A 72,089-nucleotide genomic window follows, 5' to 3' on the forward strand; every position below is an offset into this window, starting at 1 on the left:
ACCCAGAATTTACGAGCTGACTCCTTGGAGCATCAGCCATTTCTATACCACAACTTCTCTGCTTTATTTTTGTAGAGCTTACTCTCTTTATACCCCTTACCTCCATAGAAGTAAGAGTTTTTATTTAATATTTATTGAGAACTTGGAGATACTTAGCTCAGTAATATGGTATCAAGCCAATTTGACAGGTAATAACAATGTTGACTTTAATAAAAGTTTTCTTATTTGAGCCAAGGTATCTTTTATGGTGGAATAAATATAATGCCCATGCTAGCAGAGAATGGGTACTTACTTATTAAAAGTACCTACTTATTACTTATTAAAAATATTTTTTCCTGTGGATATGAGGTTTACTTTACCTCCCTCCTTTTAAAAAATGGACTTAGAAAAAAAAAATGGACTTAGAGAAATAACACTGGGAAAAGAAAGGAATTAGACTTAAAAATTAGAGCTACCTAGATTTGAAATCCAGCTCCAAAACCTAAAACCTTTTTGACCCTGAACAAGTTCCTGGGATTCAGTTTATCCATAGGTAATTAGAAACAACGATCTCCAAGTCACAGGATTATTGAAAAAAGTAAATGAGATCTATAACATGACTGCTGCATCAGAGATAATAAATGAAAGCAAATATTATTTTAATTGTTTATCTTTGAAAATGAGTGCAGTTATGGTGGGCCATCCACCCTGTCACATTTAACTTACTTTCCATAAAAGATACCTTGTGAAATGGATGGCTAAGGATAGAGACGTCCTGTCACAGGACAGACTAAACTAAGTAGCAGCATTCACATTGCTGTCACTACCATTGTGCTTTTTTTTTAAGATTATTTTTATTTATTTTTTGGCTGCATTGGATCTTCATTCCTGCACATGGGCTTTCTCTAGTTGCTGCTAGCGGCGGTGACTCTTCACTGTGGCGTGCAGGCTTCTCATTGCGGTGGCTTCTCTTGTTGCGGAGCACAGGCTCTAGGAGCATGGGCTTCAGTAGTTGTGGCATGCGGGTTCAGTAGTTGTGGCACACGGGCTTAGTTGCTCCGTGGCATGTGGGATCTTCCCCAACCAGGGATCGAACCCATGTCCCCTGAATTGGCAGGCAGATTCTTAACCACTGCGCCACCAGGGAAGTCCCTACCATTGTGCTTTAATTAAATGTTAGGGGGTGACTAAGGCCCTGGGTAAGTCAAGTCCATTAACAGTTGCTAGAAATTAGAATGTACATACTTTGCCTTAGAGAATAGTCGTGCTTCTGAATATTGTGCCTGTCTGACTTTTATATATTTTAAACCAAATCATGATCTAAGTGTGTTCAAGGAACTGGCTAGTTAAAACCCAGCTGTGGTCAGTTCTAGAGTGGTGTGAACCTCTCTTCAAACCTATGCATCCGCGTGACTGCATTATTTTCTGTTGAACGTTTCTAACTGGGTCAGGCTGGGAAAATTTGCAGCAGAGTAATGGGCCCTGCCTAAGGAGGCCACAGTCTTCGGTAGGGCAGTTCTGTTTAAAGAAAATGAGGCCGTCCATATGAGGCAGAAAAATCTTAGCACTCAGGGTAAAGGTTGTTAGAGTCTGACAGAACACGCAGTACATCTGTTATCCGCAATGAGACCTATTCACGATAAAATACCAAGAAAGCCACATTCCTGAGTGCTTTTAATGGATGATGATAATTTTCCAAGAATTTGGCAGACAGAATAACAACAAATACTTATTGAGCACTTGGTACATGCAGATATATTTATTTATTTATTTATTTATTTTTGGCTGCGTTGGGTGGGTGCGGGCTTTCTCTAGTTGCGGCGAGTGGGGGCTACTCTTCGTTGTGGTGCGTGGGCTTCTCATTGCGGTGGCTTCTCTTGTTGCAGAGCACGGGCTCTAGGCGCGCAGGCTCAGTAGGTGTGGCTCTCGGGCTCTAGAGCGCAGGCTCAGTAGTTGTGGTGCACGGGCTTAGTTGCTCCGCGGCATGTGGGATCTTCCCGGACCAGAGCTTGAATCCGTGTCCCGTGCATTGGCAGGCGGATTCTTAACCACTGCGCCACCAGGGAAGCCCCATGCAGATATTTTTAAAAGCACTTTACAAGTATTATCCAGTGGTTAGGACTCTGCACTTCCATTGCAGGGGGCACAGGTTCAATCCCTAGTCTGGGAGCTAAGATCCCGCATGCCACACAGCACGGCCAAAAAAAAACAGAAAAAAAAGAAAGTCTACAAGTATTATCTCATCTAATCCTTATTATAATCCTCTGTCACTGATTCTATTATCACCTGCTTTTTACAGATAAGGAAACTGAGGTAGAGATTTTAATTCACTTGCCTAAGGTACAGAGTTATGAGTAATGAGCTGGGTTTGAATTGGGGCATTTTTAGCCCCAGGGTCCATGCTCTTAACACTACACTAAACTGCCCTTTGGAGAAGTAAGAATCTGGGCAGTTTTCTCCTAAGAGACAGACTACATCCAGGATGGTTGCCCAGGGATGTAATGAGAACCAGGGAAAGCCCAAGGTCCACCATGATAATCAGTGACCCTGAGACTATCACGGTTCGCGCTCAGGCACGGTCCTTCCTCGGCAGCTCTGTGCCAACCAGCTGACCCCATAAGTCCTCACCTTTGTGTATTAGCTGACCTCTCTCTTTGCAGCAATGCTGAGCTTTATCCACGGGACCTGTCCTCGTGGAGCTAGAGAGTCTGCTGAGTTACGTGGGAATGCTGACATGAGAAGATTGAGATCCAGTTTCCAAACCCTTGGAGCTCTGGCACGTTTGCACACCATCCTTCCATTCTAGCCCTGGACCTGAGACAGCTCTTTATCAGACCTAGAACTCTCACGGAACTAGGCTATCAGGAAAGCATGCAGGGTTGTTGGGGGGGGGGGCATTTTTGTAGTCACCACGGAGAAATACCTAGGCAAAATGCTTTGAAAATATCAGAGTCCAGTGTAGTCCCGTGGAATCACCTTCCGGTTGGAAACTGATTCATTGAGATCTAGAAAGAATAGTGGAGGGTAAGCAGTTGCAAACCAAGGTTTGCTCAAGAAAGCTGGAAGAGTTTTGAATCCCTCTCTCTTTCTCTCACCCTCCCTCCCTCTCACCGCCCCTCCCCCTCCACACACACACTCCTCAGAGGTTGTGGGCTTGTGGATGTTTCAGATCAGCATGGGTTTGCATTCTTCCATCCTAATCTTTACCAACAATGCAGAATCCCAAAGGAATGTCAGATAAAACGAGCGGCCTTGGTTTAGGTTCGTTTAATCCACATGCGTCCCGTTTGGCTTGGGGTGTATCAGGGCAATTGTTTACCTTCCTTCTGTCTGATCCGTGATGTTTAGACCTGAGGTGTACCTTTTAGTGTTGTTTCTTTGGTTTGATCGCTGATGACCGCCTTGATAATTCATCAAAAAGGGAGTTGGGACGTGTCAAATCTTCTTTCGGTTCCAGCATTTATCTGTGGAATAATTATAATGAGCCTGAAAGTTATGTGTATGTAGCCTGACATGTATTTGGCTCTCAAATCCTCACATCCTGATAACAAGACTAATGGGCCAGACCCCTCGTGTCAGTAACCCGTCATTAAATCCCCGAGTGACCCGCTTTGAAGTCCATTCCCTCTCAGGCTGTGTCCTTCCTTCTTGGCCAGTCATCCCTGCTTTCCTTTCGGGTCTTTTTCTCTCCTGTTTCTGATTTCTGCTTCCATCTGGTCCGTTCTTCTCTTTCATCAATCATTTTGCTGTAATTCCTCCTTTGGTCAGATTCTGTCCTTTCACCCACCAATTTTCACTTTCTGTCCCCCAGCTTGACTCCCTGGTCTCTTCTGCTTTCCTTCTGCTGCTCTGCCCTTCCTTAAAGTGTGTCCTTCCCCAAATACACAAGTTTAAAGTATGTTACCTCCCCAATCCTTTTTCTTCTGTGAAATCATTGGTTCTCACCCGGGGGGCAATTCTGTCACCCAGCAGAAACTCGACAACATCGGAGACATTTTAGGTGTCACAGCTGGGGGGCTGGGCGCTCTGGCATCTAGTGTACACAGGCCGGGGTGCCGCTCCTGCAGTGCACGGGGCAGCCTCCACCCCACATCCCACAGCAAAGAATTGTCTGGCTTGAGATGTCCACGGTGTCAAGGTTGAGAAATACTGCTCGAAACAGATATTCATGCATCTCTCACTCTCATTTTTCATCTCCTGTTTCCAAATCCCTGTTGCTTCATCCTCTTCTGCCCCGAGCCTGCCCTGGAGTCCAGCTCCCATCTTCTCATCGCTTCTTCCTGGTCACGGCATCCATCCCCTTGGCGGAATCTCCTTTACGCCTTTAAACGTGGTCAGATCTCACCTCTTAGACTCTTTGTCTCCTCCTGGCTTCGTGCTCCTATCTTAGTTCAGCAGTTACCTTATCTCTCCGCTGTCCTGCACTGACGAGAGGAACTGTGAAAATGTTTTTCTTAGAATTCTGTTTATCTTCTCAGTCTTCCCAAAGCCAAAGCAGCCCTTAAACGTTCTGGTTTCAGACTCCCTGGAGTATATCAGACAGCCAGCCGTCTGTTCTGACTACTCTCGCCCCTTCCTGCATGCTTTCCTCAGCTCACCTGCTGCTGGCCGCAGCGGTTGCTCTGGTCCTTTCTTTCCGATGTTGATGTTTATGTGTTGCTTGTGTTGGCGTGGCATGGCGTGGTTGTGCCCGCCCTTCTCCTGCTGTAAGAGAAGGGAGAAATACATTCCCTACCTTCATTCATTAAAAAACAAACAAAAAATCAAATGATTTTGCTGTATTTGCTGTACAACAGGCAATGTTGGATGTGCTAGCAACTAAAATAAATAAGAGAACAAATGTCCCCGGAGAGTTCCAGCTCTGACCCGGAGGCAAGCGAGACAGCCAGCCACAGCTAAGCTGGGTGCTGCATGCAGGAGGTGAGGGGCGATCAGAGCAGAAAGGAAAGAGCACCTTGTATGAGTTTCCTGCGGCTGTTACGAGAACTGACCACAGTGTAGTGGCTTACAACAACAGAAATTTATTATCTTGTAGCTCTAGAAGTCAGAAGTCCCAGACCAGTCTCACTGGGCTAAAATCACAGTGTCAACAGGGCTTCTTTCCTTCTGCAGGATCTGGGAGCAGGTTTGCTAGGGTTTCACTTCCTTTGAAGACTCCAGTGTCGAACTGGTTGCTTAAATGTTTGCAGGAATGAACGCTGAATGAAGTCGTGGATAAAGGAGGTGGGCAGCCTTCATGGAGTGGGGGCAGCAAAGCAAGGACACAGGAATCAGAGGCCACCGTTCCTCAGCTTCCTTCCCACAATCCTCGTAGCTAAGATCCCTCTTTTACAGATGAGTGATCTGTGAAGTGTGGCCATCCACTTGGACCCCAATGTAGCTTAGTGGAATTGCCACAGGAAGCCAAGCAAGCCGCATAGCTTCCCCTCCCTACTCCCAGCACCCAAGCCCAACATTCTGAAAAAGACCACCATCATTGGAGACTCCTGCGTTTGACCCCAACGCACAAAACACCCGTGACTCTTTCAGGAGCTCCCATACCACGGGTAACAGCTCCGCGCCTCTGTATTTATTTATTTATTTCTCACTTCTTGCAAAAACACCATCAACAATCAATCAAGTCTCAAAGGAAAGGGTCAGAAGACAAGTGGTTTCAGGCACCTCCACTTAACAGCCGCTTCCTACAAAAACTGTTTTCTTGCTCTTCAGGCCAAACTGTTGTCCTCCATACAATTAATAAGGCAGAGCGGGTTGAGTTGTGTCATTGATTAGGAAACTTTACCAGTCAGGAGTTATTAGGCCTTGTCTCTGGAAATGAGGACATTTCTGAACAGTGTGGAAGTGGCCCCAGCTCAATGAGAGGCTGCCTTCACAACATGAAGACATTTGCAGCCAGCGGTAACTACTTCTGAGGCCGGCTTTACTTTTCTTCTACCCTGAATTCCCTGAAATCTAAGGTCAAGGTTAAGAAAACTTAGAGCGGCTGTTTAGGGGATTGAAGGAAAACAGTAAGATTGAGCCTAAGCGCTAAAAAGGCTGTCGTTCCTGGGAGAGGGGGGACTTTTGTATAGAAAACTGGGTGTCAAGGAAGACATTTTTTTCCCCCGAGATCCAACTGAGACCAACACAATTCGAAACCCCCTTCCCTGAGCATTATCACCTTATATTTTCCCATGAGATGGGCCTTTTCCCCATGGCCGTGGAGGGGGTGGGGATGTCCCTGAAAGGGCCGTAATCCCGTTTGTGATATCACTATCTATTGCCAGGCTGGGGTGTCAGTGCCAGACTGGGGATTATGTGCACATTCTTCACGGCTCTGTGAAATTCATGTGCTCATGGTGAGAACACGGGCCTCCCGGCATCCCCCTGGATGTTAAGCTTGTGCCCCATCCTGTTTCAATAACAGTCCTGACCATCCTTTATCAACTGTTCATTATATCCCAAGAGCTGTTCTAAGTGATTTTCTGAGATATTGTCATCCAGTTCCCCAGCAAGCCTGCCAGGTAGATATGATTAGCCCCATTTTATAGATGAGGAAAACTGAGGCATGGAAAGGCCAGTCATGCCGCCAAGGTCCCTGGCTCAGTAAGTGGTGGGACCTGGAATCTGACGCTGGCTGTCTGGTCTGGGAGAGCACATGCTTAGCCACTAAGGACTGGCTCTGGCTCTTATCTACAAAGGCCGTTTTGCATGAGGCGTCTATCCAGGCCGCCCTCCCCACCGAAACCTCATTTGGGTCTGTTACCATTATTTCACGGACTGGACTGATCTCCCTTAATGGCCTGAGTCATCAGGCCAGACAGCTTGGGCTTTGCCTGCAAACAAGGCCTGGGGGTCCCTTAAAGAAAGAGGAAGTGACTCTGAAGTTCATTCCGCACTGTGTCCTGCGGCACGTTCTTGCCATTTATGAGCAGTTGGCCAAGTTGGGTGATTTATTTCAGGTTCTAGGAGCGGTCCCGTGTGAGCCAACGGCTCTGCTGAGCTCCGTGGCCACAGACCGTGCGTAATTCCAGGCAGCCACCTGAAAACTCATAAGGAGTCAGGAGGGACCTTGGCAAGCAAACGGAAGCGTATGCCTGCAACTGTTATCACAGTCAGAGAAACCTCAGGCACCCGGGGTTGGGGGCAGGGGGGCGGGTGAGGGGTGGACGTGCAAACAAAAGGAGGACATGTTGCTACATTATTGGCAAGAAAATAATTCAGGGCCACTTAGGATTTGGCTAGAGCTCGAGCCCTGGTTTAGGATTTAAGACAAGGAAATGTGTAAATCTCTGAATATTTCACTTCGGCCTGGTGCATAATACATTCCTAACAAATGACTGTTGAATAAAGAAAAGATTTATTTCGCACATCGTCGTGTTCTTCACGTGGGATGAACATCTCCTATTTGTTAAATGATTCCACCATGGTTGAAGGAAGGGACTTGAGTATCTTCGTTTCACATGTCACTTATGATGCCATTTGCAAAGTTTTATCATCATCATCATCATCACGGTGAGGAAGATCAGCTGCTCTGGGTTCCAAACCTGAGAGCTGGTGTCCAGTGTCCAGGTCAGCCTGTCTCACCCCGACCACATTCGCTTGCCCCTCAGCTGGGCTGGGGGCTACAGGGTAGGTCAGAAACCTTGCTGGGCCCTCTGTTATTTGATTTTCTGGTTCTTTTCTATCAACCCAGCTTCTGAGGACTTCCAGCTGTAGCTGGCTTTCCTGAGGAAAATCACAAGTAGCAGAGGAATGACTGAATGTGTAGGTGCCCGAGAAATAGAAATAGAAAGTAGACAGAAAACTGACACCCACCCCAGCAGGGGCTGAGCTGCCTTGCTGGGTGGGCTGAGGGCTGAAGCAGAGGCATCTGGAGATGAGGGTCCTAAGCGCTCTCTGCAGCTGGTGTTAAGGATGAGACACGGGCTTGGAATTCCATTTCCCTCCCTGTGAATCTGGGTTAATGCTCATGGCTTGGTCAATTATTATTCGTCTAATTAACGGATGGTTGTGGGTTTCTAGACCCTTTAGATTACAGTTCTTGAAGTTCTTCACTGCTTAGCCACGTCACCAGACCTTCCCTCTCTGGAGGAGGGAAAGGAAATTGAATGAAAATTCCATCAGAAGTTTTCCCTATTGGCACAGTTCAGCTCGGAGGCCGAGAGGGAGAGGAGGTTGGAAGTTACTGTTTAATGAGATGTGATTGTTGGAGGTGGCCGGGTCCCTGCTGGGAGGTTACTGTAATCATGGTGAGGTCTGCCAGAGGCAACGGAGGGCAGACACCCGTGGGGATGGGGTGGGGAAGGAGGCGTCTCTGTGCTTCGCTCCGAACCCGCCCCCTTGCAGGCAGTTGTGAGGCTGTGGCCTCACATTTAAGGATGATAGCGACAGATATTTTACGAGTATCAAAAAGGAACAGCGCCTTCCTCCATTCTCCAGGGCCAACAAGCCAATGAGACTGAATGGAAACAGCTTTGTCATTTCCCCCAATGAAACATTAGGAAAAAACTTGTAAAAGAAATTTCACAGTGATGGAGTTAGTAAGCTATTCTTTCCCATCGCTTATGTTCCCCATCAAGGAATGCCATCCAAACGGTTTTCTGACGCCTCATATAATTCAATCATGAGAGTCAGCTGTTTGGTTATATTTTGTCTGGGTTTATTTTGCTTTGGGGGGAAGTGTTTCTGTACATAAATCATACATTTTAGGAACAAGTCAGAGAGAAGTGGTGGTCCTCACAGCAGCACAGGGTTGCAGATTGAGATCACAGTGCTCTAACCTCAGAACTCATGTTTTAGACACAGTCACAGGTGGCCAAGGTTGTTTCTACTTATTCATCTTCCTCTAGCCTCCCAAAACGTCTTCCTGGAATATGCTCCTGGGGGGCGGGGGGGGGGGGAGGTGAAGGGAGTGTTATTTATAATCTCACATAATCCTCATGCTCATACTAAACCTTCCAGTGGTTGCTTTCCACGGGAAGAATAACAGCTCACGTGAGTTGGAAGGAATGCAAGGGAGGCACTTGCCACTCCTGACACCTCCAACCTGCGTGCAATTTAGAAGAGTCTTGGCCTCCTGGGGCAAAGAAATGACGGCCCCTCACACACACTTGTCTGGGCCTCTACGGCAGTGCATGCTGACCTTGAGCAGGGACATGACGGGCAGTCTGACATAGACAATGACAAGGATGATGGCTCTGACCAGATGCGGTACTGCTTTTTGCATCTTGGATCCTAAACTTTACTGCTCACAGGACTAAGCTCATCCTTAAATCAATGATATATTCTGGAATGGGCATCAGCTGGAAACACAGCTACAGGATGTCTTCAAAAGAGGCAGAGAAGACAACTTAAGGATGTTATTTAAAGGAATGGGAATAAACCAGTCTTAGGAAGAGGATAGGTTTTGGAAGTACCCCATGGGTTCCTAGCCACACTGTACCTTACAAGCTTGGGGCCATAGTCAAGTTACTTAAGCTGTCTAGACCCCAGCTTGCTCATCTTTAAGGTAGAGATGATGACAATTCTCATTACAAAGGACACAGGGAGGTTAGATAATACATGAAAGTCCTACACAGGAGAGAGTACTGGGCATATAAAATGTACTCAGTACACATACTGTGTACATGTTCCTGTGAGCATGCAATTAGTGACTATCGAAATCATAAATAAACATACTGATTTTATCTAACACTTAAGATCGGAAGAAAGTCACTTAGTTATCTCTGTCTCAGATTTCCCTCCTATAAATTGATGTGCCTGCCCCAAGGACAGGGGCAATGAGTAACATTTAGATAGTGCTTTCAATTCTATTAAGTGGCATATAATCAATACAAGATGTCATTCTGCTATCCCTCATCAGTTCTAAAGTAAAGAAAAATTATCTTAACCTTTGTAAGTATCTTAGTTGAACTTATTCTAGGAGTATTCTATAAATCATTCCACCAGTAGGCTTGTTTTACATGCTACAAATTCTTCATACAGCTACAGATATTCTATAAGCACAGTTGGTTGAATAAGGCATGTTGGTTACAGACAATGTCTGTACCTAATTGATTTATTACATGACAATGAATAAATCAGTGAGTTTTGGGGTTTATATAAGTGCTTTCTGAAAGATCCTAGTGGCCAATAATGACTTATCAAGAATGACGAGGAGAGCAAGTATGAGGAAAACCACATTGCAGTGCTCTCCTTAGTGATTCAAGACATTGCCAGTTGGCCTGTAGCTGGAATATACTGGGGCAGGCTTTTCTAATCAAGGCTCATTCTGGGAACTGTCTTTTACTTTGGCTCATCTGCAACAGAGATGGACTCAATTAGCCAAATTGCAGACCATGTGAGGAATTAGAAAAATTTGTTCTTTCCAGCCATATCCTCCTATATCACACAGTAATGTTATGGGTCATATCACTCATGTTGAAATCCAGAGAAATCTGGGAAATTCCCAGAAAACAGTAGTTAACTCAGGAGGTTTCCTTGCTAAAATTATGACCGTTATACGTAGAAATGTTATGCTTCTAGAATGCTCATGTGATACTCTTGAAGTCTAGAATTTAAGCAGAACATATGTTGGTAAGTGCCCAAAGGGGAACTTCCCACTGTTCTTTTTATTTTTAATCAAAAAAAAAAAGCAGGTTCTTATTAGTTATCTATTTTATACATATTAGTGTATACATGTCAATCCCAATCTCCCGATTCATCACACCACCACCACCACCCCTCCACTTTCCCCCCTTGGTGTCCATACATTTGTTCTCTACGTCTGTGTCTCTATTTCTGGCCTGCAAACCAGTTCATCTCTACCACTTTTCTAGGTTCCACATATATGTGTTAATATACGATATCTGTTTTTCTCTTTCTGACTTACTTCACTCTGTATGACAGTCTCTAGATCCATCCATGTCTCTACAAATCCATTATTCTATTCATTAAATCCATCCCACAATTGCAGAAACATGTTTTTATTATGTATTCATTGTTTCCAGCTAAGCAATAGGAACAGATATTCATAGGGGGTATTTCACTTACTCAGGGCTTTAACTTTCCATTTTCCTGTGTCCTTCAAAAAATATGTTGAGGGGACTTCCCTGGCGGTCCAGTGGTTAAGATTCCACGCTTCCACTGCAGGGAGCATGGGTTCAATCTGTGGTCACGGAACTAAGATCCCACATACCACGCCATGTGGCCAAAAAAAAAAGAATGTTGAAATCCTAACCCCAGTACCTCTGATGTGACCTTACTTGGAAATAGGGTCATTGCAGATTTAATGAGTTAAGATGAAGTCATACTGGAGTAAGATGGGCCCTTAATCCTATATGACTGCTGTCCTTATAGAGAGGAGAAAAGCCATACGAGAAAAGATGGCTGTGTGACATATGACAGAGGCAGTAATTGTAGTCATGTACAAGCCAAGGAATGCCAAGGACTGCTGGGAAACACCAAAAGCCAGAAGAGGCAAGGGGTATTCTTCCCTACGGTTTGCACAGTGAACGCGGCCCTGCCGACAATTTGATTTTGGACTTCTGGCCCCCAGAACTATGAGACAATAAATTTCTGTTGTTTTAAGACACCCAGTTTGTGGTACTTTGTTAAGGCAGCCCTAGAAAACGAACACACCTGGTCTGTACATCTCTTTTAACATTAGATGTCGATTTGTAGTGTATAAAGGGATAGTGAGGTAAACATTTAAAACTTAATCCTTGGGCTTCCCTGGTGGCGCAGTGGTTGAGAGTCCGCCTGCCGATGCAGGGGACACGGGTTCGTGCCCCGGTCTGGGAAGATCCCACATGCCGCGGAGCGGCTGCGCCCGTGAGCCATGGCCGCCGAGCCTGCGCGTCTGGAGCCTGTGCTCCACAACGCGAGAGGCCGCAACAGTGACAGGCCCGCGTACCGCAAAAACAACAACAACAACAACAAAAAACTTAATCCTTAAACCATTTGCATCTGCTAACACTTCAAACCTCATCCATGTGCAAGTATTGCCACTGCTAAGTGGTCAACCAGAGGGCTCACATGGCTCCCAGGACTCCACATGCAGCCCTACAAGTCCTTCTAATGAAAAGTAATTCAAATTGTAAACTGTCAAAATTCTGTGATTTAAAGCCTTAATATGCCTTTGTCTAGTTACACAATCACCACATGGAATACATATCATACTGTCAGTCCTTAGAAGAAAATCACTAGACAGTATCAGCAGGAAAGCATAGGTTACTATTGGTTCCAGGAGAATAAATAAGCCAGGTATGAACATTTAAAGAATTATTGTCACTTTTCTTGGCACTGGTGAAGTTTGGCTCCTGTCCTGATTATCCTTGCAAGAAATGGTTGAGTTGTTTCAATCACTATGTCAACTAGTGAAAGTTGTATAAAACCAGAATTTGACAATATTAGGGATACACTCCTTTTGTATTTGTTTTTCAAAGATGTGCTCTATAACTAGTGCAGAAAGCACTATCTTAAGAGTATCCACAGATGAAGATAAAAGTAAGTTAAATAAGTGATTGGATAGAGGACCTCTATGTGCTTGAATTTTTTTTAAATTTTATTTTATTTATTTATTTTATACAGCAGGTTCTTATTAGTCATCCATTTTATACACATCAGTGTATACATGTCAATCCCAGTTGCCCAGTTCATCACACCACCACCCCCAACACCCCACCGCTTTCCCCCCTTGGTGTCCATATGTTTTTTCTCTACTTCTGTGTCTCAGTTTCTGGTTCATCTGTACCATTTTCTAGGTTCCACATATATGTGTTAATATGTGATATTTGTTTTTCTCTTTCTGACTTACTTCACTCTGTATGACAGTCTCTAGATCCATCCATGTCTTTACAAATGACCCAATTTCGTTCCTTTTTATGGCTGAGTAATATTCCATTGTATATATGCACCACATCTTCTTTATCCATTTGTCTGTTGATGGGCATTTAAGTTGCTTCCATGACCTGGCTATTGTAAATAGTGCTGCAATGAACACTGGGGTGCATGTGTCTTTTTGAATTATGGTTTTCTCTGGATATGTGCCCAGTAGTGGGATTACTGGGTCATATGGTAATTCTATTTTTAGGTTTTTAAGGGACCTCCATACTGTTCTCCATAGTGGCTGTATCAATTTACATTCCACCAACACTGCAAGAGGGTTCCCTTTTCTCCACACCCTCTCCAGCATTTGTTGTTTGTAGATTTTCTGATGAAGCCCATTCTAACCAGTGTGCGGTGATACCTCATTGTAGTTTTGATTTGCATTTCTCTAATAATTAGTGATGTTGAGCAGCTTTTCATGTGCCTCTTGGCCATCTGTATGTCTTCTTTGGAGAAATGTCTATTTAGGTCTTCTGCCCATTTTTGGATTGGGTTTGTTTTTTTAATATTGAGCTGCATGAGCTGTTTATATATTTTGGAGATTAATCCTTTGTCCCTTGATTTGTTTGCAAATATTTTCTCCCATTCTAAGGGTTGTCTTTTCATGTTGTTTATGGTTTCCTTTGCTGTGCAAAAGCTTTTAAGGTTCATTAGGTCCCATTTGTTTATTTTTGTTTTTATTTCCATTACTCTAGGAGATGCATCAAAAAAGATCTTGCTGTGATTTATGTCAAAGAATGTTCTTCCTTATGTTTTCCTCTAAGAGTTTTATAGTGCCCAGTTTTACATTTAGTTCTCTAATCCATTTTGAGTTTATTTTTGTGTATGGTGTTAGGGAGTGTTCTAATTTCATTCTTTTATATGTAGCTGTTCAGTTTTCCCAGCACCACTTATTGAAGAGGCTGTCTTTTCTCCACTGTATATTCTTGCCTCCTTTATCAAAGATAAGGTGACCATATGTGCGTGTGTTTATCTCTGGGCTTTCTATCCTCTTCCATTGATCTATATTTCTGTTTTTGTGCCAGTACCATATTGTCTTGATTACTGTAGCTTTGTAGTATAGTCTGAAGTCAGGGAGTCTGATTCCTCCAGCTCCTTTTTTACCCCTCAAGACTGCTTTGGCTATTTGGGGTCTTCTTTTTCTCCATACAACTTTTAAGATTTTCTGTTTTAGTTCTGTAAAAAATGCCATTGGTAGTTTCATAGGGATTGCATTGAATCTGTAGATTGGTTTGGGTAGTATAGTCATTTTCACAATATTGATTCTTCCAATCCAAGAACATTATATATCTCTCCATCTGTTGGTATCATCTTTAATTTCTTTCATCAGTGTCTTATAGTTTTCTGTGTACAGGTCTTTTGTCTCCCTAGGTAGGTTTATTCCTAGGTATTTTATTCTTTTTGTTGTAATGGTAAATGGGAGTGTTTCCTTAATTTCTCTTTCAGATCTTTCATCATTAGTGTATAGGAATGCAAGAGATTTCTGTGCATTAATTTTGTATCCTGCTACTTTACCAAATTCATTGATTAGCTCTAATAGTTTTCTGGTGGCATCTATAGGATTCTCTATGTATAGTATCATGTCATCTGCAAACAGTGACAGTTTTACTTCTTCTTTCCAATTTGTATTCCTTTTATTTCTTTTTCTTCTCTGATTGCCGTGGATAGAACTTCCAAAACTATGTTGAATAATAACGGTGAGAGTGGACATCCTTGTCTTGTTCCTGATCTTAGAGGAAATGCTTTCAGTTTTTCACCATTGAGAATGATGTTTGCTGTGGGTTTGTCATATATGGCCTTTATTATATTGAGGTGGGTTCCCTCTATGCCCACTTTCTGCAGACTTTTTATCATAAATGGGTGTTGAATTTTGTCAAAAGCTTTTTCTGCATCTATTGAGATGATCATATGGTTTTGATTCTTCAATTTGTTCATATGGTGTATCACATTGCTTGATTTGTGTATGTTGAAGAATCCTTGCAATCCTTGCATAAATCCCACTTGATCATTCTGTATGATCCTTTTAATGTGTCATTTGATTCTGTTTGCTAGTATTTTGTTGAGGACTTTTGCATCTATATTCATCAGTGATATTCGTCTGTAATGTTCTTTTTTGTCTAGTTTTGGTATCAGGGTGATGGTGGTCTCATGAATGAGTTTGGGAGTGTTCCTTCCTCTGCAGTTTTTTGGAAGAGTTTGAGAAGGATGGGTGTTAGCTCTTCTCTAAATGTTTGATAGAATTCACCTGTGAAGCCATCTGGTCCTGGACTTCGGTTTGTTGGAAGATTTTTAATCACAGTTTCAATTTCATTACTTGTGATTGGTCTGTTCACATTTTCTATTTCTTCCTGGTTCGGTCTTGGAAGGTTATACCTTTCTAAGAATTTGTCCATTTCTTCCAGGTTGTCCATTTTATTAGCATAGAGTTGCTTGTAGTAGTCTCTTAGGATGCCTTGTATTTCTGTGGTGTCTGTTGTAACTTCTCCTTTTTCATTTCTAATTTTACTGATTTGAGTCCTCTCCCTCTTTTCCTTGATCAGTCTGGCTAATGGTTTATCAATCTTGTTTATCTTCTCAAAGAACCAGCTTTTAGTTTTATTGATCTTTGCTATTGTTTTCTTTGTTTCTATTTCATTTATTTCTGCTCTGACCTTGATGATTTCTTTCCTTCTGCTAACTGTGGGTTTTGATGGTTCTTCTTTCTCTAGTTCCTTTAGGTGTAAGGTTAGATTGTTTGAGATTTTTCTTGTTTCTTGAGGTAGGCTTGTATAGCTATAAACTTCCCTCTTAGAACTGCTTTTGCTGCATCCCATAGGTTTTGGATCATCGTGTTTTCATTGTCATTTGTCTCTAGGTATTTTTTGATTTCTTCTTTGGTTTCTTCAGTGATCTCTTTGTTATTTAGTAACGTAGTGTTTAGCCTACGTGTTTATGTTTTTTATGTTTATGTTTTTTACGTTTTTTTCCTGTAATTCATTTCTAATCTCATAGCATTGTGGTCAGAAAAGATGTTTGATATGATTTCAATTCTCGTAAATTTACTGAGGCTTGATTTGTGACCAAGATGTGATCTATCCTGGAGAATGTTCCGTGCACTTTTGAGAAGAAAGTATAATCTGCAGTTTTTGGATGGAATGTCCTATAAATATCAGTTAAATCTATCTGGTCTATTGTGTCATTTAAAGCTTGTGTTTCCTTATTAATTTTCTGTTTGGATGATCTGTCCATTGGTGTAAATGAGGTGTTAAAGTCCCCCACTATTATTGTGTCGATTTCCTCTTTTAGAGCTGTTAGCAGTTGCCTTATGTATTGGGGTGCTTATAATTGTTATATCTTCTTCTTGGATTGATCCCTTGATCATTATGTAGTGTCCTTCCTTGTCTCTTGTCACATTCTTTATTTTAAAGTCTTATTTTATCTGATATGAGTATTGCTACTCCAGCTGGAGTAATCAAAATGAAATCTTTTGATTTTCATTTGCATGGAATATCTTTTTCCATCCCCTCACTTTCAGTTTGTATGTGTCCCTAGGTCTGAAGTGGGTCTCTTGTAGACAGCATATATATGGGTCTTGTCTTTTGGTTGGAGCATTTAATCCATTCACATTTAAGGTAATTATTGATACGTATGTTCCTATGACCATTTTCTTAATTGTTTTGGGTTTGTTGTTGTAGGTCCTTTTCTTCTCTTGCATTTCTCACTTAGAGAAGTTCCTTTAGCATTTGTTGTAGAGCTGGTTTGGTGGTGCTGAATCTCTTAGCTTTTGCTTGTCTGTCAAGCTTTTGATTTCTCCATCGAATCTGAATGAGATCCTTGCGGGGTAGAGTAATCTTGGTTGTAGCTTCTTCCCTTTCATCACTTTAAGTATATTATGCCACTCCCTTCTCGCTTTTAGAGTTTCTGCTGAGAAATCAGCTGTTAACCTTATGTGAGTTCCCTTGTATGTTATTTGTTGTTTTTCCCTTGCTGCTTTCAATAATTTTTCTTTGTCTTTAATTTTTGCCAATTTGATTACTATGTGTCTCAGTGTTTTCTCCTTGGATTTATCCTGTATGGGACTCTCTGCCCTTCCTGGACTTGGGTGGCTATTTGCTTTCCCATGTTAGGGCAGTTTTCCACTATAATCTCTTCAAATATTTTCTTGGGTCCTTCCTCTCTCTCTTCTCCTTCTGGGACCCCTATAACACGAATGTTGTTGAGTTTAATGTTGTCCCCGAGGTCTCTTAGGCTGTCTTCATTTGTTTTCATTCTTTTTTCTTTATTCTTTTCCACAGCCGTGAATTCCACCATTCTGCCTTCCAGGTCACTTATCCATTCTTCTGCCTCCGTTATTCTGCTATTGATTCCTTCTAGTGTATTTTTCATTTCACTTATTGTACTGTTCATCTCTGTTTGTTTTGTTCTTTAATTCTTCTAGGTCTTTGTTAAGCATTTCTTGCATCTTCTCGACCTTTGCCTCCATTCTTTTTCTGAGTTCCTGGCTCATCTTCACTATCATTATTCTGAATTCTTTTTCTGGAAGGTTGCCTATCTCCACTTCATTTAGTTGTTTTTCTGGGGTTTTGTCTTGTTCCTTCATCTGATACATAGCCCTCTGCCTTTTCATCTTGTCTATCTTTCTGTGAATGTGGTTTTTGTTCCCCAGGCTGCAGGACTCTAGTTCTTCTTGCTTCTTGTGCTTGAATTTTTGGCTGCTATTAACATTTTGTTTGCAGAGCATGTTGAATGACACAGGAAATAGTTAACATATATTTTGGTGAGAAAAGTAAGGATGAAAAATTCAGATATAATTTGATACCAAATAAATATAACAAACCCTGTGCATAGAAAAATGTTAACAGAGACAATTGTTATGGGGTGGGATTTCAAGTGATTTTTACACTTTTTGCTACTTTCCAAACTCTCAGCATCGGCAAAAATTACTTCTAAAATTACTTCTCTAATTTAGTATTACTAATTTACTTCTCTAATTTAGTAATTACTTCTCTAACCGTTCGTGCCCCGGTCCGGGAAGATCCCACATGCCGCGGAGCGGCTGGGCCGTGAGCCATGGCCGCTGAGCCTGCGCGTCTGGAGCCTGTGCTCCGCAGCGGGAGAGGCCACACCAGTGAGAGGCCCGCGTACCGAAAAAAAAAAAAAAAAAAAACCATCTCCAGGCTTTTCTGAATGTCCTTAGGAGTAGCCAAATTACCCTTAATTGAAAACCACTGTTTTAGAGAAAATTAGGATTCAGTTTGGTTAAGTCAAATGGCGGAAACCACTGGCCGTTTTTTTTTAAAGGCTAGGTTAATAATAATTCAGACAGTGATAAAAATACAGTAAGATCTTAAATACGGTCCCAAACTCTGGAACTTCTGATTCTTATGGTCATCATAAATATATTGTTACTGATGAGTGGGGGAAAAACCAAAAATGTGTTAATGGCCTGACAGGTAGATTTTCTGAACCCATCTGCACCTACTCCAAAGTCAGGCTAAAATTTCCCCTTTACACACAGTAACAGGCAGCTTGATGGGACAAGCAATACCCTGGGCATTGTTTTTTTGGGTATGGCCGCATGACCAGCTTAACACTTCATAAAAATGAACAGGGAATAGTGGAATTCTAACTATAAATGAGGAATTTCAAATACCACCTTACTCAAAGATTCCATTTCTATCAGACAAAAGATGAAGCAAAATTTAATATCCTGGCAGTTTATATGCTTTAGCAGGAATGTCGGCAAGAGCCAGTTAAGTGCTAAACCTGACTCTGGGACATGTGGTTAAAATTAACATCAAAACAGAGCTTGTATTCATGATTATACTCTTTTCAGGGGAACTCAGATGAGATTGAACTGTACTTTAACATGGGGAGCTCTGGTACAAGATCTTCAGTCTCTATGCAATTTCCCTTTAGGCTCATTCATTAAAACTGTCTGAATCTCAGTTCCCTTGTCTGCAGAATGAGAAGGCTAGACTCAATAGGGTCTGTGACCCCTTTCAGCTAAAACATTCTTTAAGCTTTGTAATAGTTTGTTTGTCACAACAAAGGAATTGGGCAGTATTGGGGAGTTTCTTATAATACAATCTGACTCATGCTTCAAGCAATTTGCCTGCAAAGATTTTTACACAAGGCAGCAAAACACGCTCAAAGCCAATGGAGTGAATCCTTCTGTTCTCCTTGGAGGCCCATCAAGAGATGGATTTAGACCAATAAGGGAGTAGGGAGAAAAAAATTTATGGATTTGTCACTGGAAACTGAACAGATTTAAGAAAATTATGCCACAAGAAGACTGTTCTTTTTAAGATAGAGAAGAGGAGGACTCCACACAGTAATCTCACTAAGTCGCTGAATAAAACGAGAAAGAAATCCCAGGGAATTATGATGGGTGATCAGGACTGATTTCTAAAACCACCAACCCATCAGTTGAATATACTGGCTGGGATGTGAAGATCTGTGATCAGGCTAAAGAATTTCCATAACATGTACAGAAAAAATGGTGGAAAAAATCTATTTCTACTCAGAGGCTCTAGGATATTGGTTCTAGGATATGCTGGAAGGAAAGCCTCCTGAAGTGTAAAAAGAGAAAAAACAAAATCCCTTCCTTTGTGATTGTTCTCCAGTTTAGAGCAAGGGAGCCTCAAATGGAGCCTTTAAAACATGGTGCTCTTGACAGAAGGGAATGAGATGTGCCCTTCAATCGGATGAGGAAAAGACCTAAGCTTATGGCCTCAGCTGTGCTCACATCCCCATCCTGAGTGTCAGCGACTAATTCTCTACCATCATCATCTACCTACAGAACATCCTCTACCCACAGTCCCTTGACCCCATTGCAGAGCCTCAGGCTTCAGAGCGGGGCGGGGGTGGGGGTGGGGGATGGTATCCAGGCTCATTATATGTAAGCTCTTTGCTCAGAGATATGATGCTAGGTTTGTTTGCTTTAAAATGAAGATTTAGTCAGGAATGTCAATTCTTAATTTATTCATTTCTTAAGGTATCTTCCAATTCCACCACAAGAGAATTTGTATCCAATTTGTGTTTGCAAAGATTTAAATAGAAAACAAAACACAGATAGTCTGATCACCTGAGGGAAATGACCTGAGGGAGGCATTGCAAATCCTTTCTAATGCATACTCTGCGTCCTACATTCTTGCCTCTTATAGGCATACCAGAAATATTTTTTTAGTTTAAATGAATGGAAAGATCCAGCACTTGGAAAGAAGGAATTGTTACTCGCCCTGTTTATTCCAATAAAGAATGAAACTGCTTGTTGCTCAATGAGAATCAAAACTGACAGTTTGTAAAAACCAGAAAACATAAAATCTTGGACTGTATTTAGGGCTGATTGATATTTCCACACTCTTATGATGATCCTGAGGGAGAAGCCTGTCTAGATTTCCACCGTGTCAGTGAAAAATACTTCTCTGGAAAACCGGCTACACAAAGGGCAAAAGTTTTTCCAATTCCTATTCCAATTTGTATCTATTGAAAGTGTTTTGGGCCCATGGAACAGCAGTAGACGGGATGTAAGCTGACGTCATTGTAAGTTTGAAGACTCATTCTGCATAATTTTGTAATTAACAATGAGATCAGGTAAAATAGCAAGAATTTGCCATGTTATTATGATTTCAATTCTCTTAACACTGGGTCTGGGACATATTTTAAAGATTCACTTGAGTTAAAAAGACTTTAGCAATGTGCGTGCAGGCCAAATAAAGACGAGAACTGAGCTAAGCAGTTGTCTGAACAATGCAAGCAAAGTGAACTTACTCTTAGAAGAGGATTCTCTGTGAAAGATGCTGGGAGATATGAAGGCACATTGGGAGATATGAATAAGACACATGGATCATATTGAGGGCTTGTGGGAGACAGAATTCCAAAATGGACCTCCAAGATTACCTGCCCTAATCCCTGGAACTGTGAGGATTATGAGATACCACACATCGGAAGCAAGCGCTCAATGAGCGTGAGGATAATGTTATTAACCTTCCTCTCTTGGCCTCCCAGCCAAATCCGTTTACCTCTTTCAGTCAGACACAACATACAATATTCCAGGTGCATGCAGACTCAGATTTAAAATTCCAATTAATTTATATTACAATAAACTAACCTGCTAAATTGAATATCAGATTTTTTTTTTTTGGCTATTGTGGCTAATCGGAATTGTATACGCATCATTTATCAGTTGAAGAAATACTGTTCTTCAAATTGTGCCATAGCTCTCTCTATTGTGCACCTGAACAAATGAGCTAGGGTTTTATATAATGGACAGAGATATTTGTTGCTTTGCTATAGAGAAACCTGAACACTCATTGAACTTTTACAAATAAATAATTGGATTTATTTGAAGATGATAATGTTACCATGCATTATTCTTTTGGATAATCCTCTTTTTTTTTTTTTTTTTTTTTGCGGTACGCGAGCCTCTCACTGTTGTGGCCTCTCCAGTTTCAGAGCACAGGCTCCGGATGCGCAGGCTCAGCGGCCATGGCTCACGGGCCCAGCCGCTCCGCGGCATGTGGGATCTTCCCGGACCGGGGCATGAACCCGTGTCCCCTGCATCGGCAGGTGGACTCTCAACCACTGCGCCACCAGGGAAGCCCTGGATAATCCTCTTTTTAATGCCATCAATGAGATATCAGGTTCTCTGTGTTTTGTGTGTTTGCTTTTCCCATGACCCAAGGAGGAAATACTCCAAAGGAGGAAATTCTATCTAAATAAATGTGGCAATTGATTTAAAGAAATTTGGTACTTCTGGTGTCCTTATGGGTATGCTCACTTAGGCTACTTTGCTCTTTCATATCTTCTGTTCATTCACTCATTTATTTATTCAGAACCATGTATTGACAGTTTACTATGCGCTGTGTTAGAAAACAATGACAGATAGGACAGATAGTCCCTACGCTCATAGAGACTAAAAAAGTGTAAGAGCTAGTGTTTGTTTAAACCTTCTAAGTCCAGGTATGGAGTTGTCTCTTTTAATCCTTAAAACCTGATAAAGTATACAGCTCCATCTTACAGATGAGGAAACTGAGATTCGTAGGTTAACTAACTTGCTCAAGATCACACAGCTACAATGAAACAGAGCTGGGATTCAAATCTGACTTCAAAACCATGCCCTTACTCCTGTACTTCCCGTCTCTTTTTCTGATTACTCCTCACTACCAAATCTTCTATTCTTGTTAGGTGGATCACTCTGTGCTCCACACCCCAAAATTCTCTGCCTTTGCCCTTGCCAGACACCCAGACCCCAAATGCAACCCAACCTCGTATGTCTAACCCAAGCCCTTCTTCTCTGTGTCATTACAGGCTCACTAACCCGTCTCGCTTCTTCAACCTCTGACACTGACACATCCCCACCTCACTCCCCAAGAATCAAGTCATTTTGTATGTTCATCTGATGTTCCAAACTAGATCATAAGTTCCAAATTAGATCATAAAGTTCCCCCAAAAATCTATATTTTCTTTTCTCCCATCCTAGCCCAAAACTTAGGCAGAGAGTTAGGTAATAAATTACAGTTGTCTTTTCCATTGCTGAATTGCTTCTATGGTCCTGAAAACATTAATAGATTCATAGAAAAAAAAAAAAAAGGTAGGTGACCCATTTAAGAATCTGTAAATAGGGCTTCCCTGGTGGCGCAGTGGTTGAGAGTCTGCCTGCCGATGCAGGGGACACGGGTTTGTGCCCCGGTCCGGGAAGATCCCACAGGCCGTGGAGCGGCTGGGCCTGTGAGCCATGGCCGCTGAGCCTGCGCATCCGGAGCCTGTGCTCCGCAGCGGGAGAGGCCACAGCAGTGAGAGGCCCACGTGCCGCCAAAAAAAAAAAAAAAAGAATCAGTAAATAGAATGTGCTCACTTGGCTGATTCCCCGCTCCTTTAGTTAGTCACTGCCATTGTCATAACACAATCCTGGTTTCCATAATGTAGACTGGGCTTGTGTCCCTACCTTAAGCCTTTGGGACAAGGCCAAAGCTAGAGGTCACTGGAGCACGCGCTTAGCCTGAAATGGAAGGACAGATACTCAAGAGTTTGTCATTGGTTTTCTCCCGCTCTGAGAACTCACGGACTCCCGTATCATCCTTCTTACTTAACACTTATAGCCTTGAGATGTCGTTTTTCATAGCTGTGTATTCTGCGTGGCCTAGCCCAGCAACTTGGAGCAAGCACTCTCTGAACTGTTGACTAGCCCTGGATTTACCAAGGAGATTATTGCCAGGACCTCTGGGATGGAAGCTGCTAGGGCTTCCCAAGGTGTTGATAACCACTTGCTCCTCAGAGTGATTCAGGGCAGGCAGGGAGTCTTTCTCACTTTGGGATGTTTTGGCTGGACTCCTGATTTCCATGCTCCACCTTCCCCATTGCTTCCCTTCTGGAGTATCAAATGCTGGGTGTTTGCAGTCATGACATCAGAGAATTGCCTCGCCAGCTCACAGGAGGAGAAAAGTCTTGAGACAGAGAAAAATTCTATGGGATTTCACTCATTCCCAGTCCATCTCTATATTACTCACCATGTCCTAACTTCAGCTTGGAGCGCTTGCATTTCTTTACCTCCTGGGGAAGAGTGGGGGTGAGCTACAGGATGGGCTGCTCCTGAAGGGAGGGGAGCTGGAGTGGACTTAGCCTGTGAACTAAGGCAGTTTCCAGAGAGTCCTCCTTGGGTGACCTCGGGGAGCTATTTTCCACTGGGAGACCAACTGGGAGCTAAAAGCTTCCAAGGCTGTCCCATGTCACAGGCAGACTGCTTTAGGGATGGTGTAAACTCTGTACGCCCAGCCCTCACTAGCCTCAGGCTCACACAAGTGGATGATAAAGGTATCTCTATGCCATCGGGAAGCACTTTACAGTAATTTTCTGTTCTCATCTGCCTCTCCATCCCTCACACATTCTATTAGATAATGTAGTATTTATGTCTACTCTTAAGGAGGAGGAATCCAAGTGGTCACAGAAGAGAGGGATTAGAATTCCCTTTTCAGGGCTTCCCTGGTGGCGCAGTGGTTGAGAATCTGCCTGCCAATGCAGGGGACATGGGTTCGAGCCCTGGTTCGGGAAGATGCCACATGCCGTAGAGCAACTAAGCCCGTGTGCCACAACTACTGAGCCTGCACTCTAGAGCCTGCGAGCCACAGCAGCTGAAGCCCAAGTGCCCTGGAGCCCATGCTCTGCAACAAGAGAAGCCACGGCAATGAGAAGCCTGCGCACTGCAGAAGAGTAGCCCCCGCTCGCCGCAACTAGAGAAAGCCTGTGCACAGCAACGAAGACCCAATGCAGCCATAAATAAATAAATTTATGAATAAAGAAGAGAATTCCCTTTTCATGATTTACTTTATTTTAAATGAATATTCCCTATTTCCTCACTCTGATTTTTCATAGATTCGGGTTCCTGAACAGTCTTAAACCACTTCCTGCCCATGTATAGCCTCATTTGGAAAATACTAATGAAGCCTGCTTTAACCCTCTGCCTTATTATCAACTCTTTTTGTTCATCTCTGGTTCAGTCTTGAGGCTTTTTCTTGGATTTCTGCAGTTGATGGTCATTATTTCCTGAGCAGAACGGAGTTCTTTATATATCTCTGGGGCTCCTTTCCTTCCTACTCTGTTTAAAGTTGTTGCCTCTAAGGAGTTCTCGGAAATCATATTTAATAGTTTGGCCTCATACTCAAGTGGTTAGACAGAACATTAGGTCACACCCTTAATCATCATCAGAATAAAAACCTGTTGAAGATTTCATTGAGGCCACCACCAACTCTGGGTGCCTTGCCCAGAAAGATATACTCTTCTAGGTAATCCAAATAAGTGCAGTTATCCAGCTGGCCATTAAGGAGGGACAGTCTGAACTATTAAAGTAGAAGAACATTGGATTTAATATAAATGAGATGTCACTTTCCTCAAGAATGCCCCCACCGAGTAATTCTGAGTGTACTCACCATTCTGTGGTAAATGGGAACTGTTTGCAGGACAAGGTTGGTGACACATGGCTTACTTAATGGTGAATAAATCTGATAAAACAAAAAATACTTCCAGCACTAAAGTGTGTGCTAATATTTTATACCCTGTGTATAAAATGCATGACATTTACTTGAAAACTAACATGTGCAAGGCTGCATACCCAAGAGTTAATATAGTCTAAGAATTGTCATGCACCCAACCTTCTGTAGTATGACGTCTTGGTCTCCATTTCGTTGACACTGAGCAGGAAATTCTAAGTGTGAGTTGCTCAGAAAGAGTGGGTCTGCAGCTTTCGTCCCCATCATGCAGACACCCTTCACTGTCACCCTCTGTGGGACATATTGGTGAGTCCCATGACTGCTCACCATGGGGCAAAAGGGCAAAGACAAGAGCCACAGTTCCTCTCTCTTTATAGGGTAGCTCTAACACTAGTCGTTGATTTGAATGAATGTTAGTTGTTCTTTCCTTCCCCTAATCCCATCTTAACCTTCCATTTCTTCATCCAACAAATCCATCAAATACAAATGGGTGGAGATCAAGGAAAAGTTGAAACCATTTCCTTCTTGTGGTTAAAAGCTTCAGCTCTCTTCCTCTCACTGAACAGAGTGTACTTTTAGCCACTCACCTTTGACGGCATGCCGGCACCATTATAGGAACATGAGCTTTGAAAGGCCCTCTTGCTACTCCTGTTGTCATCACTGTATCTGTGACATCTCTGACATCCATAAATCTAAGTCTTTCCAATGTTTTTTCTCATCCATTAGTTCATTTTTTAATAAAATAATCAGGACAGGTATAGAGAATTAGAATTTCCAAGTTGAAGACAACTTTACTGTGTTCCAATTGCTTCTGCCATTTGAAGCCCAAAGTCACTTATAAGTGGTTGTTCATCCGCTATTTAGATTCCTCTAGTAAAAAGAAATTCACCGTCACACAAGCAGAGCACACCGTTTAAAAAATACCTCTGACTACTGAAAAAAATCTTCCTTGATATGAATCTTGTCACTTCCACCCTTTGGCCCACCTTGGCCCAAGTTTTTGAACTTACTCTCTTTTCCACATAAGAGTTCTTAGAATAAAGACAATTATCTTGCCCTCCGAAGTGTTTTTGTATTCAGGTTGCCCATGCCCGTTTTCTTCAAAAATGTATGGATTTCCATCCCCCTCATCATCCTGGGCAACCCTCCTCAGCACAGTTCAATTTGTCCAGGTGTCTCTGAAGGTGTCATGCAAAGAGCTGAATATGCTAAGACTGCCATCCATCTCCTTATTGTTTCCAGTTCACAGATGAGAAAACTGAGACCACCCACTAAAGGACTCATCAAAGGTCATAAACGAGACCTTGAACTTGAATTTCTACTCTCTGTAGTAGAGAAAAAGGAGCCCCGTAATTTAATCCTTGTCAGTATTTCCTGATATCACATGCAAGTGTGGCCAGAGACCCCATTTAACACTCAGGTAGAACAAACAGCCTGGGATCGTGCTGGTTTCCAGGTCCAGTGAAATGGTGGCAAAAAGGCCGATCCAAAAAGACTTCCTAGACGTGTCAGTTGGCAATAATCTTAAGGTTGCCTGCTTGGGCTCTGAGTGCCCCTCCCCCCCTTTTCCTCCCTCTCAACTCCGCTACCCACCCCCCTTTTGTGGGTACCAGTGCCTGGTGTGTTAGCATCTGTTTGTGAGGCAGCCCGTCTGTGACTCAGCTCCCTCCAGGTTGGCCACATCAGATGGGTGCTATTGCCATATGAAACCAATAGAGGCTAGAATTCGAAAAATGCTCTTATTTATTTGAATATTCATCTCTGGCCCATTCAAACTTTTCATTGTTAGCTCTAAGAGATATGACAAGGGAATCATTCTTTCTGGGGTATCCAAATACTTAAAAGTTTGTAGAAAGGGATTCTAAACTTTAGAACTCCAAATTATCTCAGTGGTCCCAAATTGCTCAAAGCAAAATAAATATGAATTCATTTTAACAAATGCATTCTACCTGGCACTTTTAAGAGACCCAGAAAGGCAAACAACCTTTGTGTCCCAACTCCAGAAAGAATTAAGTTAGTGTGATTAGAGCCACTATGGTGGCTGGAAATCTGATAGACCTGTGGCTCTGAGTCTAGGAGACCCTGCCCAAGAGAGGGTTTTGCTTGACTTGTGAGGAAACTGCTATCTCAGGTGGCCAGGAAGGCTGGGTATATTTCCAAAGGAAATGAAAATAGGATATCAAAGAGATATCTGCACTCCCATGAAAATTGCAGCAGTGTTCACAAAGGCCAAGGTATGGAAAGAACCTAAGTGTCCATCAACAGATGAACGGATCACGAAAATGTAGGATATATACCAGTTGCTAACTGAGGGAAACTGTCGCTCCTGCTCTACCCAAAGAAAAAGCATAGAATTCATCTCATTAAAGTCGTTATTTGGGGCTTAACTCTTCTACAGAAGGTAGATCATCCTTTGCTGTTGCAAATAACCCATTATACCTACTCATCTTCCACATGTCTTCTTCAGCCTGTAATCGGATGCCAATTCAATCCAGTAACATATTAAAATTTCTTTCTCTTAGTTGTTTGTTTACAACAGGGGTTAACAGGGTTTTCTGTTTAAAGGGTCACATGGTAAATATTTTAGGCCTTGGGAGCCGTATGGTCTTTGTTATGACTACTTAACTTTGTCAGCATAGTACAAAACAGCCATAGACAATTCATAAGTGAAGGAACCGAGTTCCAATAAGACTTTAGTGATGGACACTGAAATTTGAAATTCATGATATTTTCATGAGCCATGAAATATTATTCTACTTTTGATTTTTTCCCAATGATTTAAAAATGCAAAAACCATTCTTAGTTCCCAGGCTATACAAAAACAAGGCCACAGGCCATTTTTGGTGACCCCCTGGTCTAAATGACTTCAAGAGAAGAGTTGGCTGATTCACAGAATATTTTTGCTGATGGATTTATTAAGTTTTAAGATATTTTAGGGACCCAACATGAAGTTGACACAGATAATTTTAAGCTTACATAATTTTGATAGTTTATATCATAGGTCACTGTAATGGTTAGTTAGTTTTATGTGTCAACTCGGTAGGTCACAATACCCTGATATTTGGTCAAACATTAGTCTAGATATTGTTGTCAAAGTATTTTTTAGATGAGATGAGAATTTGAATCAACAGACTTTGAGTAAAGCAGATGACCTTCCACAATGAGGTGGGCCTCATCCAATCCATTGAAGACCTTAAGAGAAGAAAGACTGACCTCCCCCAGGAAGAGAAAATTCTGCTTACACTCTGCCTTCAGACTCAAGTTGCAACATCAACTCTTCCCTGGATCTCTGGTCTGCTGGCCTGTCCTGCAGATTTTGAACTTGCCAGCCTCCACCATTACGTGAGCCAGTGCCTTAAAAATCAGTCTCTCTCTCTTTCTCTACATCCATTTGACCCCTGAACAACACAGACATTAGGGGAGCCGACCCTCCATGCAATCGACAACCTGCATATAACTTTATGGTCGGCCCTCTGTATCTGTGGTTCCGCACCAGCAGATTCAACTAACTGTGCCATAGTGTAGTACTGTAGTACACATCTATTGAAAAATCCCTGCGTGTAAGTGGACTCATGCAGTTCAAACCCGTGTTGTTCAAGGGTCAACTGTATGTGGATATATATACATACACACACATATATATCTTTAAGGACTGTTTTTTGGGTGACAGCACAATTATTCTCTTAATACAAAATTTTTACTTCACTTATTGGTGATATCGCTCCTCGAGTCCTTTTACTGAGGTCCAAGACAACTTCTTCTGTTTTAAATCTTTTCACAAGTTCTAAGCAATAATGCAGCTTTATTATACTCCTAAGAAAACGCCAAATGGTTTTGCATCCGTATGACGAATGCACAGGCTCGTTCTTTACTTCATTACTAATCATTGACAGTACTGCCAACTCCGTTGGCAGTATGCCCTAATCATCTACTGTATTTGAAAACTAACACGTTCCTTAATATACCAGATTGACATATGTTACAGCTGAAGTCTGTCAACTTACTCAAGCCCACTGATGTTCAACAAATTACATAATATGCCTTTGTTGCTTCTTTTCTTCTTAATTTTGATTTCCTTAAAGTGTGTTCTGTTGGCACCTTGCTTTTAAGTTGGCCCCGAAAAAGGAATTCTACAGAAAAATTAGTTTTGGAAACACTACATGCTACATGGCCTGGAGAGTCATACCACACATGGCATATTAAAGGTTTGAGAAATCGTGTAGCAAAAAAACTCGTTTAAATTAGTTTAATCCAATTTGTCCCAAATGTATTTGGCCACAGAAAATTTCTTTTTTCCTCCCCACAACATCTATTGGAACACATTTTGGAAAATCTAGTCTCATGTTATAACTTACTATCCTCATTAGGAGTCATAAAAAGGCTAGAAAGAATAATGCCTAAGCAAAGAATAAAGAAAAGCACAGATTATTTTATGAAATCTACCAAACAATCAAGGCACTAATGATTCCTGATAAAGATAACAGAGTCAATTAAATAAACTATCCTTTATTATATACTATTTGTTTGTATTTAATGTGAAGTCTCATCTTTAAACCATTTCCAGGGCTGGCTAAGAGAACAGTCACTTCCTCTGTAAAGCTAAGCAGTCTTACATTTGATTCCAAGTCTATAAAAGGGAACGCAACATTTCTTCCTTCTGCCTGTTTCAAAAAGGTCTAATATCGATCAATGTAATTGGGCTTCCTGATTGAGAAGGGAGGGGTCTGTATCTTCCATGGGAGGAGGAAATAAAGTCAGTGGCTTGGTTTGGGCCTTCAACTGCTTCTACCTTTTTGTCCCCAGCTTTATTGAAATATAATTGACAATATAACATTGTGTAAGTTTAAGGTGTGCAACCTGGTGATTTGATACACTTTTCTATTGTGAATGATTATCACAATAAGATTAACATATCCGTCACCTCACATAATTACCATGATGTGGTGGCGGTGAGAGCATTTAAAATCTATTCTCTTGGCAACTTTCAAGTATATAATATGGTATTGTTAATTATAGTCACCATGCTGTACATTAGATTCCCAGGATGTTTTTCATCCTTATAACCTGGAAGTCTGTAGCGCTTTGACCAACATCTTCTTTTCCCCAGTGTGTGTATTTGTGACGCTCTCAGCTACACAGAGTAGCTGGTAAAGCACCAAAATGATCAAACTATACAAATAGGGACATTCATGCAAAACTGTAAATTGAAATCAAGAACACATTAAAAGACCTAGAATAGGCAAATTCACTGAGGCAGAAAGTAGAACAATGGTTACCAGGGGCAGCAGGGAAGGAGAAATGGGAGTTATTCTTTAATGGGTACAGAGCTTCTGTTAGGGATGATGAAAAAGTATGGGAAATGGATAGTAGTGATGGTTATACAACATTATGAAGGTGCTTAACACCACTGAACTGTACAATTAAACACAGTTAAAAGGATAATTTTTTGTTAGGTTATATTTTACCACAATAAAAAAATCACCAAAACAATACTATGAAAGTAACAAAAGAGAGAGAGAAAACTACACATTGCCTATTGTAACAAGGTCAATTTTTCTGATTTTGATACTGTTTTATAGTTAACATAAACTGTAACCATTGAGGGAAACTGGGTGAAAGGAATTTGGGACCACTCTGTACTGTCTTTGCAACTTCCTGTGACTCTATAATTATTTCAAAATGAAAAGTTAAAATAAAATGAATGTTATTAAAAGAGTAAGCCACCAAAACCAAGAAGTATTTCCCCGGAAATACGAAGAGGTTTGATTTTTGGAAGTCTGTTAATATTTCACACCTATAGCTGAAATAAGAGAGAAATCATGTGATTTTTGCAGATGCTTATAATGGTCTCATTAACTCTAATGAACTTTCTTGTAACAGATTTTTTTCTTCACATCACTACACAGATCCATCTAGACTACAATGAGGCTTCACACTCAAACACTGTGGGTTTTTAAAATTTATTTAATTAATTAATTTATTTGGCTGTGTTGGGTCTTAGTTTCTGTGCGAGGGCTTTCTCTAGTTGCAGGCGAATGGGGGCCACTCTTCATCGCGGTGCGCGGGCCTCTCACTATCGCGGCCTCTCTCGTTGCGGAGCACAGGCTCCCGATGCACAGGCTCAGTAGTTGTGGCTCACGGGCCCAGCTGATCCGCGGCATGCGGGATCTTCCCAGACCAGGGCTCGAACCCGTGTCTCCTGCATTGGCAGGCAGATTCTCAACCACTTCGCCACCACGGAAGCCCCAAACACTGTTTTTACTAAAATCAGAAATAATACGGTAATGCTCAATATCACTGTTACTTAGGATCATTCTGAAACTTTTGGTCACTTCATGGTCCGTTGTTATAACTATGAAAATAAGGATACAGAGTGAGAGGCTACTTTTGACTGGGCCATCATCTGCTTGAGACTTGGAACTGTCTTAACTTCTTGGCCTTGTTTCCCCTTTTATAACACTGGAGGATTAGTTGGACTCAATTATTACTTTTAATATTACTTTTCTGTTTCTTAGCATTGGACACTTGCCTTCAAAATTTTTTTTCTTTGGAAGACCAAAATATACTGTGAGTTGCTCTGATGGAAACAGGGGCAGGGCATCCAGTCTTCACCCATTCTGATCCTTCCCTCCATCCCTGCCTTCCCCCAGCCACCTCTGCATGAAACAAACCCCTAATACACAGTCAAGAATGTAGACAGAGGCCCCTCTCAGTGCTAACATACGAGGGCTTTTTGAAACACGCCTGGTGAGCTGATTTATGGAATGTGGACTAGAACACAACGTGACAAAAAAGCAAAAGAACAAAATCTGGTCCCTAGAGGAGAACTTGATTCTAGAGCTGTTACAGTTATTGCTTCATGACCCGGAGTGAGGGCCCTCACCTCCCTCAGCTTTGGTTCCTTACCTGTAATGTGAGGATGTTCACTTAACACTCCTGCAACAAGAATCGTGTAACTGCGGCCTTGTTACTTACTGGGTCCCTTTGCCCATTGGATGCTGACATCTGAATGGACCTTCTTCAGCTATTGGGAGCGCAGGCAAAGCTAACTCATACACGAGGTCTCAACCTTGGCTGCACGTAGAATCACCAGAAGGAAACTCTCAGATAGACAGACGCCCAGGCGCCACTCAGTCCAATTAAATCAGAACTCGACCCAGGACACCTGGAGAGTCACTAGCTGGAGACGTTCCCCAGGTGATTCTAACGAGCAGCCAAGATGGAGAGCCATTGTCCTCGAGAATAATAGGATATATTGGGGGTAATTTCACTCAGAATCGGTCTACAAGGCCCCACAGTGATCTTTTCATCATCTTGGCGAACGATCGGTGACACTTGCCCTTGAATGTTTTCAGATCAAACTTGTCTCTGTCTTGTTTCATGGCACAGAACGCTGAGCTCGTCATCAAATAGCTGCCACACACCTGTGTAGGTTCAAAGCTCTTTCCTGAGAATTCTTTCAACCCCCGCCAGAGAAACTCTCATCATCAGTTGAGAGTTATATTCCTCTAATTCCTTTCAAAGGGGCCACATCCTGGGCAATGATTTATGGAATCATTGTTGTGACAGGGGCAAATTCTCCCACTTTAAGTGATTAGCTCCCCACCCCCCCCGCCTCAGAGGATGTTTCATATGCTACATTTGAATGTAGTACGTGTATGTGTGACTTTGCCTGGGAACTGTAGTCAAGAGTGTCTGGCTTCCTGTCAGCTTTTATTGGATCATGAGCTAGGATGACCCATTTCTATGGGGAGGTGGCTGGTTCTAGCCTGTCTGCAGTCTGTGGGTGTTTAAGGAGGAGGGGAGTTTTTAGTGAAGTGCTATAAATCACTTGGACTTTTTAAGGTAATCCACAGTTTTTGGAGCAACGCTCCATTATCTCACTGTTCTGGTTTCATGAAGACTAAGACTCAGAAAGCAGTACTGGAGATCAGGGTAAGTTGCCCAGCTCCCTAAAAGGAACTGAACACAGAGGAATTTTAGGGCAGTGAAACTATTCTGTCCAATAGTATAATGGCAGATACATGTCATTATATATTTGTGAAAACCCATAGAATGTACAACACCAAGAGTGAGCACTGAATAAAATAAACAATGGACTTTGGCTGGAAATGAATGATAAGGATGTGTCAGTGTAGTCCACTGATTATAATCCCTGTTGCACTCCAGTGGGGGAAGCTGATAGTGGAGGGGGAGTGTGTATGTGGAGGCAGGGGATTATGGGAAGAACCCTCTGTACTTTTTTGCTCAGTTGTGCTGTGAACCCAAAATTGCTCCAAAAACATAAAGTCTATTTGAAAAATAAAGTGGAGAGTTTGAAGCTTTGCTTTAAAATATATTTTGTAACCCCAGAAACTGGAAGGTATTTAGCAAAACAAAACAAACTCCTGGGTAATAATCTAGTCCTTACAAAATGCTCTCTTTTATCTGATATTTTACTGATATTCTGTCCTCCATCCTTTGCTCTCCTCACACACTTATCCACTGTCTCCTCCCTGATAGCTTGCATGTATCCTTATCTAACCCAGAATTATCTCCTAAGCTCCAGGCTCTTCTATCCAAAGGTCTCCAAGAAATCGCAATTTGAATGTCCTTGAGGCACTTCAACATCAATTTGTTCCAAATGAGAATCATTCACTCCATTCCCCAACTCCTCTTTCTATATTCCAACCTTTCTGTAAAAGAGGTATGGCCTTCTAGAACTCTAGTTGTCCTTCTAAATTTTCATGCTACAATAACAAGTCCTTACTTCTGATCAAATATAGTGGATTGAATAATTGTGGGTATCTGTGTTCCTGCTGAAATTCCAACAGAATTGCATTACAATAAAGGGATTTTAAAAGAAGCATAACCCCACAAGAACAAAGAGACTGAGAAGAGAGGACAGCTATACAGCCTCAGAAGGTGGAAAAGCACAGGGATAAATAGGAACTGACATGGCAAACCAAAGACCATCAGAACCTAAGCTGGCAGAGGGGAAAACCCAGAAACAAGCCAATTAACATGGATGAATCCGGCAGAGGTCAGGAAGAGGAGGCTCCAGGCACCTTGAAGAAGCAGTCAAATCAGTAACACTGCAGACATGTGAGGTCTCACAAACAGCCTTCTGGCTCATGTTTACTTCCTAGAAAAGCATCTGGAGGATGTGTTCTACCAAAATAAAAGAGTAAGCCAAGAACCAAGATGACATGGGCTTTAACACAAAAGGGAGGCCCAGGGCGTCCTGGGTTGTTGATGAAGGACCATCCCAGGACCACAGCTATGGTCATGACTTTTTAATTCTATTAATCCTTGTACACGTAGGTTTAGAAAAGTTTAATAATTTGTTCAAGATCACACAGCTAGTCTAGTGAGCTTTTGAGTTAGGAATCAAACCCAGGTAGATCTGCTGCAAAGACAAGAGGGAGCATTTCTGTAATTATGGAATTCGGAGCCAATGAATGACTAATGCAGATTAGAACTGTTCCAAGACATAAGAGTACAATGAGAATTAAGTGAGATAATCACCCAAAGCATTAACCCAGTGTCTGGCACATGGGAACCTAAATATTATTGTCTTACTTCTAACTAAAAATATAATCTATTATATTATCATTATTGCCTCTATCAAATGTTTCATGAAGGATTAGCATTGTAGCTGGATCTGGAAATACAAGTGGTATTTTGACGGTTGGAGAAAAAGAGAACATTCCAAGCTGAAGGGACAATATTAACAAAAGAGTAAACAGTGAAGATGCACACATTTCAGGCATTTGTCAAAGAATCCCATCACGAACTAACCATAGTTCAGCACTTGCCAAAAGTTTGCTTTACACATCTGGGATTTGAAGGAAATCTGTTAATTCTCCACTTCTCTACATTTTGTGAAGCCCTATCCCCTGAAGCAAATTAGATCATCAGAAATCAACAATCCTCAACTCGATTATCTTGACTTCTCACAGATTAACTTTCACAGAATGAAGATTAATTAATATGATGTCCTTGGACTTTGCAGAAGAGGAATACAGCATTGATTTGAAGAATGTTTTCTTATCTTTTGCAAAATCATACACACTGTAGATAACATGTACCATTAACATTAACGTGCTGATTTAGTGTTCAACAGCAGTAATTTGATTCCCACCAAATGCTTCAGGACAGCTCTCCTCTTCCTATAAATATATAAAAATAAATGTGTTTGTCTTCTTTCATCTATTTAAAAATATTGTGTATTATCTTAGGACAGGTGAGTTTTAACAAATAAAATTGAATATATTGTTGAATTTTGGTGTAATACAAGTGTCAAGAAGGTAAGAAAAAGATGTTACCAGACAGTGAGAGCATGGGACATTTTTGGTATCCCATAATGAGGTGATTATTGGGTGCAAGATAGGCTCAAGGATGTATTATACAACATGGAGAATATAACCAACATTTTGTAATAACTATAAATGGAAAGTCACCTTTAAAAACTGTATAAAAATTTTAAATTTTTTGGATTAAAAAAAAAACAATATCTTGGGGCTTCCCTGGTGGCACAGTGGTTGAGAGTCCGCCTGCTGATGCAGGGGATGCGGGTTCGTGCCCTGGTCCGGGAAGATCCCACATGCCGCGGAGCGGCTGGGCCCGTGAGCCATGGCCGCTGAGCCTGCGCGTCTGGAGCCTGTGCTCTGCAACGGGAGAGGCCACAACAGTGAGAGGCCCGCATACCACGAAAAACAAAAACAAAAACAAACAAAAAAACCAATATCTCATTTGTTTCACTAAAATTTCAACAGAATTTTAGGAGAACCAACTAGCAGAACTGCTCAGTAAAAGCAAGGATATCTGTTAAGGGACACTGCCTTTTACCTATGAGGAAAACCTTTTCAGATTTTAATATTCAATTTAAACATTTTCACCTACATTAGTCAGCCTTAGCCAGCTTGTACTGCAGTTTACAAAACAAAAAACAAAAACCCCAATATCCTAGAGGCTTAAAACAACGAAGTTTATTTCTCATTGATGCTACATGTCCATCTTGGGTGAGCAGGACTTCCTTATTTTTCTTTTTTTTGAGCATGATTTTCTACTCTGCATTGTCCTTACTCGGGGACCTAGGTTGCCAGAGTCTCCACTTTCTAGAACATTGCTGATTGCCATGGTAGGGGGAAGGGAAAATGGCAAATCAAGTACAGTTGTCCCTTGGTATCCAGCGAGGGATTGGTTCCGGAGCCCTGCATGTGGCAAAATCTGTAGATGTTCAAGTCTCACAGGTGGTCCTCGGTACCCATGGTTGCGCACCTGCCGTGGTGTAGTACTGTATGTACTTATTGAAAAAAATCCCCCTTGAAGTGGACCCACACAGTTCAAACTCGTGTTGTTCAAGGGTCAACTGTACTGCATCTAAGCCTTCTGCCTGAAAGTGGTACAAGTCACTTTCATTCCTGTTTCATTGCCCAAGGCAACTCACATGGCCGGCTAAACATCAAGGTGGCAAGATGCTGTATCTCTTTAATGCTTAGAAGAACTGGAATTGTTGGGGAACAGCCCTGATGACTACTAGAGTCTGACCTTTTTGCTACTGAATATTCAGTTCACTTTCCTTTCCGCATGCCAAATACACTCCTCCAAGTGTATTTGCTGGAATATATGCCAGCAAGTTTCATCTCAATACAGCTTTTAGTTCTAAACCCAGGATTGGGGGAGATGCACAGCCGTTTTTACATCAGGTCTGGATATAGCACCTACTGATTCAGGGACCTATGAACAACAAAGTCACATAATCTGCCCTCCACACAACCACCCTTCAATGGTAGAACAAGGACAGGGTAACTACAAGAAGTACCCCCATTCAGAAATGAGAGCATGAGAGACCCATGGGAGATACTTGTCAACAGCAGACATGTTGAGGGCTCCTACCCCGGGGCAGGGTCCCTTGATTATGTTCTGATCTTGTTTCCTGGGAAAAGCTCTGACCCAATTGTCGTCCTGAAGCCTGGCTCCAATTTCTTCGAGTTCTTTTTCATTATTCTCTGTGGCCACATGTGAAGTGGGCGATGAGAATATTTCTTCTTTGGGATGAGCGGCTTTCTCAGCCCACTTCCTGCTCTTAGATGAGTAGAATCCCAAAGTCAGGTAGGTCATAAATAAGCCCCATCTCTTTTGTCCAGGCTGGTTAATACTTCTTTGGTCAAAAACATAGCTTCTTGTATATTTTTGTTACCGACCAGGGCTCTTGGCCTCCTTAATCAATAGAAATTGATCAGAGACCAGACAAGAAATTCAGGCAAGGCTTTATTGGGGCCCCTGCTGCAGCAGCGGGGAGTGAGGACAAACAAGAGGTTCCCTAGCTAGCTCACTTGCAGAGGTGGGTGGCAAGCTGATTCCTTATATGGGGGTGAGGGTACGGTTGTGTCCAGGTGTCGGGCTGCAGGGGTAGCTTAGTAGGTTTGCTCACCCCTTAGGTGGTGTGCAGGAGGCATGGGTGGGGTGGTACCCTGCTTTTGTTCCCCATCCCCTGCTTTTGCTCCTAGCTCATCAGAAGTGGCAGTTGGGCTTTTTGGTCTCTTTGTATCTCATTGTCCAGAATTTGTCCCAACTGCGCAGGCATGCAATTAGTTATTTTTAGTCCCTTATAGTTTCTCTGTCTTTTGTGTCCAGGTGCAAGCACTGCAGCACTGAAGCAAAGGGTCCCAGGTCCCAGCCTGTCTCATTTTCTTCCAGTCAGCTCCATATGCCGATAGCTATAGTTTCTTTTCAGACCTGTCTCTTATTCATTGTATTTCTTTGCTTTCTTGCTCCTATACCTCTTTTTATCGGTTTAATTTCTATTCCCTGAAGCCATCAGACCTCACAGAGAGTCACACGCAAGCTTCATCTCTTTTTCTTGAGCCATTTGGTGCAAGCGGAAGGATTTTTTGGACACACCATTAATGGGAATTTACTCAGAGACGGCTTAATTCATTAACAGGTTTTAGCAACGAGTGTGATGATCATACACACCCTTCATTTGTCCTTTGATATAAGGTCGAGTTTTAATTTGTCCCTCTGCTGCTTTAAGTTTTCTTCATTTTATCATTTGCTATTTAGGACTGAGCCTTCTTTTAGCCTTTTAAATCCCTTAACTTTATTTTGTTCCTTCCTGCTTGAAAATGAGCCCATTTCTTTTTGAGCTCGCCTCTTTCTTGTAATATTGTAAAAGGGTTCTCAACTGCATTCAGACCTGTGTGTGCGGAAGCTTCCCCACACCAACAAGCAATTCTCAGATGACAACAGGGTGTCTGAGAATTCAACTCAATTCTGACACTATCTACTCAAAGATAGAATCAGATTCCACAGGGAAAGGGCTTGGTTCCACAAGACTGCCCTCCACTTCAGACACTAGTGTAGGCTGTTACCCATGCTTCTGAGGTACCGGCTACAAACTGGAGGTCCCAGCTACCCCCTCCAACTCAAAATACCACCCCCAAATCCAGGTTATCACCTGGCCTTCTGACGGACTGGCTACAAATCAGAGGTTCCCATGACCCCCTCCTTGGATTCCATTAATTTGCTAGGACAGCTCACAAAACTCAGGAAACCCATTTTCTCACTAGATTACCGATTTATTATAAAAGGATATTAAAGGATACGAACCAATAGCTAGATGAAGATATACACAGGGCGAGGTCCTGACCAAAGAAGTGTCTGTCCTCATAAAGTCTGGGGCCTGTCACAGGGGCACATGGAAACCTTCTGTTCCCCGACATGGAAACAACCCTGATATTTCAGTGGCCTAGAATAGATTCTTATTTTCCTCTCCTGCTACATGTCCATCTCAGGTCAGTGGGGGGATACTTCTTTATATTGTCCTCACCCTTGGACCCATGCTGGTGGAATCTCTACCAACTGAAACGTGACCGGTTGCCACGCAAGATGGAAAGGAACATGGAAAAGGGTGCATCCACCCCAAAGTGGGACCTTTCATTTCTGATCACATTTCATTGGCTCCTCAGATGGCTAACCCTAACTTCAAGTGGGCAGAGAAGTGAAATCTTTCCATGTCCCCAGAAAGCGGAGAAGCAGAAAGATTGGTGAATAGCCCTAGGGATTCTCTCCACACCCATTTAGTAGAAATATGCGTGTATATCCTCTTCTCCCAACACACACACTATTTGTGTTGGACTTATAGTCTCTAGGGACCTGTTCCTACAGTAAATTAAGGAGACCGAAATTTAATTCCCAGTTTCAAGTGGATGTCATTGGCACAGTCAACATAGTACAGAGAAAACAGCTAAAATGGAGAGAAGCGTTCATAAACAGATACAGGAATGGGGCAACTGAATGTGTGGATACTTTATTTGTCAAATGTCATAGGAACATATTTGCTTCTGTATGTATTCCTCCTTTTCTAACCAAGTGGATGCTTTTCTAAGCTCCAAAACTAAAGAGAAGCATTAGTGATCTCAACCGCCTTGAGACTGTAAGGCAGATAGGAAATACAATATGGTCTAAATCGAATTTTTCCAATGGTTGTTTGGTTATTCAATAAATATTTGATTGATTGAGTAACCCCATGACCCAGATAAATAGTGTGGCCTCAGAAGGAAGCAACAATAAGCAAAAAAAAAATGTTTCCCCTCCAAACCCGTTTGGCCACAGGCCCACAAACTCAGTCATAAAGCTGGAAGTACTTCTCCAAGGTTGAAGCTGGTTCTGATAGATAGGTGCTATTTATAAACTTTGGGAAGATTTTTTTAGATAAAATGTTTAAACATGCTTTTGGAAAGCGAATGTCTTTGTTCAGTTTGTTGCCCAAGCTCTCTTTGATCCATTAATTTCACTTTTCCTTTGATTTTTCTCAAACTCTCAGAAGAGAAAGTCCATGTTTTCATATGGTGAGCAGTAAATCATTTGTTCATGATGGACAGACCCTCTGGATGTGTAAACGTGCTGTTTTCCTTAGCCCTAGGCCTAGTGTTCTGTAGAACAAAGGCACAGCCAAAGCATGTGCCTCTGTGTAAGACAAAGAGCCTTAGGATTCTGAAGAAGGGAGGATGTTCCTGGGAACCCTGGCATCTTCTTTCAGTCCTTCCCAGATCTCCCATTGTGCAACCTTCTGCTGAGTCCGGGCTCCAGTGAGCAAGGACTTGCCAGGGCAGGGCTGGGGCCTCTCCCTGCCAGGTTGAAGTGGTTTTAGCTGTGTCAACTTCTTGTAAATTAATATTTAGAAAAGAAGTGAGCAAGTTGGTCGGATGTCCAGAGGTCCCCATGGGCTCAGTTGAGTTGGGAATCAACAAGTGCTCATCGAGGAGGTCAGGGGTCAAGCCAGAAAAGAATCAGTGGGAGGCAAGTGTGGGTAGGGGGGATAGCCCAGGAGTACAGGTGGGGACTCCCTTGGGACAGTCTGATAGGGAGAAGCAGAAGCAGGCCCCATAAGCCTTGCCCCTAACAAGCAAAGCTGAGTGGGAGCCACATCAGGACCAGTTCACGGCGTGAGACCCCTGCCAAGGTTTCTTCCAGCGAGGCCACGTACAGCACCATGGGCTCATGGTCAAAGGCTACGTTTATCAGAGCTCCCCCAGGCTCCCTGGGAAGGCTGGCTGGAGGAGGTCTTTCTCTAACCTGAATGAGGCACAGATATTTGGGGGCCCTGGTGTGAGAATGAAGGAGTTCTTGTTCAGTTGCGAAAATAGCATTTGGTCCGAGATTCCTCTGAGTCTGACTTGGGAGAGCAGCAGTTTATGGAGGCCTTGAAGAGAGGGAACAGCAGCTCCAAAGAGCCATGTTTCCCAACAGATGGTAACCATGTCCCTGGAGGCACCTGGAATGACTTTAGGTGAAAGAGAGAAAAACTGACAATTGTGAGCGGAGGGGCTTGGGTGGCAGGGGAAAGGCAGGAGGGAGGAAGGGAGATCAGACTGGGCGAGGCCAGCTAAGCAGGCACCATGATTCCTTTTCTGGTCCCATGACATGGAGGAGGCTCCCCTCCACCCTGCAGAACCCACCACATCCAACCTTCTGCCCAAGACTTGGGGTCAGCCAGTAGCCAAGCCAAGGGCTTTCTAGAACAGAGCAATGGGGCATAGATGGGGAAAGGGTCGGGGCCCGCAGCCAATGTGTCAGGAGAACCCAGCCTTCCCTCACTCCCCCCTCCCCCCACTGCCCAGATTCCTGCCAGGAGCCTGGGACCCAGTTCTCTGGGAAAATTAAGGAGGAAATGTGGCCATAAATTTCTCTTCAGCACCCAGTGAGGCAGTGGAGCTCTGTGATTAAAAGAGTGTGATTCACAGAAAAAGTGGAATGTTCTGGAATAAAAAGGTAGGGGAAGACTGTACTCTTCAAAAATGTCAATGCTGTAAAAGACAAAGACATGTTCTAGGTTAAAGGAAGCCAGAGACATGACAAGTAAATGCACAGCCTGGCCCTAGATTAGATGCTATACTTGGCACAGGGGCGGGGCTTACAGGGGTGGGGGGAAAGGGAGGCTATATGGGATATTATTAGGCCAACAGACAAACCTGTAACAGGGACAGTACATTAGGTAAAAGTATTGCTTCAGGGGAAATTTATGAAAGTAATCGCTGTGCTGTGGCTACGTAAGAGACTATACCCGCTCTTAGGAAATACAGAGGAAGCACAGATAATACAGGCAATGTGGGAATATGTTAACCACTTGGGTAAATCAGGGTAGAGTGTATCGTATTCGTTGTTATTGGTAGGAAGGTGATAATTTGTCATTTGAACCAGAACACCTTTGAGAGTGAAAGGGAGCACAATTCATAATTATGCCAGGTCAACAGGTAAGAACCAGGACCATCCTGGGCAAACTAGAACCCGCATCACTGGTGACCTTGACTAGGACAGTTCTGGTGACCTGTTGGGCACAAAAGCCTGATTGATAGAGCTCTGGAGGGAATGGAAGGAGAGAAAGTGAAAACAGTGCACATGTCAAGGGGGGTTCTTATTACAAAAAACAAACCAGAACAGTCAGCAGGAGCGGGAGGGAAAGGTGGGGCTACAGCCACCACATCCTGGAGAGAAGAAACAAAACATCTTTTAAAATCTTCCCATCTCTGTATATCAACATGGATGGATAACGAAAACAGACTGCTGCTCAAAAGCACAAAGGAATTTAGTATATAGTAAAAGTGGTATTTTAAATCACTGGGGAAAAAGTACATTATTGAATGAATGAGGTTGGGACAATTCAGCAGCTGGAACACTAGTTCGCAAATAGTGAATCATTACCACGACTTGGTGACAGAATACACTAATTTCATGTTCATACCTTTTGGGTGATAAATCAACCTCTTAAAAAACGAATTAATAGCAGCTTAAGTTGTTTCACATACCAAAGTCTCTTTTTCTCATATTAGACCTGTCCTCTATTCTTCCTCCAAAACACACGTAATAGAAACCTAAATCTTTAACTCATCAAAGGTCAACAGGAATCTCACTGAGTTCTCCAGATCTCACAATGGAATCTATCTAGGAACCAGGGTGGGTTTTTTTTTTGTTTGTTTTGTTGTTGTTATGCCCCTCCCTGGATCTTTGGGGCTAATCAAGAGATTTTAGCTCAAAGACTGTCATCACGGGTCCACTAGATGTCACTCTCACCCAAATTAATAGTGCTCTAAATACAAACTCCACCTATAAAATGACACTGAAGGGACCCCAGGTTAGTTGCATACTACAGGTACATTCTGGGGGGAGGAGAGGGGGAGAGGAAGGCTTTCAGAAGTCTGGCAGGAAGGGAGCTCCAAACAATGAAAGAAGGTGTGGACTGGAATCTGAGATTATCACTCAGTTTGTGGCTAAACGTACCGGAATGAAGTGAGGGAACAAGACAGGCAAAGATCCGGGGGAAGAGTGTACCAGGAGGTGGTAACAGCAAGTGCAAAGGGCCCGAGGCAGAGAGAGAGCCAGGGGCCCGTAGCGGAGAAGCAGGGCCTTGTAGCGTTTGATAAAGTATATAAATTTCACTCTAAAGGAGATGGGAAGCCGCTGGAAGAGTCCATGATTTCTAACTTTTCATGGAAGAACCTTCAGAATCTACTTGAATATAATTCTGAGGAAACACCTGACATAACCAAATGGAGGAATTGTCTATAAAATAAGTGGCCTGCGTTCTTAAAAATACCAATGTCCTAACCGACAAAGAGAGGTTGGGAAACTGTTCCAGAACAAAGGAGACTAAATGACAATGAAATGCACGCCGTGATCCTGGGCTGCATGCTCTAAAAGACATTAATTGGGATGATGGACAATATTGGAATGTGGATTAGAGACTGGACAACATTGTGGTATTAATATTCAATTTCCTGAAGTTGGCTCTTGTGTTGTGGATATGTACGAGAATATCTTGCTTTTAGAGTGAACACAATGAAGTATTAGGGGGTAAAGGAGTAAGGCTTAGGAGTGATAAACACCGTTAGAGAGTGGGGGAAACTGCTACCCTCAGAAGTGAGTCTGTACGTAAATATGCAGTAATTTGACCCCTGAATCATCCCCCAGAGGGAATGAGGGCCTCAGCAAGGAGGCTGCAGATCTAAAATCATGATCCTTAAAACCCTCACTTTGATGACACAACATTGTTATATTTCTGTTAAATTTTTCACCCCATCCCCAAAACAGTTTCTGTGGTTTCTGTATCTCTAGAGAACCTTCAAAAGAAGACACCCTTCTCATCTGAGTAGATGACAGCCACCCTCTGATGAGGTGATAAAAGCTTTACTCAAGTAGATAAAAGTCTCAAATTTCTCTGGAACCGACATCCCTAAGAACACTGGCTTTCATCCAAGAAAATCATCCCTAACATTTAATCTTTGTGCTTTAAAAAGCTAACTCAAAAGTGTGACCAAAAATTAAGCTCTGAGTAAACAGTGGACATAGATTGCATTTGCTTAGAGTCCACATTTTGTCTGTTGGCTAAAGATGAATGTTGGAAGACATGGGCAATATACGGAGTGAGAAAGATGGTTTGGGCTGAAACGGCCATTCTTCAGCACGAAGCATTTTTATGAGCATCTATTACGGTCAAGATAGCCTGTTAAGTGCTCTGTACAAAATAAAGACAATTTAAACATGACATCTTCCTCTGATTTTGTGCCTTCATACTAGAGGATTTTGGCGAGGCTCAAAAAAAAGACCGTGATTTAGTTTTATTGTATTTAAAACATTTTAGGAGGTGTGACTCACAGTGCCTCTGGGGAAACAGCAGCTCTGCCGACCGTGGACTGGGCTGTACCAGCTGTTGGTTTTCCCAATGAAATGGCAAATAAGCACAAATGCTTGCATTTGAGAAATTAGGTGAGACAGTGGAGCAAATCCAGGAAAAGGTTATGATAGTGCTAAAGCAGTGCAAAGTGGGTTCTTATTAAGAGAAGTCTAGAGAAATTGAGGTTCTATTTCCCAGAGAGGATGATACTTAATTACCATCTTCACATGTATAAAAGGGATACTTAATGAGAAGGGTTTTGCCCACTTGTTTTCCAACTTCACTGAGCCATAAACAGAAGAAAACAAGTTCAAATTTTAAAGGAAGACTTTTTGGATAAACATTTGGATTTGCTGATCTTAGAAAATCAAACCCAGAAGCTACCATGGGTTCCTAGAGGACCCTCAAAAGAATATACAACTCTCCACTTTGGAAGACATAGGCATTAGCTGGCTTCTCACCCAAGTAGATGACAGCCACCCTGTGATGAGCTGATAAAAGAACAGCCACGGAAGCTCATTACCCTCGCCCCAAAGAACTTCCCACTGGCCCTCCCGTAGTGCCTGAGATTCTCACCTTAGCCATTTCTTTTCCTTTCGGTTAAGGCATTTAAGGTTTCAATTAAAATGTAAATGTGATCTGAAGAGAATGACATTCTGCTAGGATCAGCCATTAACATCTCTTCTCAATAAGTTGTCAGGTGAGTGAGTCACCTATTAGGGCGTTGGGAAAACTCCGGGACCTCAGAAAATAAGGTAGAACGAGGAAGTTTGGATGGTAGAGAAAGCACTGGGGAAACTTCAGAGTTTTTTCTGGGGAGGAAAAATCTGGGTGGGTCAGCGCTGTTAGCAACCATGAGGATTCAGACATGAGAGCACTGATTTGGATTTGACCTCTTCCATCTACTTCACTTTCTTCTCTCCTCTCCTCTCTCCCCTCCTTCTCTCACCTCCTCTCCCTCTTCTCTCCCTTCCTTCTTCTTGCAATTATTTCTGCAATTATCGCTGGAACTAGATGTTAGATGCATCATCCTAGGTTCTGAACACGCCTTGAACACGTTTTACTGCCACTTAATTTCCCAAAGGAGGATGCTATTCTCCATGTACTGCACAGATATAACCCCCTCTGGTCCATTAGGAGTGTCAATACCAGAGCAAAGAGCACATCACAGGAAAAGCTTTCATCCCTGAGACGCATATACCAGCGGCAGCACTGACTGGTAATACCTTGGGGCCCTGACCCTTCGAAACATAACCCATGCGTCTCTTGCCATATAGGCACTTGCCCTACATGCAGTGAATATCTCCTTTGTTTCGTTCACCCTGTCATAGTTCATTAACTTTTTTTTTTAAGTCTAGAGCGTCTACTGTTTGTTCTGTCAATTTGACAACGGGATTTGAGAATCTTCTTATTGTTTTCTAAGTACTTGGTGTGCAAATAATTCTTGGGGTCACACATTGACTGTTGCAGCTTCCTCTGTAGCCTTTCCATTAAAAAAAAAAGTTCCCCCTCCTACACTGTTGGTGGGAATGGAAATTGGTGCAGCCCCTATGGAAAACAGTATGGACGTTCCTCAAAAAACTAAAAATAGAGTTGCCATATGACCCAGCAATCCCATTCCTGGGCATATATCCGGAGAAAGCTCTTATTCAAAAAGATGCATGCACCCCTATATCCACAGCAGCACTATTTACAATAGCCAAGACATGGAAGCAGGGCTCCCTTGGTGGCGCAGTGGTTAAGAATCCGCCTGCCAATGCAGGGGACACAGGTTCCAGCCCTGGTCCAGGAAGATTCCACATGCCATGGAGCAACTAAGCCAGTGTGCCACAACTACTGAGCCCGTGCGCCACAACTACTGAAGCCTGCAAGCCTAGAGTCTATGCTCTGCAACAAGAGAACCCACCACAATAAGAAGCCCACGCACTGCAATGAAGAGTAGCCCCCGCTCGCCACAACTAGAGAAAGCCTGCGTGTAGCAACGAAGACCCAATGCAGCCAAAAGTAAATAAAATAAAATAAAATAAAATTAATTAATTAAAAAAATAGCTTAAAAAAAAAAGACATGGAAGCAACCTAAGTGTCTATTGGTGGATGAATGGGTAAAGAAGATGTAGTACCTATATACAAGGGAATACTATTCAGCCATAAAAAAGGAATGAAATAATGCCATTTGCAGCAACACGGATGGACCTAGAGATGATCATACTAAGTGAAGTAAGTCAGAAAGAGAAAGACAAATACCATAGGATATCACTTATATGAGGCATCTAAAATACAACAGGAATGAACATATCTAAGAAACAGAAACAGTCTCACAGACATAGAGAACACACTGTGGTTGCCAAGGGGGGCGGGCAGGTTGGGGAGGGATGGATTGGGAGATTGGGGTTAGCAGATGCCAACTATTATGTATAGAATGGATAAACAACAAGGTCCTACTGTATAGCACAGAGAACTATATTTCATATCCTGTGGTAAACCATAATGGAAAAGAATATGAAAAAAAGTGTTCCCTGTAGGTGTGTTTAACTCAGAAAGCTCAACTCACTTAGCCATTTACTTTTGTACTTATTTTTTCCATAATAAAATTTAATACAATAGCACTGTGCTTAAAACATTAAAATCATTTTTAGTGTTAGAAACAGTATTCTGAACGATATATAGCAAAATAGATGAGAGATAAATACTTACCACTGGGAAGTTTTCCTCTCTAGCTCTTAATGATTACAATGTATTCATTCCACACATTTTTACCAAGTGCCTGCCCTGCCCAGGCTTCTGGCCAGGCACAGAGCATACAGTGTAAACACAATGACTGCCCGAAGTCCAGCTGTTTTTCTCTATCTGCACTTTCTCCTGAACTCAAACAAAACGAGACCCTGGAGAGAAATGAGTTGTACTCTTTCTTTTTGTTTGCGGTACGCGGGCCTCTCACTGTTGCGGCCTCTCCCGTTGCGCAGCGCAAGCTCCGGACGCACAGGCTCAGCGGCCATGGCTCACGGGCCCAGCCGCTCCGCGGCATGTGGGATCTTCCCGGACCAGGGCACGAACCCGTGTCCCCTGCATCGACAAGCGGATTCTCAACCACTGCACCACCAGGGAAGCCCCATGAGCTGTATTCTTAAAGGCTGGGTTTTAAAGTTGACTACTGGAAACTCGCAACCCCATTCCTCCTGGGAAGAATGATATCAGGGCAGTTAGATTCCAGGACCGCCTACAAACGTGATGTATAAATCTGCCGGAAATATAGTCCTGAAGAATCTGCCTGGACGCCCTTTAACCACGATAAAAACACCCATTTTAAGGAACACTACGGCAACTCAGGACTGGAGGAACATATCTGTCCCCGGGGGCTTCTGAACAAGGCAGAAAACCCGGAGCACAACAAAGCGTTTCAGTGCCTGCGCTGGCATCTCCAAAAGCAAACAGTCCTCATCTGTTCCCACTTGTGGATCAAAAGGCAGCTGAACCCACAGGGAGGGAGAAGTGTGAGATCGTTCATAAAGGCGTGTGTACTGCTCTCGGACGGGCAGTCACTAAGCCTCTCGTGCAAGTACCTGGCCCTGGGCTCCGGGCAACCTCAGCTAAGCGAAAGCCCCAAGGGTCTGGGCCCCAAGGCCCGCGTGGACTAAACGACTCACCCCAGTGCCTGCCGCTCCGCAGCCTTAGCGCTGGGATCATTCTCTGCTCAGTCAGCGCTCTCTTTTCTCAGCTGCACTTGTTCTGTGCGCTGATAAAGGATGGAGAAACGCAGTAGCTGAGTCTCCACTGGCATTTTCCCCGGATGTCCCAGGCAGTTGAATATTTACTCATCCACGATGCCCTTCTGACCCACAGGTCCAGCTGCGAGCAGGAACTAGTTAGTGCCTTTTCTCTTGTATTATTTCTGACTCGTCCTCGCCGTCCTCCTTCCAGCCTGTTCACCCACCCACCTCTTAGGCCCCTCCCTGTGGCGTGCCATCCTTGCTGATATGTCCTGCCGCTAAGTGTCTCTGACACTCTCATACTTGTTCATGTTTCCTTCCCCCGTGACATGATATGTTCACTGATGGCTGAGACTTTGTCTTACTTACCTTTGATGTTCAGGTCAAATCTAGTGGCAGGCACTCAAAAAATGTTCAATAATTGAGAGACTGTATCTGCTAGTGTGGTTGACTTCAAGATAGAGAGAGGGGCAGGTCACAGCACCAGCTTCAACTCCAAATTGCTCCCTTGCCAAAATGCCAGCGCATGGTGGCAATGTGTACGGTTTGACATGGATTTATATTCGTTTTTTTCTCTACTGCCAAAAACATAAAGAATGGTACTGTTCTCTGACACAGAGTATCTTCTCAAAATTTTTTGGAATTTTGTACTAGGCTTATCATAGAATTTTAAATTAATTCCCCTACTGTGAGGGGAATTTAGAGGTACGAGTTTCCAGTTACAAAATAAATGAGTCACTGGTATGAAATGTACAGTGTGGGAAATATAGTCAATAATAATGTAACATCTTTGTATGGTGACAGATGGTAACTAGACTTATCGTGGTGATCATTTTGTAATGTATAGAAATATTGAATCACTATGTCATGTCCCTGGAACTAACATAATGTTGTAGGTGAATTATACTTTAAAAACAAACTCATAGAAAAGGAGATCGGAGGTGAGGGGGCAGGGGGAATTGGATGAATGTGGTCAAAAGGTATGAACTTCCAGTTATAAGATAAGTAAGTACTAGGGATGTAATATACAAGATGATTAATATAATTAACACTGTTGCATGTTATATATGAAAGTTGTTAAGAGCATAAACCCTGAGTTCTCATCACAAGGAAAAACACTTTTATCTTTTTTTTTATGTCTATATGAGATGATAGATGTTCACTAAGCTTATTGTGGTAATAATTTCATGGTGTAAGTCACATCATTATGCTGTACCCCTTAAGCTTATATAGTGCTGTATGACAACTATACTTCAATAAAACTGGAAGAGAAAATGCATAATTAAAAATAAATAAATAAAATAGATTTTTTTAATTTGAAAGGACTTAAATGAGAAGCAAATTGATTTCACCACAAACATTAGAGCACCATTTTAAATAGTATTAAGTAAATAAAAATTTCCTAAAATTCAAATTCCAAAGCCAATGTCAATAGTTGCGCTTCATTACTTTCACCTGTCTGACTAAAGAGTGTGTCAGCCGTACTGAATCTGCATATTACTTGCTATTTCGCCTCAGTGCTGCAGTATTCATTGTCAATTAAATGTGTATTAATCATATAAGCTACATGAAGACTTTACATTATTTTAGTGCATTGTATGCATGTACTTCGAATATCATTTTTCCTGGAATGGGCTCTTCTCTTTGTCCTAAAGAAATAGTCTTGGATCCAGAAATTCAAAATGAATAGTAGGAAGACCACATTAGATATGTTTATCGTGCCTAAGAACACGTGTTAAGGCTGGACTAAAGTTTGTAGTACGATGTAGCGATGAAATACCTTATGTAACTGTTGTTTTGTAAATGTCTACAACATGTAGCCCTTTCTCATTTTGGCAATATTGAATTCAGATGAAGTTTCCTCCATGCTTTAGTAATCATCAGTACATGTTCATACTTTGATAAGTTCAGGTAGACAGGGATCTTCGATAGACAGATCCCACAGGTGGAAATGATGAGGAAACTGATCTAGAGAAAACGAGCAATGTACTATTTTTTCTGCAGCCCTGAAATAATCTTAAAAATAAATTATACAGTAGTTGATATCGAGGCAATAAGGAGATCACTGTGACAACAGAAACTGTCGCATGTGTTTCTGAATACCCTCTAGGAGCGTGAAAGCCATTTTCTGGCTCATTTAAAGGGCTTGATCTCCTTTGCTAGAATATCAAGTCGTATAAAAGTAAAGAAACTCTAGAATTATGGAGAAATTGATTTGAGGGCAGAAAGACCTCCTTCAGGTTTCTTAAAGCATCAGGTAGCCATCTGCCTGCACTAACCACACCTGTGACCGGCCTAAGTCTAAGCCCTCTGTGGGATATTTCAGGGGTACGTGGTCTAGGGAAGGGCCAGTTCTATTTGCAGTAAATTGATATTACTTGTAGGATGTGGGTGTGTCTTGGGGTGGGTGGGTATGTAAGATGGATTCTGATGATCCATTGTGGCCTCAGAACCACCCCTGCACCTGCCCTTGGGGTCCTCAATCTGACTGACGCTTGGGAAAGCCATATTGACAGGAGAAGTGCGGGGTGGGGAGTTTACATACCAGTGTGTATAATATGTGTTTGTAAAGATATATATCATAATTTACGCTTCTGCATTTTCCAAGTTTTCTACTATAAGCATGTGTTATTTTTATCAGAAAATATCCTTTTTATAAAGAAATGAGAGGAAGAGGTGGGGAAGCAGCATTTCTCAAAATATCTGAAGTCACAATGAAAAGTGAAAGCATCCTGTGTTTTCGTCATTGCAGAGGTTAGTAAAGGACACCAAATGGGCTGAAATTGAAACACAAGAGGTTTCAATTAAAGAGAGGAAGATAGCAGCCTTGGGAGGGGAGCGGGGAGGGGGAGCAGAATGAGTTTCCGGTCTGAGAAAGGCCTTTCTCCTCTCTAGTGGAGACAGCTTGTTCTTCAAACTTCAGCCATTGTATCTTATTCTGACGGCAGCAAAGATGAAACACAATTCGCCCATCTTTTTAACCTACCCTTTAAAATGGACCAACAGTGTTCTCCTTGAGATGGCATGGCATGTTTCTTCAGAAAGTGTAAGAGCTCTTACCAATTACAGACTCTGGGGTGAAGGGGGCTCCTGGGTAGATAGATCAGACAATATGATGAGATCAGAAACTTGTGTTCTCACTCGAAAAGCACTAGCTCGTGGTCCGGCAAATGCCCACGCCCCACCCCTGCCCAGTAACAACATCACCACTCTCTTGGGAGCAACTGACTGCAGACCACAGATCCTGAAACGTTTGCAGTGGGATTGTGCCCCTCCTGCAAAATCAACTTAAAATAGTGTTAAGTCTACAGAGCAGCTCTGTGTTATCCAATTAGACAGTCCCAGGGAAGTCCCATAGAAGCCAGTTTTCAACTGAGTTCACTCTTGAAGGGCTGGAAACCATCAGAGATATCCCCTTTCAAAGCATTGTTTACTGTGTGATTTTTCACTCCTTCCTTGCATGGCTTCCAAAGGATTTAAAGTAGGTACAAAGCATAGCATGGTGCCTTTTGTACTCAGTACTGGTGACTTAATGCTAAATTGAAAATTACCCACAAGGTATTGAGGGACATGTAAAAATCATTATGGTCAAAGTTATCGTAATGATTTCTCTCCTTCTGGATTCAATGGGAAATGTTTGTTGCTGCCCTAGGCTGAGTCCAAATGACTATTTGACCCCAAAACCCTTAAAGGGACAAAAGGGACTGTGGCCACCTCTGTATGATCACACACTTTGGATGCCCACTGGAAAGGCCAAAGAACCACTGGACTAAACAGCATTGGAGACAGCCCTTGACAAATGACTTTCCCGCTGGCTATATGCACTTGTTTTTATATAGTAACAGCTTTAACATATACGTGGCTCATTAATTTTAATTTTCATACAGATGAAAAGTTGCCAACTACTGAGTGGAAAAAGCACTAAACTAAGAGCCGTGGCCGTTCTCTGTCCCTGTGAACTTGAACAAGTCACAACCTCATCAGGTCTCACCTTTTCTACCTATAAAATGAGAATAACCGTATCTACCCCATCTCAGTCACCTAGTTTTTTAAAGATTGCATGATGCTTTAACCAGTTTATTTTATTTAATAAACAGTTACATAGGACTTATTACACCCCTGGAATTTGTGTGAACTCATTTAATTCTCATAATAATCCTGTGAAGGAGGTATTATTATTCCCATTTTACAGATGAAGAAACTGAGACACAGAATTTAACTGAAAACATTAAGCTGTAAATTATTAATAACAAGAATTGTTGTTCCTTTCTAAACACAAAAGTAATTAGCATTTCTCTCACAATTCTGATTTCTATTCCCCTAAATTAATTTCGCACAGGGTCTCAGGGCTTCTTGGATTTAGCCAGACTTCATTTTCTTGCCTCTCTATGTCAGGTTTTCCTATTGTTATGGGCTGAATTGCATCTCTCCAAACTTCCTACATGGAAGTCCTAAAACCCTGATACCTCAGAATGTGATTGTATTTGGAGATAGGAGCTTTAAAGAGGTAATTAAGATTAAATGAGGTCATTAGCGTGGGCCCTAGTTCAATATGACAGAGTCCTTATAAGAAGAAATGCTTAGGACACAAACACAGACAGTGAAGACATCAGAGGAAGACATCCATGGCCAGCTACAAGCCAGGGAGAGAGCTCTTAGAAGAAACCAACCATGTCAAAACTTTGATCTTATCCTCTAGCCTCCAGAACTGTAGAAGAGAAATTTCTGTTGCTTCAGCCACCTAGCCTGTGGTACTTTCTTATGTCAGTCTGTGATGGTTAATTTTATGTGTCAACTTGACACATGGGGTGCCCAGATATTTGGTTAAACATTGTTCTGGGTACAGTTGTTAGAGTTTCTCAATGAGAATAACATTAAAATCAATAGCTTGAGTCATGCAGATTTGCCTTCCCCAAGATGAATGGGGTCATCTAATCCACCGGAGGCTAGAATGGAATAAAAAATGCTGGAAACATGGAATCAGCTCCCTCTGCCTGACTGTCTTCAAGTTGGGACATTTGTCTTCTCCTGCCTTCATCTGAAAACTCAAAGTAGAACTTACACCATTGGCTCTCTTGTTCTGAGGCCTTCAGACACTGACAGATGCTGTGTCATTGGTTCTCCTGTGTCTCTAGCTGATCGACTGTAGATCATGAGATTTCCTACCCACAACAGCTCATTCACTTAAATGTCTGTAATTAAAGGGTGAGAATCAAGCATTTATCATGAACCTCCTCTAAGAACTGTACCCTTAGGTAACCAAATACTAGACGTTGAGAAGTTTCTCTTCTTAGAAGTATTACAGATAATAAATAAACATAGAATGATAAAATTAGAATATCACCATCTTGGTTCTAGACTTTGAATATCAGTAGCTACAGACATAACAAAAAGAGTCTGTGTACCTCCTGACGGAAGAATGCACCGTCATCCATGAAGTCATCTTGTTAGAAAAAATAATTGAAACTAAATCTGGTCAAACCTTAGATCCAAATGCTAATTTAAAGAAAGGCAGATGAAAGAGGAGACATTATAACTGCTATCACAGAAATACAAAAGATCATAGGAGACTACTATGAATAATTATATGCCAACAAATCAGGTAACCTAGAAGAAATGAACAAATTCATAGAAACATGCAACCTACCAAGATTGAATCATGAAGAAACAGAAAATCTGAACAGATCAATACAAGTAACGAAATTGAATCAGTAACCAAAATCCTCCCAAGGCCCAAGACCAGAGAGCTTCACTGGTGAATTCTACCAAACATTTAAAGAAGAATTAATGCCAATCCTTTTTAAACTCTTCCAAAAAAATGGAAGAAAATGGAACATTTCCAAACTTCTTTTACAGGACCAACTGCCCTGATACCAAAGCCTGACAAGGACACTACAAGAAAACTACAGGCCAATAGCCTTCATGAACACAGAGGCAAAAATCTTCAACAAAATACTAGCAGAGCAAATGCAATAGCACATTAAAAGGATCAAACAACACCATCAAGTGGGATTTATCCATGAGATACAAGGATGGTTCAAATAAGTTATGCAAATCAATAAATGTGATACACTATATCAACAGAATGAAGGATAAAAATCATGTGATTATCTCAGTAGATGCAGAAAAAACACTTAACAAAATATAATATCCTTTCATGATAGAGACTGTCAAAAATTTAGAGATAGAAGGAATGAACAGTAATGTAATAAAGGCCATACGTATAGCACATGCAAGTGTCTGATTCTACACACCTTCTGCAGATCCTGGCTGTTATAATATTTTGTTATATGTATAATTTTATTACAATATAATAATTCATATAATCGTGTATAGTTATAATAGTTATTTTATTATAATTATTATTTTATTGTATTTTAATAGTCACCAATTTTATATAAAAATTGAATTTTTGAATTCTAATTGTGATTGTTTTGCTTGCAAGCAAAGCTGAACATTTCTATAAGATTATTGGCCTTTTGCATTTATTATTCTGCATATTTTTTTTTTTTTACTGATTTTTTAAAAATTAACTTGTAAAAGGTATAGGGCAAGTAGTATCCCCGTGTGGCTACGGTTATAACAGTCAGCTTTTCTGGAGTCTGCTCAGCCCACTGTGACCATTGTTCTCTAGTAGCCCCACAGGTACCCACAGGTACCCTCAGGTACCCTCAGCTCTGTGTGTTCCATGTGTCCATGGGGCCCTGGTCACCACCAACTGGATTAGAAGCTTACAGCTGGAAACACTGGGCCACTAAGATACTCTGTCATGGGGACTTGGAATCCAAATGAAAAGTCAGGGCTTCCCTGGTGGCGCAGTGGTTGAGAGTCCGCCTGCCGATGCAGGGGGCACGGGTTCGTGCCCCGGTCCGGGAAGATCCCACATGCCGCGGAGCGGCTGGGCCCTTGAGCCATGGCCGCTGAGCCTGCGCGTCAGGAGCCTGTGCTCCGCAACGGGAGAGGCCACAGCAGTAAGCGGCCCGCGTATCACAAAAAAAAAAAAAAAAGAAAGAAAGAAAAGTCAGCTTCTGTATGTGGATAGAAATGAAGACTTAGAAGGTCAGGAGCAGTTAGGTGATGGGGAAGGCAGGAAAGACAGCCTGAGAAAGAAAAGAAGGCAGCATCAGGGTAGACTGAAAAATGAGTGACAGGAGACTCTGTGGTTCCAGGACAGCTATGAGGGTACCACTTCATTCCCTCATTCCCAATGGCTTCCTGTGCCCTGGTCCCGGCTTTCCTGAGGTCCAGCGTTGCTCCTATCCTTGGAGTCTGTGAGATACCCCTGTATCCCCATCTTCTGTTCTTTTCCTTTTGTCATGAGCCAGCTTGAGTGGATTCTCTACAACCAAAAGGAAATTTGAGAATTTTGCACACATTCTTCTGATTTGCCTTTGTTTATGGTGCTTGGATCCTGAATAAAAAGCTTTTTAACTTGAATAAAGTCAAATCTAGGTCTCATTTCCTTTATAAACTTGGCTGTTAGCTTTAGTCTTCAAATAGCTATTTGCACCTCAAGATTATATGAATAGTCATCTGTATTTTTTGTTGTTTTATTTTTGTTCGTTTTTCTTTCTTTGTTTATCATCTTCCCTACATTTTCCTTCAGTTCTTATGTGGTTTTATTTTTTCCATTAAAATTTCAGATCAGTCAGAGTTTTCTTTTTTTTTTTTTTGGCATAAGGTGTGTGGTACTAGATGGGTGTCAATCTTTACCTTTTTCAATGGTGAAAGAAAAAGAAGCGTATGTCTGAGAAAAAGCCTTGCAATGCTGTTTCCTATCTAGACTGGTCCCAATTCCTTTATAACAAAAACCTTGAATCTATCACACGTTTTCTGAAGTCGGTCCTTTGCTCTTGGCTTCTCCTGTCTTCACGAATTCCTGGACATGAAAAAAAAGAAAGAAAGGAATAGTGATTGATTTTCTTCTGAGAGTTTGTTCTTGAATATTGGTACCATGGGAGTAGAGCTTATAGGTTTTATATTCCTAATCTATCCATCTCTCAACACAAACGTCTCCCAGTCTCTCATGCCTGAAATAAATGCACTGTAATCAGCTTTTACCCTCGTTTACTATATTCCTGGCATATAGTGTGATAAAGTCTCCTTCTTTAGAGAATAACAAAACCAAGGACACTGTGTTCCATTTTTATGATGAGATGCATATTTCCCAAGGGGCAAAGCCCTCATTTCAAAGGATTGAATGGATGGTACTTGTAAAAACATTCCAGCTGCTTGAATGCAGGGCACTGACAAAAGTCAGCTCAAACTGTTATTTGGCTCCGAACCCACAGCATGTTCATTTGATTGTGAATTGGACTAGCTTTCGCTCCTTTGAAGCTCTTGCCTCTCAACATTTTGTCCTACGAGGGGAAAATGTGTTAGCCATCATGTTGGCCCGCAGCTCGATCTGCCGAGTACGGGTGTACACTCCCGTGGAAGGCAGCCCCATTCTCGCAGGCATGTTTTCAACAATCGGGTGTGCAAAAAAGTGGGCTGTGTCTGTGCCACGTTGCCTCTTAATCTACGGGCCCAACCCCCATGGTCTCATCCTTCTGCGAATATTTTGCCTCGGTTAGAATCTCATTTAGCTCTTATTCTACCTCTTTGTGAACAGTTCTCTTTCTTCCTCCTTCCTCTCCCTCTTTAACCACAATACAGAATGAAAGTACAATTCACATTTCCCTTTTACATGCATCCCTTTTACTATTTAGTAATTCCTTTTACCTTTTTAAAATTTGAAATGGGGCTTCCCTGGTGGCGCAGTGGTTGAGAGTCCGCCTGCCGATGCAGGGGACACGGGTTCGTGCCCCGGTCCGGGAAGATCCCACATGCCGCGGAGCGGCTGGGCCCGTGAGCCACGGCCGCTGAGCCTGCGCATCTGGAGCCTGTGCTCCGCAACGGGAGAGGCCACAACAGTGAGAGGCCCGCGTACAAAAAAAAAAAAAAAAAAAAATTTGAAATGGAGAGAGAATTCCCTGGTGGTCTAGTGGTTAGGACTTGTGCTTTCACTGCCAAGGGCCGTCAGGGGGATAAGATCCCACAAGCCACGCAGCGCAGCAAAAAAAAAAAAAAAAAAAAAATTCTGTAAAAATTTTTTTCAAATTTTTGAAAAATGCAAAATGTCCAGAAATCTGTGACCAAGAGAAGGGCAAGAGGGCAAGACATTGTAGGCCAGAGAGGCTGCCGGAGAGAGAAGGCAGCAGGACGGGGATGAAACTTATGCTGTAACTTATATTCCTCAATAATGATATGGTCCTAATGTGGATATGACTGTGGGTTTTTCTCTTTCATTTCAAATCTTCTGTAAAACATTTCTTTAGGGTTTGATAAAGAATGAGTTTGTGTTGTTTCTGCAGGCTGGAAGTATCCTCAAATATCTACAAATTCCAATAGCAATAAGGTACCACAAAGGAAAAAGGAGACTATGAGAGTAACCAGTCAAAAGGAAGGTTCTCCAGTTGAGTTAGAGAGACCTGTGGCCTGGCCTGCCATGGAGGAGAGAGGTCACCAAAGAAAGCCAGAGAACAAGATAAGAGGGTCAGACGATGAAAGTGGCTTGATTTTACCATTAAACTATACATTTCCTTTATATATATATATATATATATATATATATATATATATGTATGTATTTTTTAAAATATTTATTTTATTTATCATTTATTTTTGGCTGCGTTGGGTCTCCGTTGCTGCGCGTGGGCTTTCTCTAGCTGTGGCGAGCGGGGACTACTCTTTGTTAGGGTTCATGGGCTTCTCATTGTGGTGGCTCCTCTTGTTGCAGAGCACGGGCTCTAGGCGCATGGACTTCAGTAGTTGTGGCATGCGGGCTCAGTAGTTGTGGCTTGTGGGCTCTAGAGCGCAGGCTCAGTAGTTGTGGCACATGGGCCTAGTTGCTCCGCGGCATGTGGGATCTTCCCGGACCAGGGCTCGAACCCGTGTCCCCTGCATTGGCAGATTCTTAACCATCGTGCCACCGGGGAAGCCCTACATTTCCTTTTGATGTCATAAAGTTTTATAAATTGTTAGGACTGTGTAGCACCTAATAATTGACAATAATTTGATACTTGGTAAATGTTTGTTGCATGAATGAAAAAAGATCTTCAATAACTGATCATTTTTGCCAAATTTGAAACTCACTAATTTGGCCCAGTTAAGAGATTAGTTGGATTGGTGCTATATATGGGAAAAAAAGTCAGAGAGGTGAATGGACTGTATAACAGATGATTGTGAAAGCCAAACTGGGTAGTTAAGAATAACTGGGGTAGGCAATGGGACCTACGGTTGTGTAAGTGCATTGAACTGACCCTATGAATCTGACTAGACCCCTTAAAGATGGGGTCTATAGAGAACCAAGCTAAGCACAAAATGGGTGCTTACTCTAGATTGGTAGGATGGATGTTAAAAACGGCGATGAAGGGAGATTGGTCCGGCTGTGATGTACAAAATGGATTGAGAGGGGAGATTGCAAAGGCAAGCAGATCATGTAGGAATGTGATGTGATGATCCCAACGTGGGACAAGGAGGTGTATCGGCAATAGGAATGGACGGGTGGATTTAAGACCAATAGGGGATTAATAGGATTTGGTGACTAACTCCACATGGGGTGAGAGAAAGAAAGTGATATATAGACGGCAGTTCCTAGGTAGGGAGGTAAGGCCATGTGGAGAAGTGGTTAGGAGCTCAGTCTTTAAATCCAAACAAACCACAGTTTGAACCCCACATCTACTGATTACCAGCTGTATGACCTTGGGAAAGATCTTAATCTTTCCAATCCCAGTTTTTTTCTTCTATAAAATAGCAGAGTTATGAGAAATAAATGAAATGTAAAGTACTTTTAATGGTGCCTGGAAGAAAATACATGTTCAATGAAAGTTAGCTATTGTCATTTTCCCTCTGTTCCACCTATCCATCAAAGATTTTCCAGAAGGAAGATGGTGTTCTATTTTCCCATAGAAAAATGACCATTGGTTCCCCAAATGGTCCAAGCCAAAAGAATATAACAGTGTGTTTCAGTGGTTACCGTGCTCACAGCTGCTCATCATGAAACTTCTCTTGCAGATAAATCAGGCACTTAGCTGACATATAATAGTCACTATTGACAAGAAGAAAACCAGGTTCGTGTCACAGCATGATTCATTTGCCCTTAGTGGGAAACTGTCACTGCCAAATTGCTTTCTTTTTGGAATCCACAAATGGAAACCTTAAATTCACCTCCTCATATTCAGTGAAAAACAAAATAAGTTCAATACTAAAATAATTGTTTGGGGTTGAAGTTGATCAACTTTGTTATTGCTATCAACAATCCTGGCATAAGTGTAGTGCATCATATTATATTTTCAAGAGTGTAAGCTGTTATCTACATTGGCATCCCTTTAAAAGTCCTTAACTCTCATACCACTGACCAAAGTCCAAGCTTTTCTTTCTGTCTTAACACCAATATCACCTCTGATCTCACACACACACACACACTCACACACACACACACACACACACACACAGAGTCACTACTCCTGATCTGAAAAACACAGCTCTGTCTTTTTCTGAAATTTTACTTCCTGGTTTTGATTAACTGAAAGTTTTGATAAATGGCAGGAGGTAGGTGGTGCTAAAACACGCTCTTCTGGCCAAGGAATGGCCTCAATTCGAGAACATAAGATAAGAAACAGGAAATGAAAATAAATATCTCCCCCAACCGTAAAGTGTATTAATGGTCAACAACCTTCTGGAGATGGTTTCTCTTTAAACATCCGGAAATAGGTTCTTGGTGACTTCCTGGCTACTTGAGCACAACTTTTTGTGAGCTACAGGACCAGGATCCACACAAATTTAGAACAGAGTTAAATAAGTCACAGTTTCTCAGTGAGTGTTAGTTCTTTTTCTTTCTTTTGTTATTCCCCTTAAGTTAATAGAGACTATCTCTATCTCCACAGAAAAGAATTTTGTCAATTACATTTTAATAATCTATTTACATACTTATTCACTCAACAAACATTTAGTTTTAAATGCCTATTGTATTTGAAATGACTGAAACATATTTTTATTTTTCCCTCTTTCTGTCCTCCTTACGAGATGACTAAGGAATATATAGAGAAAAGGCCATAGAAGTGTGACTATCCAGGGAATTCCCAGGTGGTCCAGTGGTTAGGACTCTGTGTTTCCACTGCAGAGGGCACGGTTCGATCCCTGGTCGGGGGCCTAAGATCCTGCAAGCCGGGCAGCATGGCCAAAAAGAAAAAAAAAAAGTGAGACTATCTATTAGCGACTACTTGAGAAAATGGAAGAATGTCAATAATCCAGGTAGAAGAAATCAACTGAGCATCCCCACAGTTCCCTTTAAGTGAGGTGACCTTTCCTCCTGGTGGATGGTTCTAGGTTATGTTCATAGCCCTGGAGTAATTATTGATAGGACTCCCAATCATTCTCCAGACGTGTCCCAGTTTGGAGGTTGAATTATATGGTTTCCATATGTAATTTCATTTGGGAAAATCCAAGATATATGTTAGGGACAAATACCTATTCTCTACTCCTCATGTCTCCCACAGGTAAGAGTATTTCCGTACCACTCCCCACGGGAAGTGGCTGATCTGATTGCTGAAGTGTGGGGGAGGAGCTGAATATGCTCAGCTCTGCTTTGGGGGCGGGGGCGGGGGCGTCTCTGTCCGATCTGGCTGCTGACACAGAGGACACACCTTGGTCTGCTTGCCATCACGTGGAGCCTGTGGTTGCCCTTCTGTTTCAGTGCCAGGTTGAATAAATCTGATTAATTTGTCTAGGGGACGATGTCAGTTAACCCAATAGGCCTCAGATCCACATTCTTCAATCAGCTTAATCAGTCATATATTGACATTTTGATCTTCTTTTTTTGTCTCCTATGTCTTATTTCTCATGTGGTTCCAGCTTTGGGTGGAGATGTTTATTGAGTTCCCAAACCCCAATGTCTTGTTATTTAGCTAGGACACTGAGGCACGGGCACAAGGGCTGACCTTGTGGATTGAAATAAAATGTGGAGATTGATGCTTCTGTTCTGAAAAGGGCAGGAAGATAATATTTTAGCCTTGGCGTGAAGAGCTGCAGCTTGCCTTAAACCACAGACGCACAACTTGACCTAATATTCCAAGGAGACCAAGACAGGGATTAATTCACCAAAAAAGAGTTTTTGAGCCCCATAGGGAGTCACTGGGAACAGGCAGAGCATCAGTATACAGGTCTTTCTGACATTCTTCCAAGAAAGTAACCTTACCGTACGGTAAGGTTACTCTCCACTGTGTGGTGCGATTTACAGGCATGCTTTGCCTATTCAGCGGAGACCTGAAATTTCCTATCTGCGTTAGTTAGCAGGGGTGTGAATTGCTCCAGTTAGCGAATACATCCAAAGCCGCATGCTCCAATCAGCATTATCAGAACGAAAGCTCTTATTCTGTTCTCCATTTGTATTTCTCAGTTGGTTTCAAGCTCAGAAATGGGACATTATTGATTGATTCTTCCTCCCCATTACCGATGACTCAGATGTCCAAACAGATATACCAGCAGTCTATCATCTGTAGGGTTAAAAAAGATGAACTGTAGGTTGAAAAGCCCCTCCCCTCACAGAGTTTCTAGTCACCCTCTCAGGGCCTTGCTAATTATGAAAGAACAGGTGAGGATGACTAGATAGGTAAGGAAAGTATCTAATACGAAACGAAAGGGAGCAAACCAAGCAAATAAAAAAACACAGAGGAAGAAAGACAATGAAGGAAAGAGAAAAAAAAATTTTAAATCATTAAAGTGCACAAAGACAAAAGAGAAGACGTTGCATTCATGAATAAGAATGGGAAGCGATAGAAAAAGAGCTTTTGAAATAACAAGAAAATGCTCTTGTAAATTAAAACTATTGTAGCAAAAATGAAATAAAAGTATCAGGAGAGTTTGACATAGTGGAAAAGGCAGTTGCCTCAGTCAGCGCCCACTTTATACAGCTCTCCTCTCCCTGGCACACTGGGAACTGTCACCTCAGAGGCACAGGAAGCAAGGCCATGACAGGGAATCCTCGGGCAGGCCCCGCGCAGAGCGTGTGGGTGTCTGTGGTTCTCTGCACATCTCTCTATCCATAGGTAGTGTGGGCTTATCCCATACGGAAATGTGTACCAAGGAAACAGTTTGCTTTTTAAGAATGATACGTCCTCCTTACCCCAGAGTCTCCCTCTGCCACTTAGTGTTCTTGCCTTCTAAAGACACCCAGCATGATGTGCCATGACATCTGTCTCCTATGCTTCACCATTAGTGGCCAAGCAGAGCCTTATGTGGGATGTACGGGTGGTGCACTTGGTGTACCACTTTCCCTTCCGTGCACCAGGTGAGTGACTTCCCTTGGCAGGATGCCAAGTCTAATTGGGCTCCATGAGAAATCTCTCAGGCCAGGGCTGCCCTAAATGCTTCAGGAAGGGGGGTCAGCCTCCACCTCATGTTCATCCTGAATGGAGTAACTGGCGGGCTCAGGATCAGCCAATATCTAGAGGTCAAAGTTCATTCAGTCCCACGGAAGCAATATTCAGAGCGGCAGAGGGTAGGAAAGAAACTGAGCTGAGCTGCTCATTGCCTGCGATTGAGCCACAGCCACCAGGACCACTCAGGGCCCTGGCACCCTAGCAAGAGTAGAGGCGAACATATTTCTGGAATGCAAGGGTACCTGTCCTTTAGCTTACCCAAGGCATAGGGTTTGGATACAGAAGGGTAAATCCCCAATAAAGTTGCTCCCTACCCCCCCCAAAAAAAAGTATCAGGAGAGAGGCTGAGAAAATCTACCAGAAAAAAAAAGGAATGTGTAGTTGAAGCAGTGGAAAACAGGAGAGAAAAGATGAAAAGTTTAGATCAGTCCAGAGGTCTGACATCCTGATCATAAGAAATCCAGAAAGACAGAATAGAAAGAAATGTAGAAGAGAAAAATACAAAGAACTGATCCAAGGGAATTCCCTGGCAGTCCAGTGGTTAGGACTCCTTGCTTTCATTGCTGAGGGCCCGGGTTTGATCCCTGGCCGGGGAACTAAGATCCCACAAGCCGCATGGAGTGGCCAAAACTAAAATGAAATAACGTAAAAACACACCAAGAAGATCACTCTGAAATTTTAGAACACTGGGTACAAAAATGAGATCCTAAGACCATTCAGAGAGAGGAAAACACACACACACACATCTCATATAAAAGACAGAGAATCAAACTTACATCAGGTTTCACAAAACAACGCCGGAAGCTAACAGAAAATGAAGAAATTCCTTTAAAATTATGAAAAAGAATGATTTCCAATTAAGAATTTTATACCCTGTTAACGTCAAGTATGAAGATAGAAAAATACATTTTCATATATGCAAGATCCCATCATATTTTCCTCCCACTTATTTCTCAGGAAGCTCTTGGAGTGTGAATTTCATCAAAATGAGTGAGTGAATCAGGAAAGAAGATGACATGGGATCCAGGAAATGGTATGAACCAAGGAAGAAGATGAAGAATAATGGTAAAGGGAGATTCTAGAATAACAACTTTACAGCTGACCTTGAGAGCAACCAATCTGGACTGGAGTAGTAGGATGAAGTGTTCCAGAAGGGATGTCTCAAAAACAAAAAAAGAAAGAAATTGAGACGTGTTTGAAAGTACTGAAAGGGGATTTATTCTGCTGGCAAAGAGTTTGGAGATAGATTAATGATACAAAGAAAATGAAGCAAATGAAAAAAATTAGGAATTATTATTTGCAAGGAAATAAAAAGCTGTACAAAAAGTATATTACATGGCTCATCTGTGCACATGCATGTCGATTTAACCAAACTCTATGACATGTTTATAGTGGTGAGAATAGAGGAGTGGGGAAAAGAAGTGTGGAGGAGAGGAAACAGTTTAAGAGCAATAAATATTAATCTTCTAAATAAGGATGTCACTAGAGAATATCTAAAAAATATTCAATATGAATCAGTAAGTATAAGAATAAATAAATAGATAAGATATATGAGGATAAATACTAGGAAAATAGCTAAAATAGGTGAAAATGCTTTTATCTAAAAACTGAAAAATCAAGATTGGGAAAGGGTGGGGAAGGGGTACGCTGGTTTTCATTTTAAGCAATGTACTATTTGACTTTTAAAGCTGTGCACGTACATCAATTTTTTTTAGGTATAAATTAAATCAACAGTTTGCTTTCCTGGATTAAAGTATAACTTGTTTTACAAGAGATTGGTTTTTCATCCAATTTATCAAGTATTCCCTCAACACTTCTCCCTCTAAAAGTGATCAAAGCTGCTTAATAAGAAATGGAAAAAAAAGGGGGCTAATTTCATTCATTCATTTTTGCAACTCAAATATTTGTGGAGAGTTTACTGTTCTGGTCATGTGGCATGTGTACATCAGTGAACAAAACTGAAGAAGGCCCTATCTTTGCAGAGCTCAGTCTCATGGGAGAAAGAATAAACCATTGACCTAAAACATAGGAAATTATGTAGTATTTTATAAAGTAGAACTGAGTAAAGGTGATCTGGAGTGGAGGTGGGATGGAAGGACAGCAATTTAAAATAGACTAGTCAGGGAATTCCCTGGTGGTCCAGTGGTTAGGACTCTGTGCTTTCGCTGCTGGGGCCTGGGTTTGATCCCTGGTCGGGAAACTAAGATCCCACAAGCTACACGGTGCAGCAAAAAAAAAAAAAAAAAAAAAAACTAGTCTGAGCAGGTCTCATTGAACATGTGATAACCGAGAAAGATGGGAAGGAAGTGAGCATAAAGGAGGTGACTATTCCAGGCAGATGAAAGAGGCCAGACAAAGGCCTGAAGGTGGGAGACTGGCACGTATTCAGGAAACACCAAGGAGATCAAGGTGCTGAAAGGTGGTCAGGGAGAAATGCAGGTGGGAGCGGGGCAGGCAGGAATGGGGAAGGTGGTGAGCATTTGGATTCAGCGTGCAGCAAATCCCGAGACAGATGGGACGAGAGCTGGGGGATCAGGGAAACCAGTTAGGTGGCCATGTAGGAACAAGATGGTGTAGCCCAGGTGGTGGAAATGGAACTCCTGAGAAGCACTTAGATCCTGGATATATTTCAAAGGTAGAGCAGACATGACTTACCTTTGGATCAGATGTGTTGTGAGAGGGAAAAAGGGAATCATAGATGACTCCAAACTGTGTGTACCAAAGAATGAAGGAGCATCAATGTAGATGGAAAAGAACAGGTGCTTGAGGGGCTGAGAAGGGATGGGGTCCAAGCAGGGGGTTGGGGGGTGTGTTTGAGGAGGAGTGCAGACAGCTCACCTGTGTTAACGGGAGGGAAAGCAGAGTGTGTGAAGCAGATGGTGGCTGCAGGGAGTGGTAGTACGTGCAAATGTGGACAACTCTTCTAACTGCTTCCTTCTTTTTTATTTTCCAACAAACCTACTTTTTCAAAAAAATTTTTATTGGGGTATAATTTACAATGTTGTGTTAGTTGCAGGTGTACAGCAAAGTGAATCTGTTATACATATACATATATCCACTCTTTTTTAGCTTCTTTTCCAATATAGGCGATTACAGATTATTGAGTAGAGTTCCCTGTGCTATACAGTAGGTCTTTATTAGTTATCTATTTTATATACAGTAGTGTGTATGTGCCAACCCCGATATTCCAATTTATCTCTTCTCCTCCTACCCCCCAGTAACCATAAGTTTATATTTTATATCTACAACTCTATTTCTGTTTTGTAGATAAGTTCATTTGTAGCCTTTTTTTTAAAGATTCCACATATAAGTGATATTATATATTTGTCTTTCTCTGACTTACTTCACTCAGTAAGATAATCTCTAAGTCCATCCATGTTGCCGCAAATGGCATTATTTTGTTCTTTTTTATGGCTGAGTAATATTCCATTGTATGTATGTACATGTACCTCATCTTCTTTATCCATTCCCCTGTTGATGGAGAAAACCATAATTTGAAAAGATACATGCACCCCAATGTTCATTGCAACACTATTTACAATAGCTAAGACATGGAAGCAACCTAACTGCTTTCTTCTGATTCAACAACCAGGAAGCAAGGTTGTTAGCTAAGAGTGAAGAGAGCTGGGGCAGTGTTGAAGGTTTGAAGAGAGAATAGGTGTGATGTAGTTGCCAGGAGCGGGACAGCATGAATAGACGGGGAAGGTAGCATAACTGGTGGTCAACATGTAAGGTCCAGTGAAGTTCATGATTATTGCCCTTCCCCTCCATCAAACACCACTTTGTACATTTCTGTGACCTGCTTCAAGTGTCAACTAGGAAGCCCTGGTCCAACAGGAGGAAAAAACTGAATTCAGTTTGAAGCATTATCCAAATTTCTGTGACTTTATTACGAGAAACACGATAGAATGGAGACACCTTCACTGCCTCCCGCTCCATGCCATTTGTCGTAAAGGAAGCGGGGTGCAGTTCCGAGGGGTTTTGTGAATTCTTTTACTCAAGAGGACTAACTAAGGGTGGTGAGGGAGAGAGAGAGGAGAATAGTGGGAGGAAGGGAGAAAACTTTCTTTATAGAACAATACCAGCCAATAACTGGAAGGAATAATAAAATTAGAACAATCACCATTTTGCAGCCCCCCTGTATTGACTCACGCAAAGATCATCAATGGACAAGAAGACCATCGGTGGAAGACTATTGGAGAACATGTGATTCCTGTAGACTCAAAGTACCACTCATATATTGCTAGCTCTTCACAGAAGGAAAATACATCCTTGCCTTGAAGAGATTGGTGAACATCACCATAGGAAAGTGATCAAACTTGGCATCAGCTTTATGGGCCCCTGATGTGATGAAGCGGAAGTGGACAATATCACCAATGTGGCATTCTCGGCAACAATGTTTAACTCAGATCTAATCATAGGAAAACACTCAGACAGTTTCAGAATAGGGGACATTCTCCAAGACCAGTTGGCCTGGATCCTTCAAAAAGGTCAATGTCATGAAAGAAAATAAGAAGTGAGAGGACTGTTCTTGATTAGAAGAGACTCTGGAGGGTAAATAAAACAGTACAACGTGAACCTAGATTGGATCCTGGATCAGAAAATTGGATAGCCATGGAAAGACATTTTGGGGACAATTGAGGAAATCTAAATATGGCTTGTATATTAGATAATGTTATGGAATTAATGTTAATTTACTTAGGAGTGACATTCATTTGATGTTTACGTAGGAGGCTACCTTACTCTCAGGAGACACAGGCTGAAGTGGTTAGAGGTGAACTGTTATGATGCCAGCAGGATATTTTCAAACATTTCAGTCATAATAAGAAAGTGGTGTTTTGTGTGTGTGTGTGTGTGTGTATTGGTGAAGGTGAACAGACAGAGCAATAAAGCAAAAGTGGCCAAATGTTAACAACTGGTGAATCTAGACGAAGATTATATTTGTGTACAACTTTTCTGTAGATTTGAAATTTTTCCAAATAAAAGTTGGGTATAAAAAAGAGCATTAACCTTGGCATGCTACTGAAAGTACCCTAAAATAAAGTCAAAAGGGACAGGAGACCCAGGTCATTTGAATGCCAAATGCTCTCTGTTTTTTGAAAGCAGTGATTGCTGTATTGTTTTCCATTTCTAAAAATTTCCTAAATTCCAGCACAACGATTAATTCTACAGGAGTTCCAAAAACGCCAGACTGTTTCCATATTCCGGGCAAAATTTTTCTGGGTACCAAAAAAAAAAAAAAAAAAAACCACAAAACACCAAAAACACAAAAACAAATACCCCCTGCCCCACTGGAGGAGAAGGAGGACGGGAGCTTCTGATGGTTGAGTGACAGTGACGACTCTCCTTCAAGAAGTAAGGATCCCAGCTCTCTGGTTTCCCCCTAGGTAAACTCAGAAGCTCAGAATGTGGCTCACTCCAGAAAGGATCACCGGGCTTCCCTGGTGGCGCAGCGGTTGAGAATCCGCCTGCCAATGCAGGGGACACGGGTTCGAGCCTTGGTCTGGGAAGATCCCACATGCCGCGGAGCAACTAGACCCGTGAGCCACAGCTACTGAGCCTGCGTGTCTGGAGCCTGTGCTCCGCAACAAGAGAGGCCGCGACAGTGAGAGGCCCGCGCACCGCGATGAAGAGTGACCCCCACTCGCCACAACTAGAGAAAGCCCTCGCACAGAAACGAAGACCCAACACAGCCAAAAATAAATAAATAAATAAAATTTTTAAAAAAAAGGAAGGATCAACCATTTAGTAACTGCAGACCCTGGCAGTCAAATAGAGGAAAACACAGCTACTCTTCTTCTAAAAGTTCTTCCTTTAGAACTCAGAGCTCACCAGCAGACCCAGTTGAAAGCCATGCAGTTTAAGAGAGTGTGGACAACTTGGAGAAAGAAGGCTCCCAACCCATAAAAATGACTTCAGGGGACTTCCCTGGCGGTCCAGTGGTTAAGATTCCACGCTTCCACTTGCAGGGGACACAGGTTCAATCCCTGGTGGGGGAACTAAGATCCCACACACCACGTGGCAGGGCCAAAAAGTAAAAAAAAAAAAAAAAAAAAATGACTTCAGGATTACAGGACAAGTTTTCTGAGGACGGTCTGAGAGAACTGGCCACTTTGCCAGGAAAAGAACAACTATGTGGCAATTGAATGACGGTGCTTCAGATATACAAAGAAAATGGCAACCAGATGCTCGCCGCTGCCACGAGAACAGGGAAAGAGGAAATTAGTTGGTCATAATGAAGGCATCCCTTTCTGGGAAGGTTGTTACAAAGGGGTTGGGCATTACCAGAGGGGCGTGTCTGGAGAAGTAGATGTCCTCTCAAGGTGATGCAAGGCTTGTTCAAAAATAAGTTTAAAAGAACAATTTAAAAACATTTTCTTTTTTAGCAATTGGAGCTTTGAAAAGTTTAGTTGGCCCAGAAAATTCCAAGTTTTGTTTAACTTAACCAGTCGATACTTTATTTTTCTATTTTATTATTTTTTTTTTTTTCCAAAACCCACCTACCAGAGAAAGGAGATGCCAAGATCTTCTGCAGGGGATGTAAACATTCCCTCATCATGACTGTCTCTGACCACAAGTGGCATGGCAGGAAGTTCATTCCGAAGCAGTGAATCAACCAAAGGGGATCTATATTCGACTTGAGAGGGAAGCACGGGGTGGGGTTGAGACAGGCTGGGTCCTGGGACCCTTTACTGCAGTGCTTGCACCTGGACAAACATCTTTTGGAGCAACAGAAAACAAAGAAACTATAAGGGACTAAAAATAACTGCGCTGGTGTGCAGCCAGGGCAATTATAGACAATAAGATACAAAGAGGCTCAAACTGGGAATTCCCTGGTGGTCCAATGGTTAGGACTCTGTGCTTTCACTGCTGTGGCCTGGGTTCAGTCCTTGGTCGGGGAACTAAGATCCTGAAAGCCACGCGGTATGGCCAAAAAAAAAAAGGCCCCAAATCAACTGCCACTTCTGAGGTGCCAGGACCGAAAGCAGGGTCCTGTGCATGCTCCCTGCACACAGCATCACCAAGGGGGTGGGCAGACCGCCTAAGCCACCCTTCCAGCCTGACCCACCAAGCCATCCCACCCTCATCCCATCTAAGGAACCTGCCCTCCCCCTTCGGACAGCAAGCAAGGTCACCTGTTTCTTGTTTTCACTCCCTTGTGCTGCAGCAAGAGCCCCAATAAAGCCTTGCTTGAATTTCTCATCTGACCACTTATCAATTTCTATTGATTAAAGAGTCCAGGGGGAAGTGTAAGATGAGACGAAGTGAGAGAGTGGCATGGACATACATACACTACCAAATGTAAAATAGATAGCTAGTGGGAAGCAGCCGCATAGCACAGGGAGATCAACTCGGTGCTTTGTGACCACCTAGAGGGGTGAGATCGAGAGGGTGGGAGGGAGACGCAAGAGGGAGGGGATATGGGGATATATGTATATGTATAGCTGATTCACTTTGTTATACAGCAGAAACTAACACAACACTGTAAAGCAATTATGCTCCAATAAAGATGTTAAAAAATAAATAAAGAGTCCAGGGACCTGGGTTGGTAACAGCGATAAAGGGAGAATTGTTCTGGGGCCCAGTGGCCTTGGCCTGGCTGGGCCACCAATTAACTGCAGCTTCAGTAAATTGCCTCACCCCTCTGGTCCTTAATGTCTTCACCTGTCAAATGGTCCAGTAGTCAGCAAACTTTGGCCCTCAGCCTGTTTTTGTAAATAAAGTTTTATTGAAACACAGTCACACCCTTTCATTTACATATTGTCTATGACTACTTTCTCAGTAAGACAGAGTAGTTGTAACAGAGATGATATGGTCCACAAAGCCTCAGATATCTACTATCCAGCCCTTTACTGGCAGTTAATGACTCTTGAACTAGACAATTTCTTAGGTCCTGTTTCCTAAGCTACTGCTTTTTTTTTAAATTGAAGTATAGTTGATGTACAATATTATATGTTATAGTTGTACAGTATAGTGACTCACAATTTTTTAAAGGTTATACTCCATTTAGTTATTATAAAATATTGAATATATTCTCCATGTTGTACAATATATCCTTGTAGCTGGTTTTGTACATAATAGTTTGTACCCCTTAATCTCCTACCCTACTCTGCCCCGCCCCTCTTCCCTCTCCCCGCTGGTAACCACGTTTGTTGTCTATATCTGTGAGTCTGCTTCTTGATGATAAGAATCACTTGGGGGACTTATTTAAAGTACAGATTACAGGCCCTGCCTCTGGAAATTCTGATTCAGTAGACCTGGTCCTGGGTCCTATTTTTAACCAGCCCTCTGTCACCTCCAGGCAAAGGCATGCTTCAAGCTCTAAATTATATCAATGCATCACTGAATGCATTCAGTGGCTCAATCACTGCATTCCCCTGTGGCTTTATCTTTCTAATTATGTTTATTTTGATAAGCGTGCCAATTGTCCTGGGTAAGAGGATGAAGATGGAAATAAGGATGACAGTTAAAGTATGCGTAGGGGAGAGGGAAAGTTTCTCATGAGTCAACATCTTCCACACATAATTCACAAAGTATGTGAGATGCACATGTAGCTAATCAAGGGTTGGCACCCTCTCAGGGCTGAAGTGAGCTCCATTCCTCCGTAATTACTGTGCTCTCTGTAACCTATCTCAAAAAAGTTCTCTTCTGTGAGGGAGCGCCTGGGTCCTAATACACAGATTACAAGGGAGAAAAGAAAACGTTACGGAGAGAAACAGATCCAAAAATTGAGGCTGATTTTGTCAGAAGAGTTTTAAACGGAATGATCCCACCATCAAAGCAATTTTGGACTTTCTCTGCACAGCTGGACAAAGTGGGATCAAAATGTGTTCATCGCCTGAAAGCAGAAGTGGATAGCATCCCAAGAGCTCTCCCATGATTTATGCCGCCAATTACTTTTGTTTGCTTTTTGCTTTGGGTTCATCTGTTTTTCTCTTGTTCCCCCAAGAGAAGAGGGAACAAGCATAAATGACAAAGCGTGACTCAGCTTTGTCCCTTATGCCAGGCTATCTCAGTGACAGTGACAGCTTTCCAAAAAGCCTTCAGAAGTCACCTCCCCCATCCTCCCAACCCCTGCAAGCTTCCCTTTTCATCAAAACTAGAACCTCACGGGCGGGGCTGGCTCAGCCTTCCCAGGAAGTTCTATATCATGCATGTCTGGGGGACGAGTCCTTCCTGAGGTTGAAGAGAAAAAGGTTCTTATGCTCTCTGGCATGGGCATTCATTTGGGGTTTGAAGAAGCCACCAAGGCCATGAGAAAGCAAATCTGAAAAATCCCAGGCAGTTCATTTTGGTGGCTCTCTCTCAGCAGGGAGATGGCTCTTTCTGCTGGGCTCACAGCGCCATCTCTTGGCCTCCAGCTAACAATGGCCTTGACTCTAAAAGTGGGAGGAGATTCCAGAGTGCAAGGTAATAAGTATCTGGCGCTGTTACAGGAGCTAGTGCCACCTGTAAATGATATCCTGCGAGCAAATCTTTAATTAACAGTCTTGCCCATCTGAGGTTGACTTTTGGAGCTTGACACCAATAGGAGCTCCACGAGCCGCTGAGGTGAGGGTTCTTCATCCTCACACCACCTTATCTGCCTTCCTGCAGTTTTCTTTCCACCTGAAAACAAGTGTTCCAAAATAATCACTTAAAAATACTCATTTTAGCCCCTGGCACATACAGGTAACTTTGAAGCACTTTCTGATCATTTTTTGGTGAACCACAAATAGCAACAAACCAAATACAGAAAAATTGATTTCTGGCAGGGAATTGCGGATCTGGGCAAACAAATTCTGTGAAGATATTTGTTCTGAGACTTTTCCAAGCCCAAAGAACCAGAAAGACTAGGAAAGATACAGTGAGTGGCAGGGAAATAGAAAAGAAAAGGGGTAATGCTACTCACAAAAAAGCAGTTCCCATTTTTCAAAAGCATATTTTTGTTGATATGAAAGAAGCCCTTTTGTAGCTTCTTTAAGATTGGGAATAAATAATGCTCCAGAGAAAAAATAAAAATAAA

The 72,089-nt window shown here is 42.2% G+C and overlaps 1 long non-coding RNA gene across 5 annotated transcripts; it reads right to left on the minus strand.

Annotated features, from left to right (window-relative positions):
* Positions 1-2,141: 2,141 nt before the first annotated feature.
* On the minus strand, positions 2,142-48,162 carry LOC113626801 (uncharacterized). 5 transcript variants are annotated; one of them, XR_003435284.1, is made up of 5 exons: positions 47,598-48,162; positions 4,578-4,683; positions 3,299-4,416; positions 2,903-2,984; positions 2,142-2,793 (listed from the first exon to the last, which is right to left on the minus strand). It is a non-coding gene; the product is annotated as an uncharacterized LOC113626801 (long non-coding RNA). The 5 variants fall into 5 exon arrangements; XR_003435283.1 differs by having other exon boundaries at positions 2,142-2,984; positions 3,341-4,416; positions 47,598-48,161; XR_003435281.1 differs by having other exon boundaries at positions 2,142-2,984; positions 47,598-48,161.
* Positions 48,163-72,089: the final 23,927 nt, after the last annotated feature.

The sequence above is a fragment of the Aethalodelphis obliquidens genome, unplaced genomic scaffold (genome assembly GCF_003676395.1).
Source record: "Aethalodelphis obliquidens isolate GAN/ISIS:26980383/991018 unplaced genomic scaffold, ASM367639v1 scaffold19, whole genome shotgun sequence".
NCBI lineage: Eukaryota > Metazoa > Chordata > Mammalia > Artiodactyla > Delphinidae > Aethalodelphis > Aethalodelphis obliquidens.